This window comes from Thalassophryne amazonica, chromosome 5 (assembly GCF_902500255.1).
Source record: "Thalassophryne amazonica chromosome 5, fThaAma1.1, whole genome shotgun sequence".
In the NCBI taxonomy this organism is placed as follows: Eukaryota; Metazoa; Chordata; class Actinopteri; order Batrachoidiformes; family Batrachoididae; genus Thalassophryne; species Thalassophryne amazonica.
Window position 1 is genome coordinate 69,886,399 of NC_047107.1, and position 72,089 is coordinate 69,958,487.

Sequence of the window (72,089 nt, forward strand, 5' to 3'; positions counted from 1 at the left end):
ACAAGTAAGCCTGCAGTCTGAGAGCGAAGCGCTCTATTGGGGTGATATGGTACTATGAGGTCCCTAATATAAGATGGGACCTGATTATTCAAAACCTTATAAGTAAGAAGAAGAATTTTAAATTCTATTCTAGAATTAACAGCAAGCCAATGAAGAGAGGCCAATATGGGTGAGATATGCTCTCACATTCTCTAGCACAGAACCTTGTGGAACTCCATAATTAACCTTAGTCTGTGAAGAAGATTCTCCATTTACATGAACAAATTGTAATCTATTAGATAAATATGATTCAAACCACCGCAGCGCAGTGCCTTTAATACCTATGGCATGCTCTAAACTCTGTAATAAAATTTTATGGTCAACAGTATCAAAAGCAGCACTGAGGTCTAACAGAACAAGCACAGAGATAGGTCCACTGTCTGAGGCCATAAGAAGATCATTTGTAACCTTCACTAATGCTGTTTCTGTACTATGATGAATTCTAAAACCTGACTGAAACTCTTCAAATAGACCATTCCTCTGCAGATGATCAGTTAGCTGTTTTACAACTACCCTTTCAAGAATTTTTGAGAGAAAAGGAAGGTTGGAGATTGGCCTATAATTCGCTAAGATAGCTGGGTCAAGTGATGGCTTTTTAAGTAATGGTTTAATTACTGCCACCTTAAAAGCCTGTGGTACATAGCCAACTAATAAAGATAGATTGATCATATTTAAGATCGAAGCATTAAATAATGGTAGGGCTTCCTTGAGCAGCCTGGTAGGAATGGGGTCTAATAGACATGTTGATGGTTTGATGGTTTGGATGAAGTAACTAATGAAAATAACTCAGACAGAACAATCTGAGAGAAAGAGTCTAACCAAATACCGGCATCACTGAAAGCAGCCAAAGATAACGATACGTCTTTGGGATGGTTATGAGTAATTTTTTTTCTAATAGTTAAAATTTTATTAGCAAAGAAAGCCATGAAGTCATTACTAGTTAAAGTTAAAGGAATAATCCTTAAAATAATAATTCTTATTTTCTTCAATTAGTGATGAGTAGTAAGATGTCCTAGCTTTACGGAGGGCTTTTTTATAGAGCAACAGACTCTTTTTCCAGGCTAAGTGAAGATCTTCTAAATTAGTGAGACGCCATTTCTTCTCCAACTTACGGGTTATCTGCTTTAAGCTGCAAGTTTGTGAGTTATACCACGGAGTCAGGCACTTCTGATTTAAAGCTCTCTTTTTCAGAGGAGCTACAGCATCCAAAGTTGTCTTCAATGAGGATGTAAAACTATTGACGAGATACTCTATGTCACTTACAGAGTTTAGGTAGCTTCTCTGCACTGTGTTGGTATATGGCATTAGAGAACATAAAGAAGGAATCATATCCTTAAACCTAGTTACAGAGCTTTCTGAAAGACTTCTAGTGTAATGAAACTTATTCCCCACTGCTGGGTAGTCCATCAGAGTAAATGTAAATGTTATTAAGAAATGATCAGTCAGAAGGGAGTTTTCAGGGAATACTGTTAAGTCTTCAATTTCCATACCATAAGTCAGAACAAGATCTAAGATATGATTAAAGTGGTGGGTGGACTCATTTACATTTTGAGCAAAGCCAATTGAGTCTAATAATAGATTAAATGCAGTGTTGAGGCTGTCATTCTCAGCATCTGTGTGGATGTTAAAATCGCCCACTATAATTATCTGATCTAAGCATTAAGTCAGACAAAAGGTCTGAAAATTCACAGAGAAACTCACAGTAACGACCAGGTGGACGATAGATAATAACAAATATACCACCCCCTTGAACACAAGCTCGGGGTGATCAGGACTCTTTAACACAGAGCCCTACAAGGTGCCCACAACTACAGAGGGAAGGGGTAAAGAACAGCAACATGTCCGGAAAGCCCTCACAGTATGTGGTTACCCACGATGGTCCCTGGATAAAGTGCAAAAGTCTCAAAGAACAAAGAGACCAGACAGACAGGAGACGGAGCCAAGAAGAAGAGGAGTGTCTCTCCCTTATTTAGCAGGAGTAGGGGAGAAACTACAGAGGATCTTCAGACAGTACAAAATCCCAGTTTACTTTAAACCTGTTAACACCTTGAGACAGAAATTAGTTCACCCTAAGGACAGGATCCCTAGTTACAAACAGAGCAATGTAGTGTATTCTATCAGATGTCAGGAAAACTGTAATGAACACTACATAGGTGAGACTAAGCAACCGTTACACAAAAGGCTATACCAGCACCGCAGAGAGGGCGCCGGTGGACCTCAGTCTGCAGTTAATCTCCACCTTAAAGACACTAACCACATGTTTGAGGTCAAGGAAGTTAAAATCTTAGCCAGAGAAAGGAAATGGTTTGAGAGAGGAGTGAAGGAGGCATTTTATGTGAAACAGTTGAAACCCAGTCTTAACCGGGGAGGGGGTCTGAGACACGCTTTGTCACCTGTTTACAATGGGGTACTCAGGTCAGAGCAGTTTCAGTCTTTTGTTCATGGTAATGAGTCATTCATGTCATCAGGAGACTCGTCAGGGGAGCTGTCAGGAGAGGCGTCCGTCCCATCATTAGGAGGGACAGCTGCCCTGTCATTAGAACAGTGCTAACTAAAGCACAATAGGTGCTAATTAGAGCTATTGTTTAGTCACTAGCCTATAGCAGTCTGCCTCTTGGTAGGAGGGGTCTGGTTAGGTTTAAAACTCCAGCTTTTGTGGCTTCTGTTTATTCTTCTCTACAAGAGTCAAGACAGAAGTCAGACTATCAGAGCAAGAATTTTAGCTGAGGAAGCTTCTGCGATTTGAAGCAAAACGTCCTCGCGTTGGCCAACCCAGTCCAGTTGAAGATTCAAGCTTCTCTACTACACATTTAGTTGATGTCATGTTTTACAACTGGCAAGGTTGAGATAGTTCCTTTGTTCAAAGCTTGTCTGGTTACCAGGGACTGATTAATGGTGAAGTCACGTGATCACCGCGTGTGATGTCGACGCTTTGCCTCGTCGCTCTGCAGAACCCCCCAAATTTTCACCATATTTGGCCATGGAACACCCCATTGAATTTTGGAGTTGACCTGGATCCAGATTCTGGATCAGGATTTCACTTTATAGACTTTTAAGGATGACGTCAAAACTATTGCATGGATTTTTACGAAACTTTCAACACAGACGGTAGGTGATGGTCTAGTGCAGGGGTGGGCAATCATGTGCCATGAACGGCAGAGACACTGCAGGTTTTCCTTGCTACCAGTTGATTTCATTAATGATCAGGTGTTCAGTGGAGAACCTCATCAGCAAACCCACCTGCTGAGGTGATTGGTTGCAAGGAAAACTTACAATGTCTTGGCCCTCATTGCCCACCCCTGGTCTAGTGGTTAAAGCACTGGGCTTGAGACCAGAGGATCCTCGGTTCAAATCCCAGCCTGACTGGACAATCACCAAGGTCCCTTGGGCAAAGTCCTTTATCCCCTTGTTGCTCCCGGGTAGTGAGTACCTTGTATGGCAGCACCCTCACATCGGGGTGAATGTGAGGCATTATTTGTAAAGCGCTTTGAATGTCTGCTGCAGATGGAAAAGCGCTGTATAAATGCAGTCCATTTACAGATGCATATTAAGGCATAGAAGACCCCATTAAATTTTGGAGGTGATCTGGATCCAGATTCTGGCTCAGGATTTGTTGGGAGAGATCCAGATCAATATGCAGGTTCTGCAGCAGAAAGATACAACATCATGATGTAAAACGAAGATAGGGAACACAATTTTGTTTCAACTTGTGAATTAAAATGAGCGAAATGCCGTACAGCAGCGCAAAGCTCGCTCTTATGGTAGACAAAGGACACCAAAAAATCTGCCCAGTGGAAAAAAGCCACAAACATTGTCAGAAAGAGCTGTAAAAAGCCACAAACTCATGGTAGACGAAGCCGCAAACCGGAAATGGCACGAAATTATTTGATTCACCAACGTCAATAGCCTTTTTGCTTAACAATTCCCTTATCGGTCCTTCAGAGCAGCCGCTTTTGAGGGCGTTTGCTGGGAAATTGATCATTTCTCTATGTTGATTGCAGACCCTGCAGTGGGACTGTAATCAACCGCTTCTGCAACGGCTCCGCTTTGAAGTTTGAATTGATGAAGCAGTGCTCTAACCCGCTGCTTCATTGTTTCTCTAATTTGATGCTTTTTAGAAGCGGCAAGTCCGTTTCTTATCCCCTCTCAAAGCCATTTAAAGATGTCAGTCATGAGTCACTTTTGTGCTGATTAAAGTCACTAACTAGGACTCTTGTCTTGTTGTAGGCAAGAAACGAGAATCGTCCTCCGTTACGTTCACACAGCCCCAAATGTTGCACTGCCCTCTGCCGAGTCAGGTTGGAGTCCGGTCTGAATCAATAACTTCAAAATGAATCATTGTTTTAAATCAAATGACACCTTTCCAAACGTAATACAAACAATAAACTACAATTGACTAAAATCTTTTTTGTTCTTCCAAAAATGAGACGTCCTGCATTCTTTATGAATTACAATTACATGCAGCAGAGGTATGGGAGTGAATTTCATGCCATTAATGTCTGAAAGGAAATGCTTTTGATGAAAACTCCAGATTTTATTTCTTTTTATGTCCAGAGATCAAGGATCCACCTTGTAGATTTTATTTAAGTCCAGCGATCAAGGATGCAGTGACCAGTTTCATATTTATTTACTTTAAGCCTCAGTAAAATGTTGTTGACATAGAAAACCGAGTAAAGCCTGCTTTTAGTACGCAGAAAATTCACAAGAGTTATCGATAAGGAATTGGATCGATAAGTGGAATCGATTGATATTGATAAAATCTTATCAATACCCATCCCTAAATGACATGGTGAGATGCTGAAGAGCTTTGCTCGTTCATGTCCACAACATATACATATTACGAGCGACGCAGCACGCAGCGGCGCAAAGCTCGCTTAAGGTACAGGGAGTCCCAAACAGGAAGTGCCAAATTTTGAGTCCACAGTGAAACAGGAAATGTCAAATGTCAAACACTTCCTGGATCAACACTTCCTGGATTGACGGACGAGATCTCATGGGAATACAGTGGCAAGTTCACACTGAAACAGGAAATGCCAAATTTTGAGTCCACAGTGAAACAAGAAATGTGAAATGTTGAACAATTCCTGGCATGGGTGGAGCTAGAGCAGAGACCAGGCTTGCACTGGACTCCCATGAAATCTGATTGGACACAGACGATTGACATGTCACGGCACATGCAAAAAAAAACCCAAAACAAAAACAGCTACATTTTGAACTCAGTGACACATATGGTTCATTCCATGAAAATTCAGTAAGGTTTATCTTATATATTATATTCCAGTTCTAAGGTCTAAGGTAAGCCACGTTCAAGGTAGAATATCTCAGCAAATAATAGACTTAGAAGCCTGACATTTTCTGTGGCAGTTGTCATGGACACCCACACTTGGACTATAGTCAAACAACAGACACTGACACTAAACTGTGAAGTTTATGTATGATCAAACTATGGAAAATATTACATTGACTATTGTGAGCATCCATGTTTGAGATGATTTAAGGTAGAACATGGCTCCAGAAATGACGGCCATAATTTTTGCCTAAAAACGGCAGACCTCATGCACACTACGAGATCTGTGAGAAAACAATCCAACCTTCTTTTTTTTTTCAAAAGCTTTATGGATTTGAATCACGTGTGATTGCATCAGCCAACCTTGAACCTTAGTGCACATGCGTGAGTTTTGTCCCGCCTGTCGGTTGCGTCATTCGCCTGTGAGCAGCCTTTGTGTGAGGAGTGGTGCTGTGCGCTCGGCGGATTTTTATTGCAAGGAAAATGGCGGAACGATTGGAGCAACGCCATTGCATCAAATTTTGCCATAAACTTGGTGACAGCCAAGTGGAAACCATTCGAAAAATAAAGACGGCTTTTGGGGATGAAGCTATGGGCGCCACACAAATTAAGGAGTGGTACAACCGGTTTAAAGACGGACGCGTAACTGTGGAGAGCGAGCTGCGCTCCGGCCGACCATCGACGTGCCGAAATGACGAGATCATTTCCAAAGTGAACGCTGTGGTGATGTGGGACCGTCGAGTGACCATCCGAGAAATTGCGGAGGAAGTGGACATTAGTACTTTTTCGGCACATTCCATTGTTACAGAAGATTTGGGCATGAAGTGAGTGGCTGCGAAGTTCGTGCCGAGGATGCTGACGGTGGACCAAAAGCACCTCCGTGAAGTCTCACAGGACATGCTGGACTCCATTCACACTGATCCCAGCTTTATGGACACTATTATCACCGGTGATGAGTCCTGGGTGTACGGGTACGACCCGGAAACCAAATTCCAGTCGTCACAGTGGAAGCATTCCACGTCGCCACGACCGAAGAAGGTGCGCCAAGTGCGCAGCAACGTGAAGGTAATGCTGACTGTTTTTTTTACTCCTGCGGTGTGGTACATCATGAGTACGCACCACAGGGTCAAACAATAATGAAGGAGTATTACAGGGATGTCCTCCGTCGCCTCCGTAATGCTGTACGGCGCAAGAGACCAGAGTTGTGGGCCACAGGAAATTGGCGCCTCCACCACGACAATGCTCCAGCACATTCCTCCAACTTAATTCGGACTTTTTTGTCTCAAAACCAAACTCTTTTGGTTCCACAGGCTCCATACTCTCCTGACATGGCCCCTTGCGACTTCTGGCTGTTCCCAAAAATTAAAACAACATTAAAAGTAACGCGTTTTGAGACGAGGGACGACATCATGGCTGCAACGACGGCGGAGCTGCGCTCCATCCCAAAAGAGGCTTTTTTGGAATGCTTCCAACAGTGGCGACACCACTGGGAGAAGTGTGTGGAGTCCCAAGGAGACTACTTCGAGGGCGATTAGGTTTCCAACCCTCCAGGTAAGCCAGTTTTTTTTTCCCCGGCCAAAGGTCGGATACTTTTCTAACAGACCTCGTAAATTGGCCATATCTCAGAAACTACTTGGCCAACAGGCCTCAAACTTCAGATTTGTTGTTCTGAATAGTCTGGGAATATTTGATTGAAAATTGAATTGAAAATTTAAAGAAAATCTAAGACAAAGTGCATGAGGCCCCTGAAATATTCTTTGAATTGACATGGAATAACCCATATGACTGCTAGGTCCCTCCTGTCTAATAGTTGGCACTGTGTTCCACAAAAAAGTTCTAATCCACCTTAGTAGAAGAAAAATGTTTGAGCCAGTTTTGAATTTGAACACATTGTCTGAACTAAAGACCCCTAGTTATATTGGCGAGTAAACAGCTGTTTTCTAATGTCTAAAATTATCTTCCTTAAACTCAAACTGAAAGCAAATCTCTACAACTTGCTATAAAATTTATTAAAAATATAAAATACAGCTTCCTGTCCTGATAAAGTGGTGCAGAGGAGGATTTTCTTAAAAAGAAGACCCGATAGTTCAGCTCCAATTTGCTTGAAAGTACATCTGAGATGAAAGCTTAGATTTGATGTTTTGGTAAAAGAAACTTTTGTATTTCTTCATAATTGATGTAAATAAATTCCAAGACATATGCAGTGACTTGGAAATGTTCATGTTTCCATCCCCTGACTTGTCTGGAAAAAAAAAAACTGGCAATAAAACTGATTATTATTTCCAGGTGTTCTCAAGTTTTAGAGATTTATTAACAGTTTGAGTTTGAAGCAGATAATTTTAGAAATTTTTCTTCTTTATAATTTTGTATTTCTTGGATTTGAAATGGCATAAACAAATTAAAATGTGTGAAATGCCAAGTCCTCGCATAGTTCTCAAACCTGATGAGTGCAAAATGAGTGTGGTATTATTAACATTAATACATATTTATTATTATTAACATTAATACATATTACAGCCCTACAGTCAACTAGCTGAAAACTTTAAATGTTAATTTACAACTACATAAAAAATGCTTAATGTGGCAGGGGGTTAATAGGGCTGTAATTAAGGGGGGGGGGGGGGGGGTCGGGGAGTGGAGCTCCCCCAGAAGCTGAAGGCAAAAAAAAGAAAAATGCTTAAAAAGGGCGGGGGTCAGGGGTGTGTGTGAAGGTTTTTAGCCATGCTAATGCTATTCAGAAGCATTTGTTTAAAAAAAAAAGTCTGAAGGACCTAAATGACATGGTGAGATACTGAAGAACTTCGCTCGTTCATGCCTGCAACTTACAACTCCTGGCAGTAATTATGGAATCACTTGCCTCGGGGGATGTTCATTCAGTTGTTTAATTTTGTAGAAAAAAAAAAGCAGATCACAGACATGACACAAAACTAAAGTCATTTCAAATGGCAACTTTCTGGCTTTAAGAAACACTATAAGAAATCAAGAAAAAAAAATTGTGGCAGTCAGTAACGGTTACTTTTTTAGACCAAGCAGAGGGAAAAAAAATATGGACTCACTCAATTCTGAGGAATAAATTATGGAATCACCCTGTAAATTTTCATCCCCAAAACTAACACCTGCATCAAATCAGATCTGCTTGTTAGTCTGCATCTAAAAAGGAGTGATCACACCTTGGAGAGCTGTTGCACCAAGTGGACTGACATGAATCATGGCTCAACACGAGAGATGTCAATTGAAACAAAGGAGAGGATTATCAAACTCTTAAAAGAGGGTAAATCATCACACAATGTTGCAAAAGATGTTGGTTGTTCACAGTCAGCTGTGTCTAAACTCTGGACCAAATACAAACAACATGGAAAGGTTGTTAAAGGCAAACATACTGGTAGACCAAGGAAGACATCAAAGCATCAAGACAGAAAACTTAAAGCAATATGTCTCAAAAATCGAAAATGCACAACACAAAAAAATGAGGAACGAATAGGAGTAAACTGGAGTCAACTTCTGTGACCGAACTGTAAGAAACCTCCTAAAGGAAATGGGATTTATATACAGAAAAGCTAAACGAAAGCCATCATTAACACCTAAACAGAAAAAAACAAGGTTACAATAGGCTAAAGAAAAGCAATTGTGGACTGTGGATGACTGGATGAAAGTCATATTCAGTGATGAATCTCGAATCTGCATTGGGCAAGGTGATGATGCTGGAACTTTTGTTTGGTGCCGTTCCAGTGAGATTTATAAAGATGACTGCCTGAAGAGAACATGTAAATTTCCACAGTCATTGATGATATGGAGCTGCATGTCAGGTAAAGGCACTGGGGAGATGGCTGTCATTACATCATCAATAAATGCACAAGTTTACGTTGATATTTTGGACACTTTTCTTATCCCATCAATTGAAAGGATGTTTGGGGATGATGAAATCATTTTTCAAGATGATAATGCATCTTGCCATAGAGCAAAAACTGAAAACATTGCAGAAAGACACATAGGGTCATTGTCATGGCCTGCAAATAGTCCGGATCTTAATCCAATTGAAAATCTTTGGTGGAAGTTGAAGAAAATGCTCCATGACAAGGCTCCAACCTGCAAAGCTGATCTGGCAACAGCAATCAGAGAAAGTTGGAGCCAGATTGATGAAGAGTACTGTTTGTCACTCATTAAGTTCATGCCTCAGAGACTGCAAGCTGTTATAAAAGTCAGAGGTGGTTCAACAAAATACTAGTGATGTGTTGGAGTGTTCTTTTGCTTTTCATGATTCCATAATTTAGTCCTCAGAACTGAGTGAGTCCATATTTTTTTCCCTCTGCTTGGTCTAAAAAAGTAACCGTTACTGACTGCCACAATTTTTTTTTCCTGATTTCTTATAGTGTTTCTTAAAGCCAGAAAGTTGTCATTTGAAATGACTTTAGTTTTGTGTCATGTCTGTGAGCTGAATGAACATCCTCCGAGGCCGGTGATTCCATAATTTTTGCCAGGGGTGTACACATATTATCAGATTGCAACATCTTCAGCAGTTGGACCATTCTGGATCACTTTGCAATTATTACATCCGCCAAGGACGTAATAAAATCATCTGTGTTAGATATTAGGACTTGGAAGACTCCACTGAATTTTAGACGTGATCCGGATCTAGATTCTGGATCAAGATTCACTTTATATAGGCTTTGAAGGATTATCTTAAAACTACTACAAAGATTCTAACTTTTCACCACCGATACATATTAGGCCAGGGAAGACTCCATTAAATTTTGGAGGTGACCTGGATCTGAATAACGATTCTGGGTCAAGATTTCACTTTATATATGCTTTGTACATTATGTCAAAACTACTTCATGGATTTTCACTGAAGTTGCACAACAGATAATTAGGCAATGGAAGACTCCACTGAATTTTGGAGGTGATCCGGATCCGGATTGGCAGATGTCAGAATCTCCGATTACTGCTGTTGCATTGTGTTGTGTCATCCTGATCCAGGTAAAGTCTGGTTTCGTGCCTTCACTGCACATGCATCTGAGACTGAGTCTGACTCTCTACACCTAAAGCAATCAAAGGGGACAATGTGATTACTCACCATCAGATGACAAACTAAAACCTCTTAAATCATTCTAAAGTCAGTGTTATGCAGAAACAAGGCAATAATCAGTGAATTGCTACCAGCACTCCAAAATGATGCATGCGCAGTGAAGACAGTGACGGCAGGACGGACCAATTTTTAGGGGGGTGTTTGGTCATTGACACCACATCACAATGTGAATCACCTACCTTTTGAGTCCTCAGGCCTTGGCAGAGGTTAGAAGTCTGTGACTGCTCATGTTTAAATTGAATGTTTGAATAATGACAATGCAATAGTTTTGGAACCTTTTCCAGAGTTTTATTTCTGGATCTGTACACAAGGTATTAAAGTACAACAGAAAATACAAAAAGTAATGTTTAAAAAAAAGTGGGAGAGAAAGAAACAACTCAATGCTTATGTACAATTATTATAAACAATAAAGATCAATTCTTGAACATGTCTCATTGTGAAGGTTTTCATTGTCTATATTTCCGGATGTAATTTTTTATAAGTTTTGCAGGTTTTTATTTGAAGAATTTTGTGTTGATCTAAGGACTTGAGTTTTCTGTTTCAAAGCCTCATCTGCTCCAATGTTTCCTTTTTAAACTTCAAAACACAATGGAAAATGCTGAATGAATTTAGTGCTTGCTTGCACACACAAATCTCAAACCAGAGTGAGGTCAAGAAAATCACATTTTTGAGAAATCACAGGGTGGTGGGAGTGAGGGGGAAAAACTACTTCTACCACTTGCTGGCCTTTACACTGTGACAGATTTTCTGAATCTTTACACAAACCACAGGTGAAATAAATATCACTGCTAAAGCGAGAAGAGCTTGGAGGACTTACTGCATTATGGACACTGCATTAAAAGCTAAAGTAGCTCTCCACACACTGAGCAGCAGCCATCCCTTTACCATTCAGACAGACATGTAAAAAGCGTTTTAAGGAAAACATGGTCTTTTACACATGGCTGCACGTTTTCAAAACAAGTATCAATGTCTTTAGGTAAAGTCGTTTTCAGTGGTACATTTTCGAGAAATGGATTCAGCTAGCATGCGTGATTCAGCTGCATCCGGTGTCTTTCCAAACCAAAAATTAATTCAAACTGGGAAAATGTAAAACAAGATCTGTACTGTACATATCTACAAATTATTGCCTTTTGACAAGAAATCAAATTAAAACTTTTTCGTATCAACAGATTCACAAGTGTAGGAGGTCAGTTAATAGACTTTTTAAAGGCTATTTGATCATTATTTACATGAAAAGTGAATAATTTCTTCGATGCTGGGCTTGAAAACCGTATTCCATCATCTGACAAACCACGATTCATCAGCAAGAATCCCGTCTGTACACGCACGGTAGTGAATTAGTGGATGTATGAAAGTGTCAACGTACCCCTGAAACAAACTCTCCACATCACAATGCATAGATAAATTAAGTAAACACTACTACTGCATCCAAACAACTGACAATGACCCTCAGAAACTTTTTTTTTTTTTTTTTTTTACACAATTCAGAATTACAGATTTCAGTCAGGAGAACATTGCTCCGCTTCTGCTACTGCACTCGATGTGAAGAAAACGACTGACCAGATTACACAAAGTGTTCTCCAGTCTGGACAGAAAAGACAACAAACAGTGGCTTTAAAATAATACTGGCAGCAGCTTCACCCAAGCTTCTGAAGTGGTCTGATACAGTTCACAGCTACACCTACCAAAAAAAAAAAAAATACCAAAAGCTTTCATTGTGATGATTCAGAAATGTAAATAACATCCTTTGGTACTTGTTTAAAAAAAATAGCATAAAACATCCATCAGCAGTGGTTCCCAAAGCAGGAGAGCAGGTTGGGGTTGCAAAGCCAATATTGAAGGGGCCACCAACAATATCCAGAGGAAACCATGAAGCGAAACAAAAACTGGACCACCAAGATTATCTAAAATTAAATGTTTGTCCAGCACTGCATGTGCATGGGGAAAAGAAAAAAAATAAAATGTTTTCTGGTGCTGTGCCAAGCATGTTTATATATTTGTATATATAATTCTTTAGTTGTTCAACAGAAATAAGCAGGACAACTTTGGTCTTTATCCTTGTAGTGTTGCGTGCACGCACACACACACATACATACATACGTATATGTGTGTGTGTGAGATCAAAGGGGACAATGTGATTATTCATTGTCCCCGGCTGATTTTTTTTTGTGTGTCTGTGTGGGTGTGACACACACACACACGGTGAACACAAAAACTCCTTGGTTTCAATATTTATAATATCAAGTCACATGAATAATTTTACAATTTTGGCATCTACAGTTGCAGAAACTCTTTTTTCCTCTTTTGCAGATTCTTCAAAATTGTAAAATTATTTATGTGACTTTTATTATAAATATAGGAAACCAAGGAGTGCTTTTATGTTCACACTGTGTATACACACATATACATTATATATATATATATATATATATATATAAATAAAATGAAACCAGTTTCAAGCTTGTGTTAATGATTTGTTTTTTTTTGTGCACTTGGGAGCCAATCTAAAATGTGTACATGTATGGTCTTGTCTCAGGAACAAGTGCAGCCAAGAACAGATGGCCGTCAAAGCGATGCAAGTATGTCCTGCTCTTTAACTGGTCACTCAATGAGGAAATGTAGAAACAAGTAACTGAAAAAACATTGTGGTTTTGCTATTTGTGAGCCTTTAGACAACAGCAAAAAAGAAAAAAAAAGTATGAGATTTTGAAAGGTGGCTGGAAAAGGGTTTGAAAAAGTACCAGTTTCCTCTTCTATTTCTGGGTGAGTTCAAGAGCAGCTTTGTCCTACAGCGCCACACAAGTTTGCAATCATCCTCAGTCTGCAAGAAACAGGCAACCAACTGTACCGTGTCTGAGTGAAGCAAAAACCAGCATTTACTCTGCACAGGATCGCTTCATAATCTATTAATAAAAAATAATAATAATAATGACCCTGACCATGTATGACTTTAAAAATGAAAGGTTACAAACATTCACATGTTCCAGTTTGGCCACTTTAAAGAATTTCAAGGTAAACAAGCAAAAAAGCCTCCACAGGAGAAACTTAAAGAAAGGGGGGGTCTATGAGGTCCATCACACCTGTTCTTCATGCTAGTGTTGCTCTTCATACAATAGCTAGCCATTATTCTGGAATAAAAAATTAGCTGGTTGCTGAGAAGTACCTGTAAACCAAATACTATTTTTTTAAGTACCACTTCAAATAAAACCAAGCAATTAAGAATGGAGGCAGAAACCTAAGCTGATTTTGGCATAAAAAATAAGGCAGAGTAAGATGCTGTAGTTGTGAAAAGAGGGAGATCCAGGTGGATACGACTCTCCTACTGCAGCCTCTGGGCCTCACCGTACATGGACATCACACAACTCCAGAACACAAAACTAAAATAAAATACATGGCTATATAAACTCTTGAGAGAAATCAAGATTTTAGTTCTATATGATAGACATCACTGATGTCATATTACACAAAAAATGGAAACAAAGTATATTCATGTACATAATAGATATATAGAGAATAGAATTTAAACAAATCAGTTTCTCCAGTGAGGTCAGTCTTCTGTACAAGCAGGATTGTTTTTCAAAAGGAAGAACAAGAAGGAAACCAGAAAGGTTACTCTGACTGAAGTGCTGCGGTGTGCTGTGTGTGGTGCCGTGCGTGTGCTCCCAAAAAACCATTGGGCTCGCCACTGCCAGCCAAGCTCCCGAAGTCTGTGACGGACACGGCCATTTTGGCGCCGGTGATTCTGTGATGGTGCGTTGTTGTCCGTCGCGCTTCAAAGTCCACTCCGAGGTTACCCACAGACACGTCATTTATAAAGGAGTCAGGCAGCGCCATCTTGAGTCTCTTGGAAGGACGCTCGCAGTCTTTGCTGACACATATTCCACCTAGCTGGCCCAGGTCAGAGTGGTAAAAGCCGGCGTCCAGCATGTTGAGGCAGTCTGGGTCCGAGCCGTTGGAGGGAAAGCCAAGGGACTCTTCGTGGTTTAGGGAGGCGCGGTGGAGTCCATCCAGTGAGGGGAAGCTGTAGGAGTCCAGACAGCTGACCTCTGTAGGGCTGCACACTGTAGCTACGCTGTTACTCAAAGCTGGAACCAGACAGGAAGCTGAATCATCATCTGTTGACAGGTTCATGCTCAATACACATCGACTTAACAGAGAAAAATCACATTCACTGTCACAACGCCAAAAATATGAAAAATTTATCACAATATTCAGTCAAATGAAGATGAGCTTTTGTTTGAGGGCTACACTGGGCAGGAGCTACAAGTTAAGGGGAGGTGATGGGCTTGAGTCCAGAAGATCATGGGTTCAAATCCCCACCTGACTGGAAAATCACTAAGGGCCCTTGGGCAAGGCCTTTAATCTCCTATTGCTCACGGTGTGTAGTGAGCACCTTGTATGGCAGCACCCTGACATCGGGGTGAATGTGAGGCATAATTGTAAAGTGCTTTGAGTGTCTGATGCAGATGGAAAAGCTCTATATAAATGCAGTCCATTTACCATTTATCTGCGGGATGGATCATAAGGCTACAGACCAAACAACTGCATGTTGGTTGTAACTACATTAATTACAGAACAGTAAGATTTACAAAACCCCCAAAATGTAGAGGCATTTGCAGATGGGCTGAACATGTGCTTTTTTTTTTCCCAGTGAGAAACACGTTTAACCACAGTTTGAATGGCAGACATAAAGCTGGCTGAATGGAGGCTTGGATTAGTCAATTACAAATGCAGAAGGGGAAAATATGACAAATTTCTGCAGGAACAAATTTGTTCACTAGTGGCTTGTTCAAATGATTTCTGAGAACTCATGTCCAACAGTGTCCTCATATTTTGAGTTTTTTGTGGTACAAACAAAATTTATAAGTGGTATAAGTATGTAGGAGTCGTACAATCAGTCTGCTGTCATCCAAACCAAGTTTTCATTAACTCTGTATTTCATGACTTTGAGGCTGTTTTAGTTTCAAAATCCAACAATTTTTTTAATAATTAAATAACTGCCTTATTTTCCAGAGTATAAGGCACACCATCTTTCTGTATAGCATTAATTTGGGATTTTGTGTATTGTCATGTACCTGTTATTACTTTCATTTATTACTGGATTTTACTTTTAGTGCTGCAATTTTTGTGAAAGTCCTATATAAATGGTTACTAAAAGTATTCTAAATAACAAACGCATGATTTTCAGTATATAAATCGCAGGCCCTCCCAAACTAGTAAAAACCGCAACTTGTACTCCGGAAAATACGCTATGTTGATCCTGTCTAACTGTAAAATTTTGAGTTGTTACATAAGATTAAGTTTATCCATGTAGCACAACATTATTAGTTTAAGATAATTATTCATTTAGCTGTTATATACCATTTATTAGGCCCTATGTCGATATTGCATTTTTTTTCTGAGCAGCGATGCCTTTTTTCTCTCCAACTGCTCAAAATGAGAATAGAGTGTATCAGACTGCATGCAGCCCCCGAGAGAGAGAGAGAGGGAGAGAGAGAGAGCCAGCACAACCAAGTATCTTTTTTCAGAGCAATCCTTTTTATTAATGTTTTTTTTTTTAATTCACTTTTTGTGTGGCCACTCCTGGCATTGCAAGCTGAAAACGTCTGATCTTTTCAGAAAGGTGCTCCCTTCACCAACATGTTACTTTCAGGCAACAAATCAGATGGGGACAAAATATTTCACCTTGACAGAAAGATCAAAGCTTGTGTCTGCGCTTTATGTCTACAGTCAGCTGCCTGAAAATCTGCCTCAACAGAGACAAAAAAAAAAGAGTGCAGACAGACGATATGTTCCTGCTGAGGGTGAACACTTTTAATCATTAAACATAAACTTGTTTTTAGTTGTCTATTATTGTCTTTGAAACAAATCCCACACACAAGCTTTTTTTCCCCTTCCACTGAAACCACTGACATTTTTGAAGAGTCTCTCAGCACATTTCCATCAGGGGAAAAAACAAAATGCTATACAACAGGGGTGCCCAGGTTTGGTCCTCAAGATCTACCTTCCTGACACTCTTAGTTGTGTCCCTGCTCCAACACACCTGAATCCAATGAGAGACTCGTTAGCAGGCTTTTAATATCTTTCATTGGATTCAGGTGTGTTGGAGCAGGGACACAACTAAGAGTGTCAGGAAGGTAGATCTTGAGGACCAAACTTGGGCACCCCTGCTATACAGACGCGGGGCCTTAGTCACACAACAGGCAAAACTACAAGACTCACAAAGCTCACTCAAGGACCTCTGAAAATGTAAGACCCACTGCCACAACTAGGATCACAGCAGGGTGGGAGATGTAAAAATAATAAGACTACAAGGCTTTGGCTGAATTTTCATTCAAACTGTTGAAAATACGAATGAATCTACCAGATTGTGAGCTGATGGAAAATGCAATTTTTTGTCGATCACATCACACTCAGCGTTGTTACCACTTTTTGCAAAAATGACGCCAGTTAGTGGAATCCAATCAGCTAAGCAACCATGAAATGTGAAAGAAAATACTTTTTGGTGATGGCTGGAAGCAAAAAACAAAACCAGCCAAATAAGTCAGATTGCTGACCTGTGAGGTCACTGGCAGTGATGGAGTTGAGCAAACTGAGCTGCTGGTCTGTCGCTGACTCCAGCCTGCCACCTCCACCTGCTCCCGAGCACAAAGAGGAGGAACTGTCTACTGCCAGTCCTTCTGCTTCATCCACAAGCCGGTCCATCAAGTCACTGAATTAAAAAACAACAAGACTTTTAAACTCCTGACAGAAAAAAGATTTTAAAAAGCACACACCACTTTGGTTTTTTCTTTAAAATATGCAGCATTTCTGAGTATTTGCTGCATGATAAATACAAGCAAGCATCGCCTGCTACTTACGTCACCCCGGGATAGCTGCTGTACTTTTTCTTCCCAAACCGATTCTGCTGAACGAAGAAGTCAAATCGCTCCGACTTTTTCCACATGTAGTAAAATGCCACACATTCTGCTACAGTTCGTGTTGTGACCTGTGGAAAAAGGAGTGCTGAATAAACAGAGAAATCTACAACGTCCATGAACCATGGACACTGTACAATGAACCATCTTCACATGTGTATTACTTATTTGTGCAAACAACTGTTGCATTAAATCACAAAATAAGACTTACTTTGTGTTTCTGGATGAGATGAAAATTCTTGTCATACATCTGTAGTGCATGTTCAAAATTCTTACATTCTTCTTCTGACCACGGAGGCGATTTTTCTGAAATACACAATTTAAATTCAAATACAAATATTTTAAGACAGACCAACAACCTAGCTTCATGTTTACAGATGTTATGTCTCATATGGAAAACACTTCTGAGATTTCTGTTCTTGAGGAAAAATGGGTCTATGTCAGTGGAAGCATTGAATTTCAGCCACATTTACCTTTCGATGACTTCACACGGCTGCAGTATCTCTCTAGTGCTTCACGGGTGTTGTAGTTGCACTTTACAAGTTCATGCAAAGCCTATTGTAAATAAATATACAAAACAAATGACTATTACTGTTGGCATAGTGGCCAAATTAATGATGTTGTGCCCGATGTGTTACAATGGGCTGATGAGTAACAAATGACTGTCACCTGCTCATTGTCTCGGACATGGATCCCTGATCTGTCACTGCATGCCTTGTTATCTGTTGTCCGTGATGAAACTTCAGTAAGGAAACTCTTAACTTTGTTTTCAGGCAACGTAAGGGGGCTCCATAATAACTCATCTTCATCGTCATACGCTGCACAACAAAACACAGGGTCCACTATTTTTCTTTATCATCACATTATAAAGTAAAAACAAACAGCATACATAAAATTAAACCAAACAAAAAATATCAGTAAAATGCAGAGATCACCTTTCTCTCCATCTTTGTAGTGACAAAGGCAAGAAGGCACCTCTGCTTGGTATTGTTTTCCCACCATTATTTCCTGTAGTTTTTTTGGGGGGGGGGGGGAGAGACATACACAAAACATTTAAACATTTATCTTTTCCCTGGCTTTCAACATGAGCTAAGTGGTATACGCTTTGCGCTGCTCTGTATTTTTAGATTTGTTATTCTTTTCCTTTGTTAATATTTTACAGTTATTGTATTGCTATTATTTTGAAGCACTTTGGTCAGCTGCAGCTGTGTTTAAATGTGCTATATAAATAAACTTGAATTGAAACAGTCAAGCTGTCACTAAGAAACCAACAACTGAAGACTAGGAAATAAGAAGATGAATCCACTCATCAAAACCATCGTTACATCATTGTAATGATGTACGTTACATCATCAAGGCTTTGTTTTACTTGTACCACAGACGTGTCCACCACCTGCTAAACATGTCTGGGCCTGTTGCAGAGAATAACCATATCATCACGTGCATGATGGAAATTAAGAGCTGTGGTTGAAATTAGATATAGCTCAAAATCAGTTTGTCATTAGTTTTTTCTATTTCCAATGCCTAGGTCTGGTGGCCAACAAGAGCAGAAACAAAGCCAACCATGGGAGTCCTCAGAATTATTTTTCTCACACACACACACACACACACACACACACACACACACACACACACACACACACACACACACACACACACACACACACACACACACACACACACACACACACACACACACACACACACACACACACACACACACACACACACAGAGATTTTTTGTTTTGTTTGAGGTTTCATGTTTCACAACTGCCTTTGTTGTGTACCTTTCTGGAGTCCTCTGGGCAAGGGCCGTCTTCATCACACTCTGATTCTTTGTCACCATCAAAGATGGCATTGGCTGAACAGATAAAGAACAACTAATAAATACCTTGCAACTGAATTCCCATCATCTAATTTTTGTGTCCTGTGATAGGTCATTTTGCCATTCCACTTTAAGTGAGTGCTGACAGAAAATATCCAACTGTTTGATTTTCTTTAGTTATAAATGAGAGGCATTCCTGAGACACTAATGTTATACAGTTAGTGCACACAAAACTAATTACAATTCAAATGTTATGGCTAATGAATTTATGTAAGTTTGAAACACAAATGCAAAATAGAAGTAACTGCCTCCCATAAGTCTGGGTTCAGCAAACCTTTAGGAAAGAATTACTGCCACCATCCACTTACATCGAAGTGTTCTGGGGAAGAAATCAGTTGTCTCATGGGAGGTGACTGAAGGGGTCAGATCATCAGCTGAGGACTGAGTTTCTTCCTCATAGTCCCCAGACAACAGGTCTTTTGCTATTTCCTCCTAAAGAAACAGAAAGAACATTAATCACAATGCACTAAAGGAGACTAAGGCCCATTAAACACTTGGAAGATGCTGCTGTTGGTGAGAGCCTGCTCGTCACGTTCAGATAGGTCTAGCAGGTAAAGAAGCAAACAAAGCTAATAATTGGGCGGCTGAGCCGTCATCAACTCTGATATTCAAAACTTGCACAATGGGCTGGGCATTGTAGCTGCATCAGCTGAGAGCTGGCAGTGCCACACTCCTGACTGCTTAATCACTGAGACGGGTTCAGTGGCAGCTGCTGCTTCCCAGTGGGCAACCCTCCCAGAATTAACAATGGAATGTTTAGAGAATGAATTTACATATTTAATGTAAATAAAAGAGCTATACAACATCACCATTTACCTTATCTAAAGTCATGTCTGGCAGCTCATCAGTCAGGTCTCCAGAGGAGCTGTCTATACTCGACCCTGCTGACGCTTCATACCGATAGATAGCCAACAGCTCTTCCAAAGGCATGTTACCCTCCTGGAGAAGGAGTGACCGTTAGTTACAATGTAATATATAACATGTTAATTTGCCATCTTTAAAATATTGCACATCATAAAATCCAGTTTACTAGAGATATAAATTTACATGGTTGGATCACTTAGTAATTGAGACAAAAAGCAAAATGCAACAAGCATGTGTGAGTGTGGTATTATCCATCACCCTGTGCTCCTCCTTAAATTAAGTATTCATGACATCCATTCAATACGCTGACAAAATCTACCACCATTGGCCCTTCCACATTCGTCTTGATATATCTACCCAATTCTTCATGATCACCTCTGATCCCTTCACCAACATGCCCATTGAAGTCCACTCCAATCACCACTTCTTCATGCTTGGGTAAACTCTCCACCACCTTATCTAACTCAACCCAGCCATCTTCATGTTCCTTCATCTCACAGCCTATGTGCCAGTGGGGCATATGCACTGATGATATGAGTCATCACCCCTTCAATTTCCAACTTCACACTCATCACCCTGTCAGACACTCATTTAATATACTCTATCTTTTCAAAGGTGATGGTCCTCTCCATCATAACAGAAGACAACTCTCTCCCTTTACCAGTCATACTGCCAACATTTAAAGTCCTCACTCAGTGGAGTGCAGAATCAGTCTGACTGTGCCAGATCCATACATTCGATGTTTTACTCGACTTAGCTAACAGAAGTATCTTTATGTGATGAAAGTGTTGAATTTGTTAAAGAGATTTACTCATTTCAACAATGACACTGATGTCTCTGTCTTATGTCTCCCTACTATCATTCAACACTGATGCCACCATCTGGTGGTGACTCAATGCAACTGCACTTTTCTTGAGAAAACAGTCTAATATTTTCATTGGTGTCTGGTTGTTCCAGGCACCTAAAGTAGCCATGACTGTTCCATATAGCAAAAAATATTTTTGGAAGTGATCACAACAGACCTGGATCTGCACCCGTCCTTCTGGCACAGTGAAATAAATTTAAAATTCATGTAAAAGGAAAAAAAAGTACTGACCAAATACTCCAAACATATACATTGTGTCAGGAGAAACATACTGGTACATCAATATACAGTGAGGAAAATAAGTATTTGAACACCCTGCGATTTTGCAAGTTCTCCCACTTAGAAATCATGGAGGGGTCTGAAATTTTCATCTTAGGTGCATGTCCACTGTGAGAGACATAATCTAAAAAAAAAAAAAAAAAAAAACCCAAATCCGGAAATCACAATGTATGATTTTTTTAATCATTTATTTGCATGTGACTGCTGCAAATAAGTATTTGAACACCTGTGAAAATCAATGTTAATATTTGGTACAGTAGCTTTTGTTTGCAATTACAGAGGTCAAACATTTCCTGTAGTTTTTCACCAGGTTTTCACACACTGCAGCAGTGATTTTGGTCCACTCCTCCATACATTCTCCAAATCTTTCAGGTTTGGAGTTTCAGCTCCCTCCAAAGATTTTCTATTGAATTCAGGTCTGGAGACTGGCCAGGCCACTCCACTCCAGGACCTTGAAATGCTTCTTACGGAGCCCCTCCTTAGTTGCCCTGGCTGTGTGTTTGGGGTCATTGTCATGCCATAAGACCCAGCCATGACCCATCTTCAATGCTCTTACTGAGGGAAGGTGGTTGTTTGCCAAAATCTCGCAATACATGACCCCATCCATCCTTCCTTCAATACGGTGCAGTCGTCCTGTCCCCTTTGCAGAAGAGCACCCCCAGAGTATGATGTTTCCACCCCCCATGCTTCACGGTTGGGATGGTTTTCTTGGGGTTGTTCTCATCCTCTAAACATAGTAAGTAGAGTTGATTCCAAAAAGCTCTATTCTGGTCTCATCTGACCACATGACCTTCTCCCATGCCTCCTCTGGATCATCCAGATGGTCACTGGTGAACTTCAAACGGGCCTGGACATGTGCTGCTTGAGCAGGGGGACCTTGCTGCCCTGCAGGATTTTAAACCATGACAGGATCATGTGTTACTAATGTAATCTTTGTGACTGCAGTCCCAGCTCTCTTCAGGTCATTGACCAGGTCCTCCTGTGTAGTTCTGAGCTTTCTCAGAATCATCCTTACCCCACAAAGTGAGATCCTGCTTGGAATCCCAGACCGAGGGAGATTGACAGTCATCTTGCGTTTCTTCCACTTTCTAATAAATAATCATAACAGTTGTTGTCTTCTACAACCCCTGGCAAAAATTATGGAATCACCGGCCTCGGAGGATGTTCATTCAGTTGTTTAATTTTGTAGAAAAAAAGCAGATCACAGACATGACACAAAACTAAAGTCATTTCAAATGCCAACTTCCTGGTTTTAAGAAACACTATAAGAAATCAGGAAAAAAAATTGTGGCAGTCAGTAACGGTTACTTTTTTAGACCAAGCAGAGGGAAAAAAATATGGAGTCACTCAATTCTGAGGAAAAAATTATGGAATCATGAAAAACAAAAGAACGCTCCAACACATCACTAGTATTTTGTTGCACTCTGGCTTTTATAACAGCTTGCAGTCTCTGAGGCATGGACTTAATGAGTGACAAACAGTACTCTTCATCAATCTGGCTCCAACTTTCTCTGATTGCTGTTGCCAAATCAGCTTTGCAGGTTGGAGCCTTGTCATGGACCATTTTCTTCAACTTCCAAAGATTTTCAATTGGATTAAGATCCGGACTATTTGCAGGCCATGACACTGACCCTATGTGTCTTTTTGCAAGGAATGTTTTCACAGTTTTTGCTCTATGGCAAGATGCATTATCATCTTGAAAAATTATTTCATCATCCCCAAACATCCTTTCAATTGATGGGATAAGAAAAGTGTCCAAAATATCAACGTAAACTTGTGCATTTATTGATGATGTAATGACAGCCATCTCCCCAGTGCCTTTACCTGACATGCAGCCCCATATCATCAATGACTGTGGAAATTTACATGTTCTCTTCAGGCAGTCATCTTTATAAATCTCATTGGAACGGCACCATCAAAAGTTCCAGCATCATCACCTTGCCCAATGCAGATACGAGATTCATCACTGAATATGACTTTCATCCAGTCATCCACAGTCCACGATTGCTTTTCCTTAGCCCATTGCAACCTTGTTTTTTCTGTTTAGGTGTTAATGATGGCTTTCGTTTAGCTTTTCTGTATGTAAATCCCATTTCCTTTAGGTGGTTTCTTACATTTCGGTCACAGACGTTGACTCCAGTTTCCTCCCATTCGTTCCTCATTTGTTTTATTGTGCATTTTCGATTTTTGAGACATATTGCTTTAAGTTTTCTGTCTTGATGCTTTGATGTCTTCCTTGGTCTACCAGTATGTTTGCCTATAACAACGTTCCCATGTTGTTTGTATTTGGTCCAGAGTTTAGACACAGCTGACTGTGAACAACCAACATCTTTTGCAACACTGCGTGATGATTTACCCTCTTTTAAGAGTTTGATAATCCTCTCCTTTGTTTCAATTGGCATCTCTCGTGTTGGAGCCATGATTCATGTCAGTCCACTTGGTGTAACAGCTCTCTAAGGTGTGATCACTCCTTTTTAGATGCAGACTAACGAGCAGATCTGATTTGATGCAGGTGTTAGTTTTGGGGATGAAAATTTACAGGGTGATTCCATAATTTTTTCCCTCTGCTTGGTCTAAAAAAGTAACCGTTACTGACTGCCACAATTATTTTTGCTGATTTCTTATAGTGTTTCTTAAAGCCAGAAAGTTGCCATTTGAAATGACTTTAGTTTTGTGTCATGTCTGTGATCTGCTTTTTTCCTACAAAATTAAACAACTGAATGAACATCCTCTGAGGCTGGTGATTACCAAGCTGCTTGCCTGTTGTCCTGTAGTCCATCCCAGCCTTGTGCAGGTCTAAAGATTTGTCCCTAGTGTCCTTAGACAGCTCTTTGGTCTTGGCTATGGTGAACAAGTTGGAGTGTGATTGATTGAGTGTGTGAACAGGTGTCTTTTATACAGGTAACAAGTTCAAACAGGTGCAATTAAGACAGGTAAAGAGTGCAGAATAAGAGGGCTTCTTAAAGATAATTATAGTGGGCGATTTTAACATCCACACAGATGCTGAGAATGACAGCCTCAACACTGCATTTAATCTATTATTAGACTCTATTGGCTTTGCTCAAAAAGTAAATGAGTCCACCCACCACTTTAATCATATCTTAGATCTTGTTCTGACGTATGGTATGGAAGTAGAAGACTTAACAGTATTCCCTGAAAACTCCCTTCTGTCTGATCATTTCTTAATAACATTTACATTTACTCTGATGGACTACCCAGCAGTGGGGAATAAGTTTCATTACACTAGAAGTCTTTCAGAAAGCGCTGTAACTAGGTTTAAGGATATGATTCCTTCTTTATGTTCTCTAATGCCATATACCAACACAGTGCAGAGTAGCTACCTAAACTCTGTAAGTGAGATAGAGTATCTCGTCAATAGTTTTACATCCTCATTGAAGACAACTTTGGATGCTGTAGCTCCTCTGAAAAAGAGAGCTTTAAATCAGAAGTGTCTGACTCCGTGGTATAACTCACAAACTCGTAGCTTAAAGCAGATAACCCATAAGTTGGAGAGGAAATGGCGTCTCACTAATTTAGAAGATCTTCACTTAGCCTGGAAAAAGAGTCTGTTGCTCTATAAAAAAAAGCCCTCCGTAAAGCTAGGACATCTTTCTACTCATCACTAATTGAAGAAAATAAGAACAACCCCAGGTTCTTTTCAGCACTGTAGCCAGGCTGACAAAGAGTCAGAGCTCTATTGAGCTGAGTATTCCATTAACTTTAACTAGTAATGACTTCATGACTTTCTTTGCTAACAAAATTTTAACTATTAGAGAAAAAATTACTCATAACCATCCCAAAGACGTATCGTTATCTTTGGCTGCTTTCAGTGATGCCGGTATTTGGTTAGACTCTTTCTCTCCGATTGTTCTGTCTGAGTTATTTTCATTAGTTACTTCATCCAAACCATCAACATGTTTATTAGACCCCATTCCTACCAGGCTGCTCAAGGAAGCCCTACCATTATTTAATGCTTCGATCTTAAATATGATCAATCTATCTTTGTTAGTTGGCTATGTAGCACAGGCTTTTAAGGTGGCAGTAATTAAACCATTACTTAAAAAGCCATCACTTGACCCAGCTATCTTAGCTAATTATAGGCCAATCTCCAACCTTCCTTTTCTCTCAAAAATTCTTGAAAGGGTAGTTGTAAAACAGCTAACTGATCATCTGCAGAGGAATGGTCTATTTGAAGAGTTTCAGTCAGGTTTTAGAATTCATCATAGTACAGAAACAGCATTAGTGAAGGTTACAAATGATCTTCTTATGGCCTTGGACAGTGGACTCATCTCTGTGCTTGTTCTGTTAGACCTCAGTGCTGCTTTTGATACTGTTGACCATAAAATTTTATTACAGAGATTAGAGCATGCCATAGGTATTAAAGGCACTGCGCTGCGGTGGTTTGAATCATATTTGTCTAATAGATTACAATTTGTTCATGTAAATGGGGAATCTTCTTCACAGACTAAAGTTAATTATGGAGTTCCACAAGGTTCTGTGCTAGGACCAATTTTATTCACTTTATATATGCTTCCCTTAGGCAGTATTATTAGACGGTATTGCTTAAATTTTCATTGTTACGCAGATGATACCCAGCTTTATCTATCCATGAAGCCAGAGGACACACACCAATTAGCTAAACTGCAGGATTGTCTTACAGACATAAAGACATGGATGACCTCTAATTTCCTGCTTTTAAACTCAGATAAAACTGAAGTTATTGTACTTGGCCCCACAAATCTTAGAAACATGGTGTCTAACCAGATCCTTACTCTGGATGGCATTACCCTGACCTCTAGTAATACTGTGAGAAATCTTGGAGTCATTTTTGATCAGGATATGTCATTCAAAGCGCATATTAAACAAATATGTAGGACTGCTTTTTTGCATTTACGCAATATCTCTAAAATCAGAAAGGTCTTGTCTCAGAGTGATGCTGAAAAACTAATTCATGCATTTATTTCCTCTAGGCTGGACTATTGTAATTCATTATTATCAGGTTGTCCTAAAAGTTCCCTAAAAAGCCTTCAGTTAATTCAAAATGCTGCAGCTAGAGTACTGACGGGGACTAGAAGGAGAGAGCATATCTCACCCATATTGGCCTCTCTTCATTGGCTTCCTGTTAATTCTAGAATAGAATTTAAAATTCTTCTTCTTACTTATAAGGTTTTGAATAATCAGGTCCCATCTTATCTTAGGGACCTCGTAGTACCATATCACCCCAATAGAGCGCTTCGCTCTCAGACTGCAGGCTTACTTGTAGTTCCTAGGGTTTGTAAGAGTAGAATGGGAGGCAGAGCCTTCAGCTTTCAGGCTCCTCTCCTGTGGAACCAGCTCCCAATTCAGATCAGGGAGACAGACACCCTCTCTACTTTTAAGATTAGGCTTAAAACTTTCCTTTTTGCTAAAGCTTATAGTTAGGGCTGGATCAGGTGACCCTGAACCATCCCTTAGTTATGCTGCTATAGACGTAGACTGCTGGGGGGTTCCCATGATGCACTGTTTCTTTCTCTTTTTGCTCTATATGCACCACTCTGCATTTAATCATTAGTGATCGATCTCTGCTCCCCTCCACAGCATGTCTTTTTCCTGGTTCTCTCCCTCAGCCCCAACCAGTCCCAGCAGAAGACTGCCCCTCCCTGAGCCTGGTTCTGCTGGAGGTTTCTTCCTGTTAAAAGGGAGTTTTTCCTTCCCACTGTAGCCAAGTGCTTGCTCACAGGGGGTCGTTTTGACCGTTGGGGTTTTACATAATTATTGTATGGCCTTGCCTTACAATATAAAGCGCCTTGGGGCAACTGTTTGTTGTGATTTGGCGCTATATAAAAAATTGATTGATTGATTGATTGATTGATTAAAGAAAAATTAGCAGGTCTGTGTGAGCCAGAATTCTTGCTGGTTGGTAGGGGGTCAAATACTTATTTGCAGCAGTAACATACAAATAAATTATTTTTAAAAAATCATACATTGTGATTTCCGGATTTTTTTTTTTTTTAGATTATGTCTCTCACAGTGGACATGCACCTAAGATGAAAATTTCAGACCCCTCCATGGTTTCTAAGTGGGAGAACTTGCAAAACCGCAGGGTGTTCAAATACTTATTTTCCTCACTGTACTTACTGCTAGCCCATTTTAAAGTGACATCTTCAGCTGCAAGTTTCCTATCTCACGATAAATATCACCAGGGATTTCTCACTGTGACATATGTGCTGTATTATGCAAATCAGAAATGTGCATACATCTTGGAAGGCCAACAGTCTGCAGATCCCGTCAGATATCAGAAGCTAAGCAGTACGGAACCCGGTTAGTACTTGGATGTTTCTTCAGGTAAAACTGGAGTTGCATTAGGAAGGGCATCCGGCATAAAACTTGTGCCAAATAAAAATGCAGATCTGGCTGTATCTGCTGTGGCGACCCTGACCGAAACAGGGGCAGCTGGAAGGACAACAATGACCTGGGGATACTGTTGATGCTTTGTCAGTTTTGAGAACTTTTGGGACAGGATTAATTTTATATAAGGAGGTTGGTAAATGTAATTTCACTACACGACGTATGTCATATTTGTGGCAGATCTGCACAGAATAAGAATGCTCGGTATCAACGACAGAGATGGCCTGATGCACTGCTGCCAATCAAAAAAATAAAAATAAATAAATGAACATGGATCGTACAGACAAGGCAGGTTGTACCATTTCACTTCAATTTTTACTAAATTTCCCGGTGTTGGGTGGAGGAGGAGCATGCTCCCCCTAGGTGAATGCACTTCGCCGGTTCAAATCAATACTGCACTTTCTCATTAAATGGTAGCTGGTTGTAACTACCTGGTTCGAAATCGCAGATGGCTCTTGGTGTAAAATACCCATGTGTATCTTGCAAGGCACTATATAAAACTAAGTTAATATCGTTATTAGTGATATATTCATGGAAAGTCAGGGTCAAAATCGTGGATGTGGAAATGGGTGTTAAGGATGAACACTTGCCAGTCCCTGGCGTAGACACTGGATTTTCATAATGAAGCACACTCTTAGGTTTGTAAGTACAGTAAAATCAGTACATGTAAACGTCACATTTTGCAGAACATGCTAGTTTACCTTTTCCAGATCTGCAATCTCAGAGCTGAAATTCCTCCCTCCCTCCAGAGACTCTTCCTCCTCCAAGGTTCTCTCATCATCATACTCATGAACTAACATTTCCGCCGTTGGGTCAAAGTCATGGTCTTCTGATGATAAAGAGCCAACTGAATGAAATAAAAACAGGCAATTTTTTGTGTTGAGCTATTAAATGATTAGAAGACAAAATTTATGACATGAATTATTAAAAGACAGAATTCATCACAGAAATTATTTAAACACACTGGTACAAACTTCTCAAATGTAAGAATTTGCTGTGTATAAGTACACATTTAATCGCAGGTATAATTTTTTTTTAAATCACCCTCAAATCGCAAAACACAAATGGTCTCAGAACCACAAAAACAAAAGAAAAAAAATTCACTGTTAAATCAATTACAGAAACATATGAAAATCAACTGCAATCTATGAACTCTGCAAAAATCATGCCATTATGAACATACTGAGCACAATTTATTGCAGTACTACAAAATGCATTCTGAAAAAAATGGATCACTTAATTAAGGTGTCAGTGTGCGTGTGTGATGCAGCAAGCTTCACGTTGCACATCGGGGTTTTGTGATTTATGCTGCATTTACACATAATGACGACAAGTAACAAATGCCATGAAGTATACATTCTTGGCTGCTGATCACGAATGTGATGATTCAGGGCAGAGATGTCAGGTCTCCTCAGGAACTGCTGCAACCTGTTACCATGTGCTATGATTAATGGCACATGTTGCTGGCGAATTATCAGGAACCATTACGCACGGTCCAAAACAATGTTCCAGGCTGTAGCGTGCTGTTCCGTGCTATTGCGTGTAACAGCGCCTCGTTACATTCTGTCACGCTGTGAATGAGGTGAATTGTTTCCACACACACACCCATATTCATCCATCAGCTGCTGAACAATTCAGATCGCTCCAGTTTGCTCCTCAAAATCCACAGCAGAAGAACTTTGTGACTGCATGTTTAATAGTGCTCTGTGCCATGGAGTGGCACAGAGAGGAGGAGGACACTGACAGAGCCAGATGCGTGGCTCCACGCAGCTCTCGTCTCACGCATTTTCCCCAAACATCAGGCACATGCAGCAGGTCGAACACCTGCAGGAGTGCGCTGATGAGCACTGGAACTTTTAGCCGACTTGGCATCACTGTCCTTCTTCAGCATACTGCAGCAATGAAACTGAATGTGGTGCAGCACAGTTTAATTGTGCGCATGTCAGAGAAGAACACTGTCATGCTATATTAAGGATCACCACTCATCAAGACGGATCAACAGCCTCAGATGTGACCTCCACGACATGAGGCGAAATGAGGGTGGTGCGTGACATTTGTGGAAGATTTTGTGCTGTCAAAAACATGCTTCATGAAAATCACAAATATCACGCACGATTAAGAAACTTATTCAGATGCGTTGTGTCACGTTAAGAATATCAGGAATGTGCCAAGAATGACGCAAATACGACATTCGGAACGCGTCCTGCCTATGTGTAAACACAGCATTAGGAATGCAGCACTAATCCTGGTGTGTGTGTGTCAATTAATCTGAGGTCAAATTAAAGGATCTTGGTTATTTCTGTTACATATGTCACAGAGATGTGAAACAAGCTGTGACATAAATTCATCTTAAGTCAGAAGAATATCTGTTAAAACACACTCAGAATTGTAGGACTTTGGAGATATTAAACATTAAATATCAAACATGAAAATGTAAAAGGTCATTTGGCAAAATATGATGCCTTTAATAATTATCTTATTGGATCAAAGACCAGTTTATTTTCAAATCTGCCTGCTGAACATTAAAATCTGGCTGAAAAACATAATGAATCAAACATTAAAACAGTTTTAAGCCTGTCAGAGGGTAATTCACAATTACTAAAGCAAAGCCCAAGTTAAAGCCAAACTAGTGTTTTGTGCGAGAACTGACATTCACACATAAAATCCCATATTTGAGATAAAACTATCACGGTTATTAAAGCAAGCTACTTTTGCTTTCTCTCTCTATATCAATCTATCAAGTCTGGTAGTATGCACTTCTTCCCGTGCATTATATTTCAATATCTATACAAATCTATATATAGTAAGTAAGTAAGTCAATCAATCAATCAATTTTTATTTATATAGCGCCAAATCACAACAAACAGTTGCCCCAAGGCGCTTTACATTGTAAGGCAAGGCCATACAATAATTACGTAAAAACCCCAACGGTCAAAACGACCCCCTGTGAGCAAGCACTTGGCGACAGTGGGAAGGAAAAACTCCCTTTTAACAGGAAGAAACCTCCAGCAGAACCAGGCTCAGGGAGGGGCAGTCTTCTGCTGGGACTGGTTGGGGCTGAGATCAATCACTAATGATTAAATGCAGAGTGATGCATACAGAGCAAAAAGAGAAAGAAACACTCAGTGCATCATGGGAACCCCCAGCAGTCTAAGTCTATAGCAGCATAACTAAGGGATGGTTCAGGGTCACCTGATCCAGCCCTAACTATAAGCTTTAGCAAAAAGGAAAGTTTTAAGCCTAATCTTAAAAGTAGAGAGGGTGTCTGTCTCCCTGATCTGAATTGGGAGCTGGTTCCACAGGAGAGGAGCCTGAAAGCTGAAGGCTCTGCCTCCCATTCTACTCTTACAAACCCTAGGAACTACAAGTAAGCCTGCAGTCCGAGAGCGAAGCGCTCTATTGGGGTGATATGGTACTATGAGGTCCCTAATATAAGATGGGACCTGATTATTCAAAACCTTATAAGTAAGAAGAAGAATTTTAAATTCTATTTAATTTAACATTGAATTTTAAATTCTATTTAATTTAACATTGAATTTTAAATTCTATGTAAGTCCCTTCGGCTGCTCCCTTGTTTTGCACTCGGGGTCGCCACAGCAAATCCAAGGTGGATCTGCATGTTGAATTGGCACAGGTTTTACGCCGGATGCCCTTCCTGACCCAACTCCACATTACATGGAGAAATGTGGCAGGGGTGGGATTTGAACCCGGAACCTACCCCTGCCACTGTTTACATGTGCGCGCATGAACGGGACAGCATGTCCTCAAACTGGGTCCTGCAGAGGTGGAAGGACCGCTGAAAGCAGCCATCATCCAGACGCAGCTCCTGCAGCAAATAATGATACTCCCCAAATTGGGAACGTCTCATGACATTTGTCAGCTTTGCACAACAACTTGCTCTGTGTGATCAAGGTCCGTCATGTTAACTTGACTGACAACTGGAGCCAGCGAGCGGAATGGAAGCTCCTCCTATTTGATGACGCACTGGGGCGAATTTTCACTGCGAAAGCAGAGCGACACACCGGGCAATGGTGGCGCGTCCATCGCCACGCGACCAACGCGAATTTGTGGCGTCTGGTCGTGCCTGGTGTGAACGCAGCATTAAGTAATGGTTTAATCACTGCAGATATGAAACATTTAGGAACAGATCTCAATGTTAATAACAGATTGATCATTTCCAGCACAGTAGGCCTAAGAGTGGGCCACAGGTCCTGAAACAGTTTTGTTGGTATAGGATCAAATAAGCAGGTATTACAACTTTCGTCAGCACACCTTATTTTTATGCACTAAAATATTTCAGTAATTTGTTTTCATAAGTGAAATTTTTTGTTCATTGTTTTTGCATTTCTGAGAGCCTCATATTTATGCAATATTTTAACACTGTATGTGCCTTGCAATTTGAGGGGTGGTATTTTCAACAGTTATACATGTGATTACTTCAGATTAATTAATCACAAAGCTTGTCAATTAGATTAATTTCACTGGCCAACAATTTTTCTTGCATGGAGTTTTTCAACGGATTTTGGGTCATTCGGGGGTGTTGAATCTGAATCTGGTCTTAGTTTTTGCCAATAACATCACGTTTTTGAGATATGAAAATATATTTCAAGTTTCAAGCATTGAAGCAAAGCTGCAGTCTCACACACCTCTTTGTTGCGTAAACAATATTATGGCTTTTGTTGACATTTCCTGAACCTGGTTTAAAAACTATGCTTTTGAAGCTGCTTTTGTGCATGATTAGTGGTGTCAAACTCGTGAGTGAACGAGCAATGTTTGCGTAATCCATCAACAGCGAACACGCACATTGCGACAGAGAGAGAAAAAAAAAAAGTGATGTGATACAACTGATTTAGGGTAATTTTGGGGTGCTGAATCTGAGCTCAGATTCAGATTCTGCACCCTAAATTACCCTAAATCAGTTCTCAACGTGCATGCAAGAATTTTTTTTTTAATCCCGACAGCACATACAACCCGAATTCTAATCAAGTTGGGACGTTGTGTAAACGGTAAATAAAAACAGAATACAATGATTTGCAAATCCTCTTCAACCTATAATCAATTGAATACACCACAAAGACAAGATATTTAATGTTCAAACTGATAAACATTATTGTTTTTTGTGCAAATATTTGCTCATTTTGAAATGGATGCCTGCAACACATTTAAAAAAAGCTGGGACAGTGGTATGTTTACCACTGTGTTACATCACCTTTCCTTCTAACAACACTCAATAAGCGTTTGGGAACTGAGGACACCAACTGTTGAAGCTTTGTAGGTGGAATTCTTTCCCATTCTTGCTTGATGTAGGACTTCAGTTGTTCAACAGTCCGGGGTCTCCGTGGTCGTATTTTGTGCTTCATAATGCGCCACACGTTTTCAATGGGCGACAGGTCTGGACTGCAGGCAGGCCAGTCTAGTACCCGCACTCTTTTAGCACAAAGCCACGCTGTTGTAACACGTGCAGAATGTGGCTTGGCATTGTCTTGTTGAAATAAGCAGGGACGTCCCTGAAAAAGACGTTGCTTGGATGGCAGCATGTGTTGCTCCAAAACCTGGATCTACCTTTCAGCATTGATGGTGCCATCACAGATATGCAAGTTGCCCATGCCATGGGAGCCAACATCCCCCAATAACATCACAGATGCTGGCTTTTGAACTTTGCGCTGGTAACAATCTGGATGGCCTTTTTCCTCTTTTGTCTGGAGGACACGACGTCCATGATTTCCAAAAACAATTTGAAATGTGGACTCAAACCACAGCACTAGGGTTGGGTATCGAGAACCGGTTCTTTTTGAATATCGTTAAGAAATTATTTGATCCACCGATATCAATAGTCTTTTTGCGTAACAATTTCCTTATCAGTCCTTCAGAGCGGCCGTTGCTTTTGAGGGCGTTTGTCGGGAAAATTATTTCTCTACGCTGATTACAGATCCTGCAGCGGCTATGTAATCGACCGCTTCTGCAGCGCGACTCCACTTTGAAGCGTGAACCAATGAAGCAATGATTCAATCCGCTGGCTCATTGGTTTTGATTCGCTGTTCTTCATAAGCGGCAATTCCACTTCTTAACCCCTCTCAAAGCCATTAAAATATGTCAATCGTAAGTCACTTTTGTGTGGATTAAAGTCACTAACTGGGACTCTTGTCTTGGTGCAGTCAAGAAACGAGAATCGTCCTCCATTCCGTTGGCACAGCTTCAAGCACGGCTCTCTGCCGAGACAAAGTCTGCTCGGAATTAATAACTTCAAAACGTATCGCCGATTTAAATAAAATGACCTCTTTCCAAACACTGTAATCGTTTGGAAAGAGGTGTCATTTCACAGACAATAAAATTAGACGTCCTGCATTCTTTATGAATTACAACCTGACGTGCAGCACAGCCAGCTGAAAGAGCTCAACTCAAATGTATGGAAAAAAATTCATGCCAATAATGTCTGAAAGGAAATGCTGCTGACAAAAACTACAGATTTTGTTTATTTCTATTTATGTCCAGAGATCAAGGATCCACCATGTAGAGCTTATTATGTCCAGAGTTTAAAGAGCCATGACTAATTTCATATTTATTTACTTTAAGACTCAATAAAATGTTGTTGACATAGAAAACCTTTAAAGTCTACTTGTAGTACACAGAAAATTCACAAGAGGGAATCGATAAGGAATCGGATCGATAAGAGGAATCGATAGATAAAATCTTAATACCCATCCCAACACAGCACACTTTTCCACTTTGCATCTGTCCATTTCAAATGAGCTCGGGCCCAAAGAAGGCGGCAGCATTTCTGGATGTTGTTGATGTATGGCTTTCGCTTTGCATGGTAGAGTTTTAACTTGCACTTGTAGATGTTGCGACAAACTGTGTTAACTGACAATGGTTTTCTGAAGTGTTCCTGAGCTCACACAGTAAGATCCTTTACACAATGTTGGTTTTTAATGCAGTGCCGCCTGAGGGATCGAAGGTCACGGGCATTCAATGTTGGTTTTCAGCCTTGCCGCTTACGTGTAGAAAGTTCTCCAGCTTTCCTGAATCTTTTGATTATACTATGGACTGTAGATGATGGAATCCATAAATTCCTTGCAACTGAACGTCGAGAAACATTGTTCTTAAACTGTTGAACTATTTTTTCACGCATTTTTTCCCAAAGTGTTGATCCTCGCCCCATCTTTGCTTGTGAACAGCTGAGCATTTTGGGGATGCTCCTTTTATAGCCAATCATGATACTCACCTGTTTCCAATTAACCTGTTCACCGGTGGAATGTTCCGTACAGTGTTCTTTGAGCATTGGTGATGTAACACAGTGGTAAACATACCACTGTCCCAGCTTTTTTGAAACCTGCTACAGGCATCCATTTCAAAATGAGCAAATATTTGCACAAAAACAATAAAATTTATCAATAAAATTTATCAGTTTGAACATTAAATATCTTGTCTTTGTGATGTGTTCAATTGACTATACAGGGTTCTAGCTAGTGCAAACTTGCGTTACGGCCTGTTACACTATAATTTTGGACCGTTAAGATTTTCAATACAGCGTCTGTAATCAACCGTTTCTGCAGCACGACTCCAGTTTGAAGCATGAATCGAAGCAATACTTCGATTCAATGGCTCATGGCTCTTTGATTCGCTGCTCTTCAGAAGCGGTAAGTCCGCTTCTTAACCCCTCTGAAAGCCATTAAAATATCATGAGACACTTTTGTGTGGATTAAAGTCACTAACTGGGACTCTTGTCTTGTTGCAGACGAGAAACGACAATCATCCTCCGTTCCGTTGTCACAGCTTTAAACGCTGCGTGGCTCTCTGCCGAGACAGAGTCCACTCAGAATTAATAACTTCAAAACGAATCGCCGCTTTAAATAAAATGACACTTCTTACAAACGTTGCAACACAGACAATAAACTACAATCGACTAAAACATTTTTTCCTCCCAAAATGAGACGTCTTGCATTCTTTATAAACCCTGCAGCACAGCTGCAAGAGCTCAGCTCATAGGTATGGAAAGACATTTATACCAATAATAATGTCTGAAAGGAAATGCTTTTGACAAAAACAGATTTTATTTCTGTTTATGTCCAGAGATCAAGGATCCACCATGTAGAGTTTATTATGTCCAGAATTTAAGGATCCAGTAACCAATTTCGTATTTATTTACTTTAAGACTCAATAAAATGTTGTTCAATTTCAACTTAATCAGCTTATAAAGCGCCAAATTACAACAAAAGCCATCTCAAGGTGCCTCACACAGAACAGTTCAACATAAAAAAATTAAAATAAATAAAAAATCCAAATACCTAATTAAAAACAGAAGTAAAAGAACAAAACATAACAAAATAAAAACTACTCATAAGAAAGAGAATAAAAACAGGTTTAAATTGGTTAAGTCTTGACTTAAAAATGTCCACAGATGCCGACTGCCTCACTGAGGGCCATGTACTGCTAACACAGAATGAGAGTGCCCACTCAGCAAACTTCTCCAACCTTCTGGACATGATGAAGGGACTTGGGCTGTCGTACATGGCTTTTCCCCTCTGGGTACCCCTAGAATGGCCAATTTTTAGCTTGAATTTTCAAAAGCTCCCCCCCCCTCCCTCGACATCACCACTATGCTAAAATTTTATCCTAGCTAGATCCCTGCTATAGATTGAAAAGGATTTGCAAATGATTGAATTCTGTTTTTATTTACATTTTACACAACGTACCAACTTCATTGGAATTGGGGTTGTAAAAGCCGAATGCTGAATATCCCTGGAAAACATTGATAGTAAATCAGATGTGGGTGGGGTAAGCATGCACTGGTTCGATTAACTTTATTCACGTATGTCAGTTTTGACAACTGATTCATGTATGTCATATTATAGCCCACTCTGCCCTCTAAACTTTTCAGTCAGTTTCTCCTGTGCTTGACTTCCCAAAAATGACTGTCAGTGACTTGAACCACATTTGTTATGGAAGTTGGTTATATTTACATCTAAAAAAAAACAAAACAAAAAAAAAACTTCAACACAATGTTCTTCCCCAAGTTTGAGAATTCACCCCTCCTGTTACATGTATTTATCACATTAGCAAATTGTGACTCATATACATATATCTCACCCAACATTTTCTGCTTCATTGAGTGTGAATGTGACACTGATCTTGAAAATTAACCACAAAATTATTTTGGAAAATCATTGAAATGAACTAATGAATACCCAGTAATACACATCTTTTACATTTCAATACTAATAAGTACTCAGTAATACACATCCTTTTGAGTTTAGTACTAATAAGTACTTAATAATGCATGGCATTTAGGGCTCAACACTGTAACACAAGCTGTCTTATAACACAAGCTGTCTTACCTGGACTTGAACTCCCTAGGGAAGCCTGCATCAGAATAAAGCGAGAGAAAAATGAGTCAAGTAATTAAACATGGGTTCAATTTTTGTACATAATTATTGTGTGATTAAAAAATTTGTACAGATAGTACATAAAAGCACACATCAAAAATTAAAAACCACAACAATAATGCTTAAAACCCATAGTAATACTAATTTGTACAGATAGTACATAAAATACATCCAAAGTTAAAAACCATAATAATACTTAAAGCACCATAATAAATCTGACCATACCTATTTTAAAAACACTGACACTGGGCAAATTTACAACATGGTTTGGTCGACGACTGTTCCACAAAGTGACAATTCTATTACTAAAAAACATATTTCTAAGATTGAATCTTGATCTAATAATCTTTAACATTGTTGAGTGGCCTCTCAAACCAGTATAATACCTAAATTAGAAAAATTGATTACAATCAATATTTTCAAGACCATTTAATATTTGGTAAGCTTCAATAGGGTCCCCACAAACTCTTCTAATTTCTAGTGTAGTAACTTAAGTCTGAGTACCTTCAACCTATTTCCATAAGTGTTCTAAACCAGGTACAATTGTCGTTGTCCTGCGTTGAACTTTTTCTAACATGTCTTTGGTCCCTCTGTAAATGGGGGGGGGGGGGGGGGGGGACGACACTTGCACACAATATTCCAAATGAGGTCTACCATAACTCTTGTACAACACGAGGAAAGATTCCTCAGTAATATAATTGAATGACCTTTTGATCAAGACCATGCACTCGATTATCCTTTGCAGCTGCATTAGTTTTGTACTTGGGAGAATGAGGAAAACAAAATGCCTAAATCATTTTCTTCCATATTTTGTCTCCGTTCAAATAATACTCATTAACAAGGGTTTTGTTCTGTTTTGCACCTAAATGCATGTACAGACATTTTAGATACAAAACATGCCATTAACGATCCTTATGACGACCAACAACAATACTACTTACACAGGGACGTTGATTTAATATTAGCTGAAATAACTTACCAACGCCTGGTTAACAACGATCAACGTTACGCGACAACACGAGCAAAAAACACTTTTAGAAAGTCGAATAAAAGCATTCTCATGTGACACTTCGGTGAAATACGCATTTTTACAGGGTCGCTTCAAATACTTAACGCTCGTCGGCAAAGCATAACGTTAACATAATTCATAGAAAACAGTGCACAGTAATTTTATTTGCGCGGTACTGGAACCGCTGGTGTCATATGATATTTACAACACGGCTGTCATAAATTCGGCCAAAACAGGAGAAAAAAAAAAAAAACATGAACTGCCACTGCTATCAGTGTAGTGGCGTTCTTAGCGTTATACAGCAAGCTAATGTTAAATTTACGTATCAGTTTGCACAGCAGCCAAGCAGCTGATAGAGCGAAGGCGCAGAGGCCTGCTACTGATGGATCAATCCACACATTCAATCAAACTTTACAGCAATAAAAGCCACAATTACGCCACGAAACACGCTATACACAAGGGAAAAATTACTATTTCTTTAATCGATAGCATAAGAATAATAAACATGGCACACAACATTAAAAAATGTCGATTTTAGACCGACTGCTTCTCCCGTGTTTTTCCTCTTACCTCCGCCATATTGGTACCTTTAGCTAATGGGCTTGTTCTAGCGCAGTACCCGGATGAGCGCGCTGAGCCAATCAGAGGTCCAGGTAGTCGGTGTAGTCGTGACGCTTCTCAAAACATCCAGTGAGTGCTGTCACCGAAAGCGCTACAAACATGTTAGATATATTAAATGTCGGAACAGCCACAGTTAGAGCTTTTTTTTTTATGCAGGGACGACAAGCAGCGGTTTTGGTGCCCCCCCCTTAGTCTTTGGAAATTAAACAAAGTGAAACAAGCTCATTTCAAGCCAGAGTTCGAGTTATTTGGGGGGTACTGGGTGGACTGACCCCCCCCCCAAATAAAATAATTAGGGAATAACCCTGTTGTGTCTGATGATTTGCGGACGTTCATGCTGGTCTGCATAACCGTATAACAGCATGAATGAAATCATCAATATTTCCATTCTCATCCAATTCCATTGTTTGCACGGTTTATTTTTCTGTAGGTAATTTGTTTAGCGAGGCTTACCGTGAGGCAGCGTCGCACCAACAGTGGTCAGGAAGTAATCCATCAAATGTGAAAGGCCGTGGCTACAGGTACGGACCCGTATCCACAGAGACCGTTCTAAAGATACGGAGGGTGTCTTACCGACCAATCAGAATGCGTAAATATGTCCGTAACCGTACCATACGCGGCTAAAGGTCCAGCAAGGCTTCAAAACTCATCCGTACATTGTCCGTAGCTTCAGTGAAGCTCGGTCCGTACCTTTAGCAGTCCCGCAGAAGATACGGATGTACGTACTCGTAGCCACTTTGAATGTGAAAATCCAACAATTCCATCAAATGTAAAAAGGTAATTCTGTATCAGAATCCACATCAATACTTTCATGTGGTAGCTTAAATTCACCCATTTCGGCAGCATCAATACAGGACTTTCTCTGGCTTTCAGCTAACAGCACTAACAGCTAGTAGCGTGTGCAGCCAGTGTTCTGTTGAATTGCGCGCCTCATCGCATAAATTGACAGTTCCGCATCCCGACAATATTGCACATGCACAGTTGCGCAGAGGACAGGAATAACATTCAATAGGAATGACATCTAGTCAGAACACCGGTCAGGGCGCAGAGTAATACATCCAAATGTGAAACAGTCAAATATTTTGCCACCGTTACCCCTATATTATACGGTCTGAAATCTCACATGAATAACCAATCAGATTTGTGGAAAAAATGTAATTGGATTAGACAAGACATGGAGCCACCAAAGAGAACCATTTGGGGGAGTTTAAACCAGAATGGAAAGTTTGTTATGTCCACACAAGTTCTTCCCCACAAAATCTGGTCTGCACAAAATAAGAGCTAGAAAAATTTAAGAGAACACAATATTTTTAAATATTACTTTGCAATAACAAGTTCTTGTATTGTTCTTGGATTATGCATTTTCAGCTTCAATTAATCAGTCAGTCAGTCAATTAATTACTTTGTTGTGATAAATACAACAAATAAGACCACAGGATAAGGGTGGGAACAGTATGACTTCTTATGCACCTGTTTATTGTAAAGATTAGACTTACAATAAGACTTAGACTCGTTTTTATTGTCATTAAGTAAAAAACATAATCAATGCTGTCACAGAATGAAATATCAATGCACTGCATGAATAAATAGAAACACAGAATAAAAGCACAGAATAAAAGTTCAAGGTGTGTGATAGTGATAAACTGGGTTTGAAAAAAAAAAAAGAAAAAAAAAACTATGGATAACTATCTCTGTACACAGCATACAATAAATAAATAAAGGACACAGGATATTGCACATATGAAAATGCTACAGGGATAAAGTTGCTACCAGATGCTACAGTGCATTCTATATCCTACATTCTATATTGTACAGTTCTTTTTATCAATTTGTAGTTAAGTGTCTTATTGCGGGTGGGTAAAAGCTGTCTCTGAATCTGCGTGTTTTGCACCTCAGGCTAAGGTACCGTCTACCTGAGGGCAGCAGGGAAAATAATTGATTAAAGGGATGCGAAATGCCCTTCATTATCCTTCTTGCCCTGGACAAGCAGCACTGTTCTGACAGTTCACCAGCGGTTGGCAGCCTGGCCCTAATAATCTTCTCTGCTGCCCTCACAACCCTTCCCAGTGCCTTCTTGTCTGCAAGGCTGCCACTTTGATGCTACAGAGAGATACTACTGGTTAGTACACTCTCTATTGTTCCTCTGTAGAAGGAGGTGAGGACAGCCGGGCTCAGATGGGCATGCTTTAACCTGTGGAGAAAATGCAGACGCTGGTTGGCCTTTTAAACCAGGGAGGATATGTGCAGAGACCAGGTCAGGCTGTCAGAGACATGAACCCCAAGGAATTTTGATTGCTGCACAGTCTCCACAGCAGAGTCCTTGGTTTTCTCCACATTCAGGATCAGATTGTTGTTGTTGCATCAATCGGTGAAGAGTCTCACCTTCTCGCTGTATATTTGATGATGTGATTTTTGTTGAAATTTGCACAACAGTCGTGGGTCATGTGGGTGAAGAGGAGGGGACTCAGCACACCCTTGTGGGGAGGATTGCTTAAGGTGATGTGTTCCACTTGCTGTTGTTACCGCCACACACAAACTGAGGCCTGTTTGTCAAAGAGTCCAGTATCCAGTTGTAGAAGAATTTTTAGGTCCTTATTTGAACTATGATGAACTATCAAGTGTCCTGATCTGAACTGTATGTCCTCTGGCTGAACTAGCAGGTGTTCAACCCAAAAAAAAGGGCTCTATTAGTCATTCAGTCTGTCAGGGGCTTTCCAAGGCCTTTTAGGTGCTTTCCCGCAGGCCACGTGCAGGGGCCTCGGGCCAGCTGCACCTGTGGCTGAGGCCACGTGCAGGGGGGGCCTCAGGCCAGCTGCACCTGTGGCTGAAGGTCTTTTAAAAAAATCAGTTGTAAATCCTTCACGTTTTAATGGGAGCGTTTGTCACATTGAAATAATGGCCTAACACCTGCTTAGGGTTCACTAGAGGACGCTTCCAATAGAAAACCATGTCTTGGGAATGAAATAAATAAAAAAGTCGAAGGAGGAGCGATGCCCGCGGGTCTCCAATAAATAGATGAGCGCGGTTGTCACATATTCAGTCTCTCTAGAGGACTCAGTTTGTCTAAGCTCTGTGTCGAAGGCTTAAATAAACTTAAAAACTCTGTGCATTTTATCTTGCTTAAGGCTGAATTATTCTAAAGTGTTGTGTCCTTTTCTAGCATATCACTTGCAATTAGTTTGTGTTATCTAAAAGACGACATCCTGAGAAGACTAAAGACGAACCACGACAGAACTTGGCGAGCCAGCTTCAGGAGGGTCCAGGGGCATTCCGGCAGCCTGGGGCAGTCCAGCTCATCCCTCCAGACCGTAAATAACAGTGATCACGACTAAAAGGTAAGCAGAAACCTTTTATAACTTCTGCACGATCTGGAGGAGTGAGTCGGGATTTCCGCCCAAGTTGACAGGTGATATTTTTAATTGCCTCTTACCCAAAAGAACCTGGACTAAGAAAATTGATAAGAGACTAAAAAAGATAAGATTGAAAATTATCAGGCCTTGTAGATAAAATGCTCAGAAGGTGTGTGTGTTCCCGGGAAAAAGAATGTCTGTGTGAGTGAAAGGTCAGGAATGTTCATGAACTCTGGTGCGGAAAAGAGTGCGTGGAGAACTAACCTGGATGCTTGGGGAATAATTGGTGTTGAAATTCGTTACTAACGTGCCGGCTGATAGCATGCGCTGTAGGGGTTAATTTAGGGGAGTATACTGACAAATAGATACAAGGTAATACAAGGTTATTTAAAGAGTTTAACAGAGACTGAAGTGAAATAAGTGAGAAAAAGAGTTTAACAGAGAATACGTGCAGAGGAAGCACAAGATAAGCGCCTGAGGGGGCGCAGTAGAAATACCGTACGTGATAAAGAGATTTAAAGAGAAAAGTGCAAAGTAGCACAGCTGACAGTAAGTAAAAGAGCTCAATAAAGGACGTCATTTTTTAAGAAAAGAGAAAAACTATAAAAAAAAAATAAAATAAATAGAGAGTTAGTGCAGAATACATGAGAATTAATGAAGTAGAAAATAGTGCAGTAAGGCACCAAATACACGCTTGTGGGGCGTGGGAGAAGAATAAGTAATTAAGTATACAGTAATATGAGTTTTTTATAAGAAAAGAAAAAGAGAGTATTTTCAGTGCAAAGGCACATTAAGCTCACGACGAGCTCAGTAAGTGAAAAAAAAGTAGAAGAAAGTGCAGAAAGGCACAGGATACGCACGCGAGGCGCGGTAAGGCGTAGAAATAAATGAAATATTGTATGCTCAGAGAGGAGCTTGTGAAAAAAAAAATATATTAAGCACAGGATACGCACGCGAGGCGTGGTAAGGCGTAGAAGTAAATGAAATATTGTACGCTCAAAGAGTAGCTTGTTAAGAAAAAAATAAATAAATAAATAATATATGAGTTGCTGGCAGCACCGGAGAAGCTGTCTAACGTGAAGAAGAGATACATATTTAAACAGAACACATTGGTGTTAAGTGATTAAAAAGGTTGTTTAAAGCCGCGGAGTGAAAAGTGGCAGAAGTCTAGATAGAGATATATAGAAAGTTGTTTTTAATAATTTTTGTGTATAAAGCTTTTGAAGATTGGTGTGTGGGAGAGCGGAGAGTAATCGGGGAGTTGCAGGCAAAGCTGTGAGGGCTTGCAGGCTGGCTGACATACAAGATTAATGTGAAGAGTAGGTACGAGGAGGAGGTGTTTAGACCCAACAGAAGGACTTGGGAGGTGCATGACAGGCAGAGAGGAAAGTGTGAAACAGAGACAGTGAAGAAAAGGACAGGAGAAGAGACTGCTATGTAAATACAGAGAAGGTAGATATTATTTCAAAGAAAGAAAACTAATAAACAAACATAGCAGAAAAAGACAAGAAGCAGAAAGTTAAAAAATTAGAAGGAAAATAGAAAGTCGGGAGCAAAGACATTAGGAAGTGCTAGGGTTGTAAGAGGAGTAAAGAAATAAAATTGGTTATAAATCAAAAGAGTTAAAGCTTAGATTATAGTGAAAAAGCTGACAGACTGATCAATGCTTGGGACAGTCATTGATGGGAGACTTAAGTGATGATGAAATAATACTCCCAGAACATTACTTGACTGACGGAGACATCGAAACCCAGGGAATCAGGACACATTTTTGGCGGGAAAGTACCTATTTTGACAGGGTAGGAGCAGAACATTGGCAGAACGAACAAGAGATCAATCAGAAATTATGGCAGATTACTAAGGTAATCAATCTGAAGCAAAAGAAAGAACAATTCCCTCTAATTAATTGGGAGCTGCTGATAAGACGTCTGTGGCATCAGGGTTTAACCCCGTGGCTGGAGCTGCTTTGTGCTGATCCTAATAAAGAACTTAGCATACCATTAAATCATTTAATAACACTGCCAACCGATCCAGGTGAAGAACTGTTTCCTAGGTTGACTGACTGTGGTCACAAGGAAGGTTCGGTGGGAAACAGGTAAATTTTCATATTTAGTTAAAGAAAAAGAAGATGGGCATAACAGTTGGAAATTTAATCCTTTTAAGGGTTTAAAATACAAAACAGGTGTTACAGCCGGCAAGTTATTGGTCTGGATCAGGACAGCCCCTGAGGGACTACCAGAGCACCATAGAAACATCTCATATAGCGTTTGTCAGGGTTACATGGGTAACTCTCAAGGTCAAGGTCGGGAAAGTACCCCGCTAGACTTAGTACTAAGAAAATATCCAGGAAAATGCACTAAGGCCAACCAATGTATGAGAAAGTGGCACAAAAGGTCACATGGGGGCAGGCAATGGCCTTTGGAGGGATCATTTGATCCGGTGATGTGTGAAGCAGTTGCGGTAGAAATACAGAAAAAAGAAATTAAAGATCAGCAGAAGAACGTAAATAACAACAAAAACGCACTGAAGAAAAAGAAGTTTTGGCCTTGTTCAAGCAGGAAGCACAGAGGCTACAGCAGAAAAGAGAAAAAATGACAGAGGAAAGATCCAAAGAGACTAAAGCCAGTGCACCGAGCTGGGAAGCAGAGCCACCCCCATATAAACGTCATGATATGGGAAAGACAGCTGGACAATTTGTATTAGGAACTCGTGAAGAGGACCAAGGCATGGATGTGGAGGGCAAATTCACACCGACACTAAAAGCTCGAGAGCCACAAGGAGACAGGTCCTCAGTCTGTCAAATGGATCATACAAGGTCTCCAAGTCCGAAAGTAAGTGGTCGCTCACCACGACCAGCAGGGGGGGGCCACAAATAACAGTGACACGGAGGCAGACGAGGATAAAGAGAGAGACCTGAAGGCTCCGCCTGCACATCGAGGTCCACTGAAAACCGTCCCCTCCCACCATAAGTCAGCCGACTGGAGCTTCACAGGCTATAGAGGCTCCGAAGAGTGGCACAAGAGCTTCTGTGACACACTGGATCTGGCCAGAAGAGATAATGAAGAACTAGCTGAGCAGCTTCGGCTAGCAAAGGAAAGAATACAAAGACATAGGGACGCCGAGGAAAGAAGAATATTACAACAATCGACGCCCAATCAAGGGAATCACATTATAGAGCCACCCACCCGAAAAATTTCTGGTGAGATCGTCATTGAGAGTGCAAAAGAGGCCCGACTCAGGCAAAGACAACAATGTGTAGCCAAAGACATAGCGGCTTTAGAACAGGATATAACCAACTGGATAGACTGCCTGGAACCAGTCAGTCGCACTCGATCTGGAAGACAGTATGGAGCCCCCACAGAAGAAGAGGAGGACGAAGACCTCATATGCCCACTGGTGGTCAGGAATGGTCATCATGTGTATACCCCATGGAGCTGGACAGACATGGTGGGGCTGGCCAACAGGCTGCCAGACATCACCCAAGGAGCTGGGAGATGGATAACTGCCTTAGAAGAAGGCACTGCAGGGGTAACCTTGTCTTTAGGTGACATAAAAGCCTTGCTAATGCATGTCATGAGAAAACATGACACTGAAGAATTAGCAGGAAAGGTTGAACTAACACAAATGATGGGCACTAATCAACATGATGAAGTCCCCTTTAATCGCTATAGAAACTCCATGTGGGAAGGACTGAGAAGAAAGTACCCTGAGGTCTTGGATCCCTCTAAATTGGATGATGAGGAGTGGACACCTGAAGAGTGCCCAAAGAAGTTCCTGCACCGATTCCAGAAGAGATGGGCGGAGGAAACAGGAAATGCATGGAACCATTCTCCAGCAACTGAAATCCTGTTTAAAATAACTGTAAAAAAGGCTCTACCAGATGAGGTTCAGAAAGCCCTAGATGGAGTCGTGGGACTATCAAAAATGAATTGGGCTTTATACTCTGAGCATATTTGTCACCATTTTGAAATCTACAAGAAAGAAAAACAAAAAGAAGAAGATGCAGCAAAATCCCTGACGAAAAAATTGGTGCAGATGCAGTTGGGAGAGCTAACCAAAGTCAAGAAAGAAAAAACAAAGACCCAGGCACCAATGATGACCCCTGTTCCTTCTGAGCCGGCAAGCACAGGCCCTACGGCAAACATTGCTGCCACCATACAGGCACCTGTGGTAACAGCCACACAGAGCCCCCAAGGAGCAGCAGGAAGCACTCCTACAGGAGAAGTCTCAGCACCAGTGGAGCATCACTATCACTACCATAGCACTGGCACACCCGGAAATGGACCCACCTACAGTCATGGGTGGAGAGAAGAGTCACGGAACTTTCAAGGTCAAAGAGGAGGGTGGCGAAGAGGATCTCGCCAACCTTCATTTGGAAGCAGATTCCAAAACTCAGCTCCCAGGAACAGTCAAGCGGGACCGCCTATGGGACCAACACCCCCAATAGGGGATCAACCCTCTAATGAGTGTTGGAGCTGTGGACAACCTGGACATCGAATGAGAAATTGTCCGGCCCGACCTTGGGTTGGACCCTCTGCCTATTGGCAATAGGGGGGCCTAGAGAAGACAGAGGGGGAAACGGTGGCATTGGCTATTTCGATGATACCTAAGGAAGAGCCAACCGTCACCGTTAATATACAAAACAGAGATTTCCCTTTCATGGTGGATACAGGGGCAACATACTCTTGCATAGGGAAAATGGGCGCTCATCTCCCCCTCTCTGGGTCTGTAATTAAGACCATCGGCTTCTCTGGGAAGACTCAAATAATACCGTTTACACGCCCACTTCCTGTAACGATTGCAGGAAAAACAATTGAAGCACCCCTGTTATACTCACAAAATACACCTGTGAATTTGCTGGGAAGAGACATTTTATGTAAGCTACAAACCCAGATAGTGTGTACCCATCAAGGACTGCAAATACACTTTCCTGACAAAGCACTCACCAACATTATGGTGCTTATGGACATGGAAAACAAGGTCCGACCTGTGCAACCCATGGTATACTGGCTGAAGTTACAACCAGAAAATTCAAATCTTCAACTGGAATGGGAAAAATGGAAGCCCTGGGCAGAACAACACTATGAAGCAGTATATACACCTAGTTTACCTTTACATGTCACCCTGATGTTCGATGCCAAACAAGAACAGGCTGACTATGCATGCTGCTGGGATGCATTGATGAATCAATGGCTGTTTCACATAACCACCACAGAAATTTATTTAGGCCCCCAAGGGGCCGCAGCTTCTGTCAAGCTAACTTCAGCTGAACAACAATGGTATCAAGTGCCGAATGCCACGCCTCATGTGACCCTTTTAGTCTCAGAAAAGTACGAATCCCATGACCTAGGTCCAATGGTAAAGACAGCCTCAGAAGTTGAAGAATGGCAAAACATGGAAAGTCCACAAGTACATCTGTCAAAAGACCAGCAGTTTATACGAATTAATTTAAAAGTAAATGATGAGGCTATAGCTCAAAAAGTGGAGCTCAATCCTAGACCAGAGGGACAGATGGTGTTATCGGCCCAACAAGAGAAATTGTTAGAGCAAATACCACCAGTGGTGTGGTCCAAAAGCAAAACAGATGTAGGACTAGTAAAAACAGCCTTACCAGTAAAAATAAAAGTAAAACCGGGAGCAAAACTGCCTCACCAAAGGCAGTATCCATTAAAACCTCAGGCTATTGAAGGCATAAAACCAGTAATTAAGGGACTAATGGCAGCTGGAGTTTTAATAAAAACTGCAAGCCCATGCAATACACCTATCTATCCTATCCCTAAAAACAATACCAAAGAGTATCGGCTGGTACATGATCTGCGTCCTATCAATGCAATAATAGAAATGGATGCACCTATAGTACCTGATCCGCATACTATACTATCAAGCATCCCTGCTGGAGCAAAATGGTACACAGTAATCGATCTGTGTTCAGCCTATTTCAGTGTGCCTGTGCACCCAGACTCACAACATTTGTTTGCATTCACATTTCTGGGACAACAGCTAACGTATACACGGCTACCTCAGGGACTGAACCTGTCAAAAGCCATCTTTAACAAAGTCCTGGCTGAAGATTTACAACACCTTGACATACCCAGTACATTGGTGAAATATATGGATGATCTCCTTATTGCATCAGAGACTCAAGAACAGTGTGAAAAAGATTCATTAATTGTATTGCATGCATTGGCAGATGGAGGTCATAAAGTAAGTAAGGACAAATTGCAGTTCTGCAAACAACAAGTAGAATACTGGGGAAGACAGTTGTGTGGGACCACGCGATGTATAGCCCCAAGCCAAGTGGAGGCTATAATCAAGGCTCCCAAACCCCAAACAGTGGGACAGATGCTTTCATTCCTTGGGATGGCAGGGTACAGTCGGCCGTGGATTTGTGATTATGCTATAAAAACTGCACCTTTGCGTGCCATGATTAGAGCAGTGGGGCAAACAAGCAATGCAGCTCTCCTCGTCTGGACAGATGAGGCAACGGGAGCTTTTGAGGCCCTAAAAACAGACATGCAATCTGCTCCCGCGTTAGGTAACCCAGATTATGGGAAACCTTTCCATTTGTATGTTACTGAAAAAGCTGGATATGCATGTGCTGTACTAATGCAGGAAACAAATGAAGGAAAACAACCATTGGCCTATTATAGTACAAAGCTTGACAACATTGAAACAGGATTGCCACCATGCTATCAGGGTCTAGCAGCAGCTGCCTTTGCATTTCAAAAAGCATCATCCATAATCATGGGACATGCAGTAACGTTGTACACGTCACATCAGTTACATGCCCTGCTAACCAGTCAACGTTTTGTCTTAACACAAGCTAGACGCACTGGATATGAAGTTGTGTTGTCCGCTCCAGAAATAACAATACAACGTTGTCACACGGTGAATCCCGCCACCAAATTGACCACACCGTTAGATGGTACTCCACATAACTGTGTGGCAGAGACAGAGAAATTTTTGAGAGCCAGAGAACATTTGTATAATCACGCCATAGATGCAGATCTAACCCTGTTCGTGGACGGCTCATGCTTTCGGGATGCTGCGGGATTGCATGCGGGTATGGGGATTGTTAAACTAAACACGGATGGCGAGACCTTTGAATTACTGGAGTCCCAAGGAATTGATCAGCCTTGTTCAGCCCAACTGGCAGAAATCAAAGCCTTAACTATGGCTTGCCAGATAGCTAAAGATCAACGTGTTAATATCTACACAGACTCAGCCTACGCTTATGGCGTATGTCATGTACATGCGAACATCTGGAAACAAAGGGGATTCCTGAGAGCAGATGGCACCCCTGTCACTCATGGAGAAGCGATTTCCCAACTGTTACATGCTCTCCAATTACCGTCTGAGGTAGCCATCATTAAATGTGCAGGTCATCAAAAGAATAATAACATCATAGCTCAAGGTAACAACCTAGCAGATGATGCAGCTCGCAAAGGAGCATAAGGAGAAAATATGTTTCCCCTGCTAACCATCCAAGATTGTGCCCCACTGGTTTCACTTGACGCACTGATAGTGGCTCAAAGTAGGGCCAGTGGAGAAGAAAAACGAATGTGGGTTAAACGAGGCGCTATTGAGACACGCAGTCAGGGGCCAGCGGACAAGCTGTGGCGCAGTAGTCATGGACATTTTGTGTTACCCACCAATTTATTACGACATGCAATCATTTGGGCCCACGGACCCGATCATTGTTCGCGAGTCCAAATTATGAACAAACTAAAAGCTGTCTGGTGGTCACCATATATGGCAGCAACAGTGGACCGTTTGTTGAATGAGTGTGAGGTATGTGCACAGTACAATGTCCGGAAATCATTCACAGCCCCTTTAGCCCACAGTCCGGTCCCTGATGGGCCATTCAGACATCTTATGATGGATTTCATAGACATGGGAGCTGAAAATCGAGTTAAACGAATGAGATATGTTTTGGTAGTGATATGCAGATTCAGCCGATGGATTGAGGCAGTAGCCTCTGCAAATCAAGACTATAAAACGGTAGCCAAATTCTTGTGCCGAGATGTCTTTCCAAGATTTGGCATTCCAGATACTATCTCATCTGACAACGGTAGGGCTTTTGTAGCCAAGGTTACACAAGAAACATTCAAACAATTGGGTATCAAACAGAAGTTTGGGTGTGTTTATCACCCCCAATCAAATGGGGCGGTGGAACGGGCTAATGGCATTTTAAAGAACAAACTAGCAAAAATCATAGCAGACAGCAATGGCAAACTAACCTGGCTGGATGCGTTGCCGCTTGCTTTATTGTAAATGCGCTCACAAACTAACCGACTAACCCATTTGACACCATTTGAAGCTCTTACAGGTCGGCCGATGCCTATTCCATACCTGAGAGGACCCTACGAAGGACCATCGCTGGAGCAGCTACAAGACGAATGGCATAATTATCTGAGACAGTTAACCCAAATACACAAAACTATCTTTTTGCAGGTCAAAGGTGCTACAGAAGACAGAGAAGCAGAGATTCCACTCGAAAATCAGAGCATCCAGCCTGGTGATCTGGTTTACGTCAAAGTGTTCAAAAAGAAGTGGGACAGGCCCCGCCGAGAAGGTCCTTTTAAAGTTATTCTTGCCTCACGTACAGCAGTCAAAGTAGACGGTAAGGACACTTGGTTTCATTTAAACCACTGCTGTAGGGTTGGTGGCCCAGCGCCCCTGCGGCCTCGGCAAGCTCGTCTTGGCAGAGCCGCCGGGCCAAGGGGGGAAGCAAGAGAAGCCAGAGACCCTACAGCAGCATCGAGGGACGGCCACGCCTCCCTGCAGCCAGAAGAAGCACCGAGGGAAGGCCATGCCTCCCTGCAGCCAGGCGAACACCGGCCAAGGCGCTCACAGAGACTGATTGAACAAAGACGACGCACAGCTTCAGAGAGTAGTGGATCCCTGCCAGATAGAGCAGCGACAGACTCAGATGCAGACTCAGAAACAACTGGAGACGCAGGCCAACAGACAGACAGAAATACAGACCCTACAGATAGACAGGCCACAGGAGACATCAGACTCAGACAGCAACTTAGTAGATTTACCGACAGAAGAACCACAGGAAGTACAACCCAGACAAAGCACAGATACACCACACATCCCTAGTGACAGCTCATCTAGTGACGGCTCACTCAGTAGCACATCTAGTAGCACATCTCAACAGTCATCAGAGCAATGATTAAGGAATTATTCAAGGGATTGACAATACTACTGGTGGTCAGTATGGGAGAAAATAGACATCCAAAACATACAACGGACTGTGCCGTGGCCATGGCCGCAATAGCAGCTAAACAAGGCATTCTAAACACAGGAAAAACATATAATTTGGTATACATTAAATCAAAAGCCTACAAGAACATAGGAATACAGGGAAAGCTGGGGGATTACATATTAGGCGAAGCCATTAGCATCAAATGTGAAGAGGAGGGAACACAACATAGAGGTAATTTGTGATAAAGGAGGATGCAGGGAAACCAAGCAAGATGTAACTGTTACAGTACATGAAGCCACAAAATGGGTAAAAATCAAACCAAGGAAAAAGAGGACAATTAGAAGCCTAGAAACAAGCAGTCACTTAGGGAGATGGGATCCCAGTACAGACCTAGCCCGTACACAAGGGTTGAAGACCAATCTATTTTACCAATGGTTGAAATTTTCGGCTAGGCAGATCAGTGAAAAGCCTTGCATAGCCTGTCACCGGAAAGGTGTGATACCTCAGGCTAAACCCCTACCTGATATCAACAACTGTTATAGGAGCCCCCAACATAACTCAGACCAAGCAGAATGCTATACACAATGTGTTATGAAAATGGCAGTAGGTGATGAAAAATATGCTGCCGACAGTAAACTTTGTCCAGTGCCTCTAAGTACAGAAGGAACCGTTCCACCTATGATTAAAATAGAGAAAGGGATGATACACCCATTCTGTATAGCTAAAGGCTTAGTAGCACAATACATAAGCGATTGGCAGGTAGGGACGACCCAGCCAAAACACCACATACAGTGTATGCAAAAGCAGCAAGAATACAAACCGGCCAAAACAGCATGGAACATTACCGTCTGTCACACCCTGCCAGCAGCAGGCATACAGTGTGAACAAATAGTACCGGCCACAGGGGGGTCTGTAATTGGACTGAATCTCACCCATGCTTCATGGGTATCTACTCCAAATTTAGCTAAGGGAACGGTACCCTTAGCTGACATCTTTTGGATATGCGGACAAAGAAGGAAACTCCTGTCATCGCTGTCCCCTAATTGGAAAGGCCTTTGTGCTCCTGTGATGCTCACAGGAGCTATAACAGTAATTGAAATGCCAAATTCAATACAACCCATGCCACAGAAACTTCGTAAGAAAAGAGGAATAATGACACTTAAAACAGACTACAACGTCACAGTAAGAAACAGGATACCAGAAGGGATACCCCGACAGTTAGAAGCCATAGACAGTAGCAGAGTTAAAGCAGATGAAGACGCGGATAAATGGGGATGGGCATTGGCTCTGTTCGGGGTTACTCCAAAAATCCGTTCTAGGTTCCAGGAGGTGCAGTGGATTAATTACTTGTGGTATAATCAGCAAAGATACCTGAACTGGACATTGGCAGCAGTAGGAGCCTTAACCGAACAACTGCATGCCACCTCGCTAATGACAATGCAAAATAGATTAGCTATCGAGATGATGATGGCTGATGAACAAGGAGTTTATATTATGATCAAAGCCACCGAATGTTGCACAGCTATTCCCATGTGTACAGGGGAAGACGGAAATTTGACAGAGCTCTTAATCACACTTGAAGAGATGCAACAGGAACTGTTAAGTAACTCCATAGGAGGGAGAAATGAAACTGACGATTCTGGATACATTGTAGGGAATGGAATGAATATTGGCCCACTGTTTTCACTGTTTGGGGCTCAAAGGAGAGGGTGGATATCATGGAAAGACTGGTTATATCAGATAGGTGTAATCTTGGCACTAACAGGGTTGGCGGTCTTGCTGGTAATATGTTGTGGTATTCCCTTGATAAAATTTCTGGTCAATAAATTGATTTCATCCACAGTAGGACAGCTCCCACTGTTAGCCATCCGAGCCCTGGAAGAAAGCACAAACGAAACAGACAGAGAACCAGAATATATGGAAATGGATGAAATACCAATTATCCTCCCCGACAGCCCCCAGCTCCCTAATATTGTGGCGTATACCCCAGATAGGGAGGACTGGGATGGACCGTGCTTGGTGATATTGTAGACGAGGAAGAAGACATGCACGCACATTTACATTCACACACATGCACCCACAAAAATGAGGGATAGGATAGACAATATCTGAAAGAATGACATGGAGCTGTAATAATGAACGTATATGTATATTACTAGGACACAGGAGTATGGCTGAGAGACCAGACTCCCCTGATCAGGGACCTATGCCTGATCTGCCTCTATCAAGTCTGATTGGACTCTCAGAACTGTTTGGAGAAGAGGATATACAGGAGGGATGGTCGAGACATGATTGGTCGCCACAGCCGCCTTCCATCCAGCAGCTAAACCAGTTGGCAACAGAAGGATCTTCATCGTTCCAGCACCTGGCGATGACGGCTTCACAGAATCTGCCTGCAGCAAGAGTCGGCCCGAGGACTCCACCATCACCTGAAGGACCCTTTGGACTCAGGAACACACCCCTTCCGCAGATGCCATGGAGACAGTCACATGTGCCAGTGGCAACGATACCCTCCAGGGGAGGCAGCCAAGGTCGGCCATATGCAGCAACCGCCCGAGTGCATCCTAGACCCAATTCACTGCTAGGACCTGTCCCCAGCTTTCCACCCCCAAGGCAGGAGAGATATTCTGATCAGCCCAGTGCCTCTGGAGGAGGATCAGCAGGGGTGGACCTTAGCCGAACTCACCCACCAGGACAGAGGGGAGCTTTGTACAGGCTGCTAAATGCCCAGAGTGTCCCAACCACTTGCCTGTGCGACATCAACAATACTCCCCCCACACACGAAATGCCTTCCCCCTTGTACTTCCTGTCCCCTGGACTGCACAACCTTAATCTGGTCATGGTCACCCCACTGGACATGGCAATCTTGGTTCGAGAGCTTCGTCTTCCACAAGAGTCTGTTCCAAAAACCTTGCAGCAGCTCCTGCCCCTCACAAATCACATTCCCCATGGACTATTTGAGGAAATCATGCCACAACTGAGTCAGGCAGCTGCATACCTGTTAAGGATACACCGTGACAATGCCAACATCTCTTGTGCTCAGGAGGGCCTCCATACTCAACTGTGTGGTCTTCAGTCTAGTATGGACATGCTAGCCAGCATGATGGAGCATATGGAAAGGGAACAGCTAGGGCTGGCCACCACCACCCTGAATGTGGGCAAGAATTCTCTGGGGGCCCTGTACAACCTGGCCAAGCAGCACAAGGAGCTGGAAAGATCCATCAGAGAACTGCACGACTGTCTGAAAGCCAGAATTCCTGATCCTTCCCCCACTACCCCTGAAAGGCCAACCTCCCCATATTCCCCAACTTCTCCCAAAACTTCAGACGCTGAGTAAATGCTGAGGAGCGCGGACTGACGTAATGGCACTGAAAACGGACTATGATCTTGGTTCTTGAGTTTGAATTGCGGACTGGTTCCATAAATCCGAGTGTAAATACAAACAAAGAAGGATATATGTTAGTAACGAAGGTCGGGTAAATGTCTGTCCTTACCATCATCTGCGTAACACAGATAAAGCTAAATGCATACATATAGATATCACATTGCAAAGTTATAAAAAGGGGACCCTTACACGGCGTGTTTGGAGATTTAGTAGTAAAGATGCACCATAGGGACCCCTTTTTCTTAAATTATAGCATGCCTCAAGAGACATGCATCGCCTAAATTTGGCGTCTGGCCAAAAAGGGCATTAGAAAACAAGCTGAAAAAGAAGAAAAACAAAGTGGAAAATGTTGAGAAATGGCCTATAATGAAAACCATTATATGATTGACTAAGGCAAATGACTTAAGGACGGACATGAAGGGAAACCATTTATGGTGTTTATCATTTAACTAGACATAGCTGCGCTAACCTTAGAATAGTTTCTTGATTGGTTGACTAAATAGTGGTAACGTAGGGGTTATTTGATGCATTTAAATAATAAATGTGTGACGCTTTAACAAAATAATATGTAGAACCAAGTATAATGGGTTGGAGCCTCTGGTTGAGTGAGACAATAGATGCCAGAAGATGATTGGTTGCACTAATGTCAATGTAAAGCCTTTACTTTGCCATGATTAAGAGGTTGCTGTAACTTGTTTTATGTGGCCATTTTAAGTGCCTTGAATTACACCAAAACTCAATGTTTGAATGTCACCTTGCGTTGATATAATCCAGCTAATTGCTCACCTTGTGCCTTAGTATGTAGGTTCACCTGCACTTCAATATATTTACCGTGTGAAGTATCACTGATATTCATATCCGCACCAGAGTTATCAGTAAGTCGAGTGATGTTTTTCTTTTTTTATTATTGCAATGCACAAATGAAGATGTCTTGTCAGTAAACAACCCAAGAGTATAGTTGATGTAATGGGACTCTTTCGAGTCCCAGAGGAGGGACAGTAGAAGAATTTTTAGGTCCTTATTTGAACTATGATGAACTATCAAGTGTCCTGATCTGAACTGTATGTCCTCTGGCTGAACTAGCAGGTGTTCAACCCAAAAAAAAAGGGCTCTATTAGTCATTCAGTCTGTCAGGGGCTTTCCAAGGCCTTTTAGGTGCTTTCCCGCAGGCCACGTACAGGGGCCTCGGGCCAGCTGCACCTGTGGCTGAAGGTCTTTTAAAAAAATCAGTTGTAAATCCTTCACGTTTTAATGGGAGCGTTTGTCACATTGAAATAATGGCCTAACACCTGCTTAGGGTTCACTAGAGGACGCTTCCAATAGAAAACCATGTCTTGGGAATGAAATAAATAAAAAAGTCGAAGGAGGAGCGATGCCCGCGGGTCTCCAATAAATAGATGAGCGCGGTTGTCACATATTCAGTCTCTCTAGAGGACTCAGTTTGTCTAAGCTCTGTGTCGAAGGCTTAAATAAACTTAAAAACTCTGTGCATTTTATCTTGCTTAAGGCTGAATTATTCTAAAGTGTTGTGTCCTTTTCTAGCATATCACTTGCAATTAGTTTGTTATCTAAAAGACGACATCCTGAGAAGACTAAAGACGAACCACGACACAGTTTAGCAGAGGGGTGTCCAGTCCCAGTGGGCCCAATTTGTCAATCAGATGCTGTGGGATTATGGTGTTAAATGCAGAAGTAAAATCAATTGGCAGCATCCGGACGCATACATTTTTCCTTGCCAGTGGCCTTATATACAAAGACTTGCATAGCGTATGCCAAAACCCAGTACTAGCATAAGCACAAAAATAGCCAGATCTATCAAAGTGTGCATACGCGTGTATCCACGTACGTTCCATTTGTACGTCCCACTGAATATGGAACTGAGTGCACATGCACCATGCCCCTCCCCTTCCATGGCCCTCACGTCACGGGCTTCCTGCTCATGCTCACAGGGCTTCTTGCCCATGTTCAACGTTAGCTCTGCTGTTAGAACGGTATTGTGACCACCAGCGAAAAACTCGAAGTAAGTCCTGCGGCTATTGTAATGATTGGAACACCGCTGTCGAAGTCCAGTAGCTCGCCTTTGTGGCCTGTAAGATCTGCGGCTGCAGTACGGCTGGTGGGTTGCGGTCGACGCTTGCCTGAGACGCTGCTGTTAGCATGCGTCAACCATCTCAGGGGCGGTTGGATCCGTCGTGTTGCTGCTGCTGGATACCATCGTCTGCATTTGTCAGCTGCCATCAGATCCATTGAGACCGCTGGTGCTGCTGCTGCTGCTGCTGGGAGATTTGCAGTGGTCATTTGTCGGTTTGCCTCGAGGGGTGCTTATACCGCGTCGGCCTGTTTTGAGGCCTACTAAATCTGCGGCTGCTGCCTGTTGGACCTCCTGCTGTCGGCGTCGTAGGTTCGCCTTCAGGACCCGTCAGCTATGGCTCCAAAAAAGGGTACTGTGTTTATGGAGGAAGAACTTGAGGACATTAGAAAAATGTTAAATGAGATGTCAGCACAAATGAAGCCCATTAAAGAAGTGGCTGATCAACTGAAAATTATTTCACAACAACAAAAAATATTGGAATTAACAAAACAAGTTGTTGAATTACAAAAGGCAAATGAAGAGAAAGACAAATCAATAAAACTTATGGAAAATCGAATTGCAGAACTTGAACAGACTAGGTCAAATGACCTTCTCATTACAGGTTTGGACATTAAGCCTCGAAGTTATGCAAGAGCGGTAGCTTCAGGAAGGGAGCCCTCTGAAATGGACAACCTCTCTGTAGAGGAACAGGTGATTTCACTTTTGAAGGACAAAGGAATTCTAATAAACCCTAATGATATCGATAGTAGTCACCTTTTACCGCGGAGAGGTCAAAATCAACCTAAAGTCATATTATTGAGGCTTACAAACAGGAAACAGAAGATTGCAATTCTAAAACAAGCAAAGAATTTAAAAGGAACGAATGTATATATAAATGAATACTTGACCAAGAAAAATTCAGATTTAGCAAGACAGGCACGATTTTTAAGAAAACAAAACAAGATACAGGCTACATGGACATTTAACTGTAAAGTTTATATTAAATTAAATGGAACACCTGAAGAAGCTAAAACCTTATGGATTAAAGATGAACATGATCTTAGTAAGTTTAACTGATGTAAGTTGTGAAGTAATACATAAAGAAATGTACTGGTTGATTGTGATGATGGAGGAAAATCTGTATATAATATAATGAACACGGTTAATAATCAGTTTATTTCTGCCAAGGAGCTCTGTTTGGAAACATTTAATTATAGTCATCCTGCCTCTCGCCATTTTGAACTTGAATCAGATCCAGATTCCTTTTTTAGTGACAATATTGAGCGACAATGTAATTATTTTACAGAAGAACAATTTAATGAAATAAAAATCTTGCCAGTAATATTATTCATTGAGCGTTAAATCTTTTGAAAATAAGATAACATTTAATAAATCTGTGTCAATGTTTGTTGGTGGAACAAATGAAAAAGAAATAATTGATCTGGTGCAGAATTCTAAAAGTAAGAAATCAAAGGACTTCAATAATTTGGATATGGCTTTGTTGAAAAAAATCATTGATTGTATAGTAAAACCTTTCACTTATATTTGTAATATATCATTAAGTTTTGGTAAATTTCCTTCACAGATGAAGATAGCCAAAGTAATACCTTTGTTTAAAACTGGTGACAAACACACTTTTTCAAATTACAGACCTATCTCACTTTTACCCCAATTTTCTAAAATACTAGAAAAAATTTTTGTAAAAAGACTGGATAATTACTTACTAAAGCATGAGATACTCTGTGAAGAACAATATGGATTTAGAAAATCTAGGACTACTTCACATGCATTGATGGATTTCGTGGAAAATATAGCGACTGCAGTCGATAACAAGCAATATACAGTAGGTATTTTTTTTGATTTACAGAAAGCGTTTGACACTGTCAATCATGAAATATTGCTAACTAAATTACAGAAATATGGAATCAGAGGATTAGCATATGACTGGATAAATAGTTATTTACATGGTCGGTATCAGTATGTTCAATACAATAACATTGATTCCGAACTTCGGGAAATTACGTGTGGGGTGCCCCAGGGTTCAGTGTTAGGTCCTTTGTTATTTATTTTATATATAAATGATATTGTTGGGTATTTTCTCCTCCAAACATTCTTAAAACCTTGATAAGACAAACAGAGTCAAGAAACACCAGTGAGACAGAAAGTCAAATTTATGACGCGCGGAGTGCAGTCAGGCTGTACACCAAGGCTACACTAAAGTCTGGCCTGTGCTCCCGCTCTTTTTATTAGAGATGCCCTCATTACATCATAAAACTTGTCCTAAGGGTGGGGGAAGGATGACGCAAGACAAGTTTCTTCCCGTAACCTAAACACATACGTCAATAAGCGCAGCTGTAAGGAAAAACAGTTTCTTTCTTTTACTCTTATCGTCGAAGGTCAGCACATCTCGTTCGTCTGTTGCAGTTATCAGCTGTTCTGCATCTGCCTGGAACACTAAGCATCACATCACAACAGATCACAGCATCAAAACAACCTTCAGTTCTTTTACTCCCAGTTCAGCCTGACCCCGTCATGCTTCAATCCCAGTTGTTAGCGGCTACAAAAACAAGTTGTATAATAATAAGTACATCCAGCTCTTCATTCCCAGTTCAGATTGACCCCAGCATGCTAAAACAAGGTTGAATAACACGTACATTCTTAGGGTTACTTTTAAGACAGGTGCATAACAGCACAATAACGTTTTCATAAGAAAGAAGACAAAGGTACAAATGTTTAACAGTGATAACATATATATATATATATATATATATATATAAAATCCTTAACATTTCCCACCTGTTTATCGCCTGTTAAACATATAGTAGTAGTTATCACCTAACTTAGCACTTCTTTCTTGAGATTTTCACTAAGAGGTTCATCATGGTACGTAAAGCATCTATTTCAGTGTTTTGAGCTGCTACTATTTTTTCAGTTACATTCATGAACAGACCCAATCGATAATTCAGTGTTTCAATCATTAATGATTTTTTTTTTTTTTTTTTTTCCCCACTCCTATCCAGGGGAACAATGAATGTGCTATTTTATCTCCTACAGACCACAATTTTTTGGTCCTTTGGTACATCCGAGCCCCACATGTGATCATGTGGTAACACATCTGGGTATATCAATCTCCTCCGTCTGGTGCTGCCATTCTTCTCTGTGGAGGTCCTTGGCACTACCACATATGTATGGTCAGTCACCTGGGTAGGTGCACACACACCACCCCAATTTGGTGGGAGACTCATGTACAGTCTGGAACCACAAAGCCAATAGATGTCATCATACACCGGAGTACCATTTACAGGTGGTAGCAAAAACTTACTAACATAAGCACATGATTCATCCGTTCCCCATGGACAGGAGCCTGTATAATTACATCCCCGTCCAATGTGATGAAGATAAGTACCATCCACATATTATGTTTTGGTTAGGCTTAAATTATTTGATAAAACATACGTTTGGGTACACAGACGTTTCTTAATTTTACCTACAGTTTTATTCCCTGTCCCCTAAAAGCAAATCGGGAATGGCCGTTGTGATGACAATTTAACGTGATGATATTTTTGCGTTTCCCTTCAGTCTAGTCAATGGAGCAGCACTTGGGCACGCTTGTACGTCCTCTGTTGAAATCCCTATCATATAAGTGGTTGCACTGAGGCAAGTGGTGTTACATCTTATCAGATTTGCTGAGAACTGCTGCCCCCGAAATACAGTTTGATTATGCATCCGTATGATAAGACATTCTGTCACCCTAGCAGGGTACGGTTTAGCCGTCAGAGCTGGGTGTGTTGAGGATATAGGCATTTGCAAATAAACATAACAATTAGTAACGTAATTCCATAGCCAATAAATGAACATATCTGTACCACATATTAGTATGGTATATATGAGGGTGTCCATCTGTCTCATTCACATTATGAATAAACCTCTTCTGACGTTGCTTGCGTTGTTCTCTGGCTCGGTCCACAGTGAGCTGCAATTCTTGGGTCAACCACCAGGCCAGGAATCCGAGGAGCACGAAACACACTAAGATCACAACGCAACCGGCTGCCCTACCAACAGTCCGGAAGCGGCGGCGCTGAGCACGCCGCTCCGGGGTCTGCTGTAGTTCAGTCATGATTGCTAGGATACAGTGTTGTTAACCACCTCACCTAATAGTGCAAGGATCTCCCTGCTTCACTGGCATTGAGACAATCTATTGCTAATTAAATAGACTCCCTTTGTAGCCAGACTTCCCCTTACACTGTGGAGGCAGCCAACACACGCTGTATCTTACAGTGATGTATCCACGTTGATCTCTCCGCTATCTTTACTGCAGTTGGTGTTGTTAACAGCACTTGGTATGGACCTTCCCAACGAGGACTGGACCAGTTCTTCCTCTTAATCACTCTGATGAACACCCAGTCTCCTGACTAGACTACTGGAAGGCCGTCCTGTGGAAGATCAAAATTATTCGGCAGTAAATGTGTTTAAGTTATCTCTTTCTGTGTTAATGTCTTTTTCATAAAATTTGCTAATGTTTGTTCCTCATCTGCTGTTTTAGTATCCATGTCAAAATTGGTAGACGATATGGTCGTCCATAAAGTATCTCAAATGGTGTTAACCCTGATGGTGTTGGTATTATTCTCATATACAATTTTACTAGGTCCAAACATTCAATCCAGGTTCGTTTTGTCTCTTCTATACATTTCCTTAATCTTATTTTTATTGTGCCCTTTGTCCTTTCCACTAATCCTGCACTGTGTGGATGATGAGCACAATGATTTTTGAGATTAATCTGTAGCGCTTCTCCTACGTATTGCACTATTGTATTAACAAAATGCGCTCCATTATCTGAATAAACTGTTTCTGGTATTCCAAATCGTGGAATGATGTCTTTGCACAATGCTTTTAGCCACTGTAAGTGCATCTGCATGTTTTGTGGGGAACAATTCTACCCATTTTGAGAACGCATCAATTATGACTAAACAAAATTCTTTTCCTTCATGTTTACTCAGCTGTATATAATCCATATGAATCACTTGAAAGGGATATTGTGGTGTTGGAAATCTGCCTCTTTGGGGTCTCAAATTGCCTTGTGAGTTGTGTTTTGCACATGTCATGCATGCTCTACAATGCTGTTTTGCATATGCATCGAACCCATAAAGACAAAAAATAGATTGCAATTGCGATATCATACCCCCTGATGAGACATGCGTCACGCCATGGCTCATAATAGCCGCCCACTTAAACATATTTTTTGGCAATATGGGTTTCTTTTGTGGTCATACGTACAAATCATTTGCATATATAGCTCCTTTAGTTATCCACATTTGTTTTTCTCTTTCAGTTGCCTGCTGTTGCATGTCAGCAAGCAGTGTACGACCTAAATGCAAATCTGGAGTGGTTTCCTGTACAACAAAAATAGAAGAAGCTGCTGCTGCCTCTTTTGCTGCTCTGTCAGCAAAATAATTTCCTTTTGAAACACTGTCAGAGCCTTTGGTGTGAGCCGCACATTTGCATATAGCAATTTGTTGAGGCAATTTCACAGCTTGCAGTAGTGCAGTTAGGAGAGTGGCATGAGTCACCGGCCTTCCAGATGATGTCACCATTCCACGCTCTTCCCACAGTTTTGCAAACACATGCACTGTGCTGAAAGCGTACTGGCTGTCTGTATAAATTGATACAGCCGTACCTTTAAACAGATAGCAAGCTGCAGTTAAAGCAACTAATTCAGCTGCTTGTGCTGAAAATGACGATGGCAATGAAGCAGAATCCAATACTTCTGAATTTGTGACAACAGCATATCCAGATTGTGGTTGTCCATACGCATTTTTAGTGGAAGAACCATCCACATACACAATTGCACTGTTTGGGATGGGTGTGTCCCGGAGGTCCGGGCGTGCTTTCGTACAGACTGTAGCTACATCAAGACAATTGTGCGGCTCACCATCCTCAGGTAAAGGTAACAATGTGGAGGGATTCAATGTTGTACAGCGCTCTACCGTAAGGTGTGGTTGTGATAATAGCAAGGACATGCACGAAAGATGTCTTGCTGGGGACAAAAGGCTCATGTTTGTCTGCAACAGAAGTGCAGAAACTGCATGTGGAACTTTCAGTGTCAACTGATGGAATAGAACAACATTACTGCTACTTTGAACAGCCATAGAGGCTGCAATAACAGCTTGTACGCATGGTGGTAGAGCACTTGCCACTGCATCCAATTTAGATGAGTAGTAGGCAACTGGCCTCAATTTTGAGCCATACATTTGAACCAAAACACTAGTCATGAACTTATTCTTACAATCAACTGTTTGAATGGTTTACTATAATCTGGTAGTGCCAAAACTGTGGATGACACTAATGTTTGTTTTACTTTTACAAAAGCTTCCTCAGCATCTTTGTTCCATTCCAACACGGTTGACATTGAAATATTATCCTTGTACATCAAATCAGAAAGTGGACTAGTCAATTCTGCATAGCAGGGAATCCATGCCCTGCAGTAATTAGTCAGTCCAAGAAATGACATCATCTGCTTTTTGGTTTGTGGTTTTGGAGCGTGCAAAATTGCTTCCTTCCTGTCAGACAGGATCGTGCGCCCAGTGGCTGATAATTCATGTCCTAAATATTTTACTTTATCCCTACACAACTGAACTTTGTTTTTACTCACTTTGTGGCCATTATCAAATAAGAAACATAATAATGCTACTGTGTCAGTTATGCAGTTTTCTCGTGTGTTAGAGGCAATCAAAATGTCATCAACATACAGCTGCATACCTGTTAAGGATACACCGTGACAATGCCAACATCTCTTGTGCTCAGGAGGGCCTCCATACTCAACTGTGTGGTCTTCAGTCTAGTATGGACATGCTAGCCAGCATGATGGAGCATATGGAAAGGGAACAGCTAGGGCTGGCCACCACCACCCTGAATGTGGGCAAGAATTCTCTGGGGGCCCTGTACAACCTGGCCAAGCAGCACAAGGAGCTGGAAAGATCCATCAGAGAACTGCACGACTGTCTGAAAGCCAGAATTCCTGATCCTTCCCCCACTACCCCTGAAAGGCCAACCTCCCCATATTCCCCAACTTCTCCCAAAACTTCAGACGCTGAGTAAATGCTGAGGAGCGCGGACTGACGTAATGGCACTGAAAACGGACTATGATCTTGGTTCTTGAGTTTGAATTGCGGACTGGTTCCATAAATCCGAGTGTAAATACAAACAAAGAAGGATATATGTTAGTAACGAAGGTCGGGTAAATGTCTGTCCTTACCATCATCTGCGTAACACAGATAAAGCTAAATGCATACATATAGATATCACATTGCAAAGTTATAAAAAGGGGACCCTTACACGGCGTGTTTTGAGATTTAGTAGTAAAGATGCACCATAGGGACCCCTTTTTCTTAAATTATAGCATGCCTCAAGAGACATGCATCGCCTAAATTTGGCGTCTGGCCAAAAAGGGCATTAGAAAACAAGCTGAAAAAGAAGAAAAACAAAGTGGAAAATGTTGAGAAATGGCCTATAATGAAAACCATTATATGATTGACTAAGGCAAATGACTTAAGGACGGACATGAAGGGAAACCATTTATGGTGTTTATCATTTAACTAGACATAGCTGCGCTAACCTTAGAATAGTTTCTTGATTGGTTGACTAAATAGTGGTAACGTAGGGGTTATTTGATGCATTTAAATAATAAATGTGTGACGCTTTAACAAAATAATATGTAGAACCAAGTATAATGGGTTGGAGCCTCTGGTTGAGTGAGACAATAGATGCCAGAAGATGATTGGTTGCACTAATGTCAATGTAAAGCCTTTACTTTGCCATGATTAAGAGGTTGCTGTAACTTGTTTTATGTGGCCATTTTAAGTGCCTTGAATTACACCAAAACTCAATGTTTGAATGTCACCTTGCGTTGATATAATCCAGCTAATTGCTCACCTTGTGCCTTAGTATATAGGTTCACCTGCACTTCAATATATTTACCGTGTGAAGTATCACTGATATTCATATCCGCACCAGAGTTATCAGTAATTCGAGTGATGTGTTTTTCTTTTTTTATTATTGCAATGCACAAATGAAGATGTCTTGTCAGTAAACAACCCAAGAGTATAGTTGATGTAATGGGACTCTTTCGAGTCCCAGAGGAGGGACTGTAGAAGAATTTTTAGGTCCTTATTTGAACTATGATGAACTATCAAGTGTCCTGATCTGAACTGTATGTCCTCTGGCTGAACTAGCAGGTGTTCAACCCCCAAAAAAAGGGCTCTATTAGTCATTCAGTCTGTCAGGGGCTTTCCAAGGCCTTTTAGGTGCTTTCCCGCAGGCCACGTACAGGGGCCTCGGGCCAGCTGCACCTGTGGCTGAAGGTCTTTTAAAAAAATCAGTTGTAAATCCTTCACGTTTTAATGGGAGCGTTTGTCACATTGAAATAATGGCCTAACACCTGCTTAGGGTTCACTAGAGGACGCTTCCAATAGAAAACCATGTCTTGGGAATGAAATAAATACTGGAATACTAGACTACTGGAAGGCCGTCCTGTGGAAGATCAAAATTATTCGGCAGTAAATGTGTTTAAGTTATCTCTTTCTGTGTTAATGTCTTTTTCATAAAATTTGCTAATGTTTGTTCCTCATCTGCTGTTTTAGTATCCATGTCAAAATTGGTAGACGATATGGTCGTCCATAAAGTATCTCAAATGGTGTTAACCCTGATGGTGTTGGTATTATTCTCATATACAATTTTACTAGGTCCAAACATTCAATCCAGGTTCGTTTTGTCTCTTCTATACATTTCCTTAATCTTATTTTTATTGTGCCCTTTGTCCTTTCCACTAATCCTGCACTGTGTGGATGATGAGCACAATGATTTTTGAGATTAATCTGTAGCGCTTCTCCTACGTATTGCACTATTGTATTAACAAAATGCGCTCCATTATCTGAATAAACTGTTTCTGGTATTCCAAATCGTGGAATGATGTCTTTGCACAATGCTTTTAGCCACTGTAAGTGCATCTGCATGTTTTGTGGGGAACAATTCTACCCATTTTGAGAACGCATCAATTATGACTAAACAAAATTCTTTTCCTTCATGTTTACTCAGCTGTATATAATCCATATGAATCACTTGAAAGGGATATTGTGGTGTTGGAAATCTGCCTCTTTGGGGTCTCAAATTGCCTTGTGAGTTGTGTTTTGCACATGTCATGCATGCTCTACAATGCTGTTTTGCATATGCATCGAACCCATAAAGACAAAAAATAGATTGCAATTGCGATATCATACCCCCTGATGAGACATGCGTCACGCCATGGCTCATAATAGCCGCCCACTTAAACATATTTTTTGGCAATATGGGTTTCTTTTGTGGTCATACGTACAAATCATTTGCATATATAGCTCCTTTAGTTATCCACATTTGTTTTTCTCTTTCAGTTGCCTGCTGTTGCATGTCAGCAAGCAGTGTACGACCTAAATGCAAATCTGGAGTGGTTTCCTGTACAACAAAAATAGAAAAAGCTGCTGCTGCCTCTTTTGCTGCTCTGTCAGCAAAATAATTTCCTTTTGAAACACTGTCAGAGCCTTTGGTGTGAGCCGCACATTTGCATATAGCAATTTGTTGAGGCAATTTCACAGCTTGCAGTAGTGCAGTTAGGAGAGTGGCATGAGTCACCGGCCTTCCAGATGATGTCACCATTCCACGCTCTTCCCACAGTTTTGCAAACACATGCACTGTGCTGAAAGCGTACTGGCTGTCTGTATAAATTGATACAGCCGTACCTTTAAACAGATAGCAAGCTGCAGTTAAAGCAACTAATTCAGCTGCTTGTGCTGAAAATGACGATGGCAATGAAGCAGAATCCAATACTTCTGAATTTGTGACAACAGCATATCCAGATTGTGGTTGTCCATAAGCATTTTTAGTGGAAGAACCATCCACATACACAATTGCACTGTTTGGGATGGGTGTGTCCCGGAGGTCCGGGCGTGCTTTCGTACAGACTGTAGCTACATCAAGACAATTGTGCGGCTCACCATCCTCAGGTAAAGGTAACAATGTGGAGGGATTCAATGTTGTACAGCGCTCTACCGTAAGGTGTGGTTGTGATAATAGCAAGGACATGCACGAAAGATGTCTTGCTGGGGACAAAAGGCTCATGTTTGTCTGCAACAGAAGTGCAGAAACTGCATGTGGAACTTTCAGTGTCAACTGATGGAATAGAACAACATTACTGCTACTTTGAACAGCCATAGAGGCTGCAATAACAGCTTGTACGCATGGTGGTAGAGCACTTGCCACTGCATCCAATTTAGATGAGTAGTAGGCAACTGGCCTCAATTTTGAGCCATACATTTGAACCAAAACACTAGTCATGAACTTATTCTTACAATCAACTGTTTGAATGAATGGTTTACTATAATCTGGTAGTGCCAAAACTGTGGATGACACTAATGTTTGTTTTACTTTTACAAAAGCTTCCTCAGCATCTTTGTTCCATTCCAACACGGTTGACATTGAAATATTATCCTTGTACATCAAATCAGAAAGTGGACTAGTCAATTCTGCATAGCAGGGAATCCATGCCCTGCAGTAATTAGTCAGTCCAAGAAATGACATCATCTGCTTTTTGGTTTGTGGTTTTGGAGCGTGCAAAATTGCTTCCTTCCTGTCAGACAGGATCGTGCGCCCAGTGGCTGATAATTCATGTCCTAAATATTTTACTTTATCCCTACACAACTGAACTTTGTTTTTACTCACTTTGTGGCCATTATCAAATAAGAAACATAATAATGCTACTGTGTCAGTTATGCAGTTTTCTCGTGTGTTAGAGGCAATCAAAATGTCATCAACATACACTAATAGTTGGCTATCTGCCGGTGGAACGAAATTGGCTAAACATGCTGACATGACTTGAGAATAAATAGTTGGACTTTCTGCGTAACCCTGCGGTAATCTGGTGAATGTATATCGTTGTCCTTTAAAGGTAAAAGCAAACCAGAATTGACTATCTGGGTGTACTGGCACAGAGAAAAATGCATTACTTATGTCAATTACTGAGAAACTATTAGAATTTGGTCTCAGCGAATTTAACAGGGTGTGTGGATCTGGAACGCATGGTGCTCTTTTAATCACAGCAGCATTTACTGCCTGCAGATCTTGAATCATTCTCCACCCCACTGAGGGCGGAGCCTTTTTTACAATTTGTTTTTCAATTTGTTTTTCATACACTGGTGTTCCTGGCATTATGCCACTGTGGACCTTAAATACACTCTCAATTCTGCATCTAAACTCTGTCCATGGCTCTCCTTCTTTCTGAGCTGTCCTGGTAATTTCAGTATAATTTATCGTTGGTCCTAACACACCTTTTGCACGTGTAATCATAGCTTCCACTCTTGTTTTCAAGACTGGATCATCATGTGGCAACGGTACGCCATCCTGGTCTGCAGGATTCCAGTCTCCGCGTATCTGACCATTTAGGGCCACATGCTTTCATCCACACCTGTTGGACTTCAGGTCCACTAAGGTGGTAAGAACTTCTAATGTTTTCTATATCCTGCATAAATCCCTCAATATCGACATGTGGCGATGGTATCATGTCGACTGCTGCTTTGATATCATCAGCATTCCATGTTCGATATACGAGCATGGTGGATCGATGTCCTGCTGTTCCTGCACGAGGATTTGGTACTTCTATCATAGGATAGGCACCTCCCTGGTCACTGTGTTCCACCATGGGAGGGGCTGTAGGCACTTTCGCTTGACTGCGTGTTTGTGGTTTTTCTGGTTTTTCACTTTTTACCTTAGGTTTTACTGCTAAATCATACTGTGGTGGCGGTACATCGTCATCCTCTGGTAGACGAGATAAAGGTGTTGTTGTCACCGATGATCCAGCCGGCGGTGGTTGTTGAGGCTGTTCTGATTCTCTGTGCTGAATTATCACATCTTCTTCTGCCTTACCTACAGCTTTCTTTTTCCTTGCTTTCTCTAATCGTCGCTTCTCTGCTCCCTTCCGTCTGTTCTCTGCTTCCTCCTCCCAAAATGCCACTACATCTGCCCCTACTTTCTGCATCTTTTTCTCATCACCTTTATGTTCCTGTTCTAACTCCTTCTTTAGCTTCTGTATACTGATCAGGTTCAGTCGTCCGTCAAAGTCATGTTTATTTATCCAGGTCTCCAATTTCTTTGTTGCTTTTGGATTTTTTGCTTCCATAAATTTCCAGTCGTCAGTTGATAAATTTTCCTTATTTTTAGACGTCTTACCCCCCATTTTTATTATCCCTTGTTATAATTTGGACTTCAGACGGGGGCACACCTAGGGTGTTCTAAATCTGAAGTTTTCACACTTTCTTTGGACGTGACAATTAATTTGCCGTCGTGTGGTTGATTCCTTTCACCTCCCCGTAGGAAGCGGAATCACTTGCCTCTGCTTCCACACACACGGTTGTCACTAACGTTGTCCAAAGTATTACACTTTCACACAGTTATCCTATTTACACTTACACAAAACACTATTTACACATAAAAACACTTTTTAATAACCGTACGCGTATTCTTAGGCCAGGGGAGCTCGCCCTCCCGTGAAATTTAACTAATGTCCTGCATTAGGGGACTCCGCCGTCCCTGCCAGATTTAACTGCCTTTTTACAGTGCACGTATTTCTACCCGGGATTTCCTTTACGTATTAAAACAGAGGAGTCCGTACCCTCCTTCCGGAATTTAACTACGGGCGTCCCTCGCAACCGTAGAGGAGTCCGCCCTCCTCGCGGATTTTAACTGCTTTGCATTAACAGACGATTCCACGCCATCGCTTACGGAGTTTAACTGTTTATGTGATCTGATCACCACTCACTCAGTACTGTTACAAAGAAATTCTACTCACTGACTCGACCTCCTGTCTGTCTTCTTCGGGAAAATCTCGTCAACCAGACGATGCCAACGGTGGTCGATAATTGCAGACACGATCAATCGATCGGACACGATCAATCGATCAGACACGATCAATCGATCGGACCTTGGCCAAGGATTTACGTCTGGACTTGACGACCTCCGCCGGACACCTCCGGTGTTGTTGAGATCCCGGACGAGCCCCCAGTCAATGTTGGGTATTTTCTCCTCCAAACATTCTTAAAACCTTGATAAGACAAACAGAGTCAAGAAACACCAGTGAGACAGAAAGTCAAATTTATGACGCGCGGAGTGCAGTCAGGCTGTACACCAAGGCTACACTAAAGTCTGGCCTGTGCTCCCGCTCTTTTTATTAGAGATGCCCTCATTACATCATAAAACTTGTCCTAAGGGTGGGGGAAGGATGACGCAAGACAAGTTTCTTCCCGTAACCTAAACACATACGTCAATAAGCGCAGCTGTAAGGAAAAACAGTTTCTTTCTTTTACTCTTATCGTCGAAGGTCAGCACATCTCGTTCGTCTGTTGCAGTTATCAGCTGTTCTGCATCTGCCTGGAACACTAAGCATCACATCACAACAGATCACAGCATCAAAACAACCTTCAGTTCTTTTACTCCCAGTTCAGCCTGACCCCGTCATGCTTCACTCCCAGTTGTTAGCGGCTACAAAAACAAGTTGTATAATAATAATAAGTACATCCAGCTCTTCATTCCCAGTTCAGATTGACCCCAGCATGCTAAAACAAGGTTGAATAACACATACATTCTTAGGGTTACTTTTAAGACAGGTGCACAACAGCACAATAACGTTTTCATAAGAAAGAAGACAAAGGTACAAATGTTTAACAGTGATAACATATATATATATATATAAAATCCTTAACAGATATATGTTATGTGTCACGGGTACTGAGGTGTGTTCTTTTTGCAGATGACAACTGTATTTTGCAGTGGTGATAATCTTGAACAGCTTCTGGACACGGTGGTAAACGAACTGGATAAATTTAAGGCTTGGTTTGATGCTAATAAATTGTCACTTCATCTGGGGAAAACCAAATGTATGATTTTTGGAAATAAACTTGTGCCTAAATGTAAAAGTGTAACCATTAACAATATGGAAATACAGATAGTAACTGAGAACAAATTTCTAGGTGTTATAATTGACAATAAACTCAGCTGGAAACCTCATATAAATTATATAAAATTTAAAATGTCAAAATCTATTGCTATCATGTACAGGGTCAAGGACATATTGTCCCAGGATGGGCTACTCCGATTATATCATTCTTTAATTGTACCATATATGACATATTGTATCGAACTCTGGGGTAACACTTACAAATCAAATACCAATCATGTATTTCTTTTACAAAAACATGCCATCAGAATCATCTGTAATAAACCTTATCTTGAGCCAATGCATTCTCTGTTTATGACTTTAAATTTACTGAAATTTAGAGATTTAGTGGATTATATCACCATACAAACTTTGTACAAAGCTAATAACCAGGCCTTGCCACTTTATGTCCAGAGCCTGTTCAAGATCAGGAAATCTGAATACAGTTTACGAGGATGTATGGTTTTTAAGAAGCCTCCCGTACGTACTAATGTCAAGGGTTTTTGTGTTTCAGTTAAAGGGGTGAAGATTTGGAACAAATGTCCTGTGGAAATTAGATTATGTAGTTCTTTAGTCTGTTTTAAGAAACATTATAAGAAATTAATAATTTCTGGATATAAAGAAAATCATAATTAAAAAAAAAAAAAAATGTATACATTTGTGGATGTATGTATTTAATTTGCTTATTTGTATATATAGGAGTGTGAGCATAAGTGTAATTATATGTTGGACTTGGACTTTTGGGATGGGGTATGAGGGGTGGGTAATTTATAAGCTTTGCTTCTTCCCACCCCCTTTTCAGGCACACGGTGTTAAATTTGATCTTGTTTTTTTTTTATTTGTTTGATATGTTGTCTTTATGCTGCTGTGTTGTTGCTGAAATAAATAACCTGTTTACTTAAAAAAATAAATAAATAACCTGTTTACTATTTAAATATGCCAATCCATGTGATAGGCCCTGGGAGCTCAGAATTCCCCTCAGTCAGATCAGTCAACATAAACACAGAAAAGAAATTATAGTGTGTGCTACAGATGACAGAGACATGCAGGGATAGTTTATTTGGGACTCTGTCAAACAGAATACACATGAAATGGTAAAACAGTCAGTGGGAGTGTGTGTGAGGATGCAACGCTGTGGGCTCAGAGCAGGGGAAAGGGAGACAGTTATGTTATGGTTAGGGTTAGGGGAAGGACTTAGGGTTAGAATAGTAAATTACAAAACACTGCGTCACAGAAATGTCACTCACTGCCCCAACCACACTGTTAGTCAGGATGAATGAGTCATGCGTTGAACCATGCCACCTAGCCACGACGTTAGTAGATGCATTTGCGCATCACATATGATTTGAACATTGATGGAATTAAAATGTTTCCAATGAACAAAAACAAATTCATCATATGATAGCACCTAAACTGGCCCTCACTGCAAATTGCGC

The 72,089-nt window shown here is 41.1% G+C and overlaps 1 protein-coding gene and 1 long non-coding RNA gene across 3 annotated transcripts; one reads left to right on the forward strand and one right to left on the reverse strand.

The window, feature by feature from the left end:
- Window positions 1-13,125: 13,125 nt before the first annotated feature.
- Window positions 13,126-38,617, reverse strand: mier3b (mesoderm induction early response 1, family member 3 b). Of its 2 annotated transcripts, none has more exons than XM_034170499.1 (13): window positions 38,572-38,617; window positions 36,945-36,969; window positions 28,311-28,456; window positions 20,031-20,153; window positions 19,523-19,646; window positions 19,117-19,190; window positions 18,265-18,337; window positions 17,999-18,147; window positions 17,803-17,884; window positions 17,541-17,635; window positions 17,273-17,400; window positions 16,970-17,124; window positions 13,126-14,497 (listed from the first exon to the last, which is right to left on the reverse strand). In XM_034170499.1, exons 1-13 carry the CDS (start codon window positions 38,578-38,580, stop codon window positions 14,022-14,024), a joined length of 1,659 nt encoding a protein of 552 aa, XP_034026390.1. In that variant the 5' UTR covers window positions 38,581-38,617; the 3' UTR covers window positions 13,126-14,021. The 2 variants fall into 2 exon arrangements, with proteins under 2 accessions (XP_034026390.1, XP_034026389.1); XM_034170498.1 differs by having other exon boundaries at window positions 13,126-14,527.
- Window positions 38,618-41,160: 2,543 nt separating this feature from the next.
- On the forward strand, window positions 41,161-56,256 carry LOC117511021. The gene is made up of 3 exons (XR_004560867.1): window positions 41,161-41,194; window positions 52,422-52,428; window positions 56,194-56,256. It is a non-coding gene; the product is annotated as an uncharacterized LOC117511021 (long non-coding RNA).
- Window positions 56,257-72,089: the final 15,833 nt, after the last annotated feature.

What these genes read in the sequence shown, in the direction of transcription:
- mier3b (XM_034170498.1), bottom strand. An exon ending in CAGACATGACTTTAGATAAG is followed by an intron (nt 19,647 to 20,030) that starts GTAAATGGTGAT and finishes CTGTTTCTTTAG; the next exon opens with GAGGAAATAGCAAAAGACCT. An exon ending in ATCTCATCCAGAAACACAAA is followed by an intron (nt 17,401 to 17,540) that starts GTAAGTCTTATT and finishes CTTTTTCCACAG; the next exon opens with GTCACAACACGAACTGTAGC.